This window comes from Anastrepha ludens, chromosome X (assembly GCF_028408465.1).
Source record: "Anastrepha ludens isolate Willacy chromosome X, idAnaLude1.1, whole genome shotgun sequence".
Lineage (NCBI taxonomy): Eukaryota > Metazoa > Arthropoda > Insecta > Diptera > Tephritidae > Anastrepha > Anastrepha ludens.
Window position 1 is genome coordinate 95,937,237 of NC_071503.1, and position 72,089 is coordinate 96,009,325.

A 72,089-nucleotide genomic window follows, 5' to 3' on the forward strand; every position below is an offset into this window, starting at 1 on the left:
TGTTGAAAAGTCTGGAACGAGTGGTGGAGAAACATATTCGAGTGGGGGTATTGCCGAGAAGTCCACTTAGTAGAAATCAACACGCTTACCAGAGTGGAAAATCATGTGAATCAGCCTTACACGATCTTGTTAGCAAGATTGAAGCTGGGCTGGAAGCTGACGAATACACAATGGGCGTGTTCGTGGACATTGAGGGGGCTTTTGATAATGCCACTTTCGGCTCGATATGTTCTTCTGCCGAACGACACGGAGTTAATCAAGCCATTATAAAATGGATATACTCCATGCTCTCTGAGAGGCTGTTAACCGCTGGTGGGAGCGACGACGAGCAAATCACAGTCAGGGCCAAGCAAGGATGTCCCCAAGGGGGTGTTCTTTCTCCGCTGCTGTGGTGCTTCGTCGTAGACTCCCTATTAGCGGAGATGCAGGAACTCGGCTTTCACGTCCAAGCATATGCGGACGACGTCTGTGCGCTAACATCGGATAAATCCTTAAGGAGGCTTTGCACGAAAGTGCAGAGTATCCTTGACAAAATCGATGATTGGTGCATGAGACAAGGTCTTTCCGTTAATCCGAACAAAACAACCATAGTCTTGTTTACGAGAAAACGGAAATTGGATGGACTCAGTCTTCCAACACTGAAAGGTGTGACACTTGGTCTTTCCAACGAAGTTAAATATCTAGGAGTAATCTTGGATAAGAAGCTGACCTGGGAGACACACGTTTCACTGAAGGTGAATCGTGCATTGAAGATTTTTCAGCAATGCCGTAGAGCCTTTGGCAAAACTTGGGGTCTGAAACCTGCTGTGGTCCTATGGATATACACGGCACTTATCAGACCAATCATCACTTACGCTTCTGTGGTCTGGTGGCGACGGAGCATGGTTAAGTCCACAATCCGGGAACTATACAGGCTGCAAAGAAGTGTATGTTTATGCATCACGGGTGCCATGAGTACAACCTCTGGTGATGCCCTAAATGCTATGCTTAATTTGCTCCCCCTGGATCTTAAGATACAACAGGAAGCAATAAAAGCAATGTGTAGACTCCATAAATATGGTTTCTGGCACGAAGATGGAACTTCGGGACACAGAGAAATCTTTAAGTTGCTGTCGGAGCAGTATCCTCTGTTTTTGGCACCTAAAGATGACCTGATACCCACAGTTTCGTTCGGAAGGAAATTTGATGTCAGATTTCCATTGCGTGAGCAATGGAGCAATCCAGAATGCATGCAGGGAGGTTTGACGGATATTTTCTTTACCGATGGGTCCAAGACTGAAATAGGGTCTGGAGCCGGATGGTACTTAAACGATAGTAATAAGTATCACTATGCTATGGGGGGAATGGCAACTGTTTTTCAAACAGAAGTTTTTGCCATCCTAAAAGTAGCCGAATGGATAATCGAGAGGAGATGGAGCGGGAAACAGATTGGAGTCTTCAGTGACAGTCAGGCTGCATTGAAGGCCCTGGAGAACGCGAAGCAAACCTCGAAGATTGTTCAAGAATGTAAGAAGAAGCTTAATTCTGTCGCAAGACAAAACAGGCTTGTACTTATATGGGTTCCGGGACACTCCGGTGTTCAAGGAAACGAAATTGCCGACGAATTGGCCAACCGTGGATCAGCGGTGCCCCCACAGGGGCCAGAGCCAATAATCGGAATCAGTCCCGCAGGAATCAAGAATTGGATCAACGATTATGTAGGCAATCTACATAAAGAGCGATGGTCCGGTCTAGAACGCTGCAGAACTGCAAAGTGTTTTGTGACAAGTCCGAACAGAAAACTGTCAAACTTTCTACTAAAACTTAGAAGGAAAGACATTCGGTTGATGGTCGGCATCATTACAGGACACAACCCATGGGGTCAGCATATGACCACCATTGGAATCATCGAGGACCCGGTATGCCTGTCCTGCTTGGAGGAGGCGGATAGCACTGAGCACTTTCTCTGTGAGTGTCCTGCCTTTGCTAGAGCGCGACTACGGGTATTGGGTTCCGATGTCATGGGAATGAGTAATATTCGTTCTCTAAAACTGGAGGATATTTACAGATTCGCCAAAGAATCTGGAAAATTCTCACAGGACTAACTATCTCTATCTCTGTCTCTATTCTTTCCTATCTCTTTCTCTGATACTTTTCTCCCTCCCTCCTTAACTATCTACCCCCTTTCCAGAGCTTTAAATACAATGGGCTTTTTAGCCTGAGTGTTTTAGGAGCCACCAAATCTCATGGTGCTCCTTGGCTCGACCTCTTCAAATTCAAATTCAGGTGCCAGGTAGTTCAACGCCCCAATGACAATAGTGTTCTCATCGCCACCAAGCCGTCGCTATACCTGTTTTGCTCAGCCCATTGGCGTGGAGTTGATGCTCACGATCAATAGGCCGAGATCTGGACTTTTTATTAAAATGTTATTAAGACTTAAATACATTTCATTATATTACACCTGGTTTCTAGCCTGGTTTCAAGTATCAAGTAATGTATCAATTAATATTTTTTTATTGAACGCGACAGTATTTAAATGGAATACATATATAACTGGAATACAGTTGACAGAAATTTACATCTGTTTGCCAGCTGTTAGAACTTCTGGAACAAGATCAATTGGTTTTTTTTTCATTCAAGTCTCCGGCATTGCTCATCTGGCAAGTGGCCGAGCCTGCGCGTTAGTATGTTTTTTGAGCCTTTCAGAGTGAGCCTGAGGTCACGATGTAAATCAGAGTTCCTCACTTACCATGGTGCGCTTTTATGATCCTGTTTTGAAATCGTTGAATTTTCTCAAGATGGGAAAAATTTCTCATAAGTCCACACAGGTTTAAATACTTGGTTATAAGTTAGGAGTTTGTTTTGCATGAAAAGAGGTGAACTTCTTCCAGTAATACAGTTTAATTTTTGAATTTTGTGGTTCAATTCCGCATGTTTTGTTTTAACGTGCTGTTTCCAACAGAGTTTTATGTCCAGCGTCATTCCTAAGTACCTCGCAGTATTGGAGTATGGAATTTGAGTGCCTGATATGAATATAGGATGATATTGAATTTTTATGTTCGTAAAATCTAAGTGAAGCGATTTTGCTTCCGCAAGTTTAAACGCCTTTTTGTAGTCCATTCAGTAATTTGCTCCGATTGCTAAAGTGCATATGTCGTCAGCAAAGGTAGCTGTAGTGCTAGTCTTAGAAACTGATATACATAAAGTATAAGGCCAAGAATACTGCCTTGTGGAACCCCGGCTTTAATTGGCCTTAGGCTTGAATGAAATCTATCGTTGATCCTGAAATATCTGTTATTTAGATACGAAGTAAATATGTCCGAAAACTCCGTTGGAAGCAAGATTTTAAACTTTTGGAGTAGTCCATCATGCCATACTTTGTCGAAGGCCTGAGCAGCATCGAGAAATATGGAAGAGCACACTTTCTTCTCTTCGATTGCTTCTCCTATCACGTTTGTGATCCTATGCACTTGTTCAATTGTTGAGTGCTTTGCTCGAAATCCGAACTGGTGAGTAGAAATAAGCCGACAAATCTAACACTTTATTAGGCTCTCATCATGTCCGTCCTAATATATTGCGCAGAAGCTTGGACCATGACTACATCCGATGAGTTGTCCCTTAGAGTGTTTGAGAGAAAGATTCTGTGAAAGATTTTTGGACCTTTGCACGTTGGTGACGGCGAGTATCGCAGGCATGCAGGGAGAAAAAGTTCAGGTGAGAAAGGTGTTTCTGAATGGCGCCAGGTAGCACGCGAAAGACACTACTGACGCGCTTTGTTAAACTCGGCCAAAATCGCATAAGTGGTTATCGCGCCAATCAAGAACAAGCCTCTTGGGCACAAGTGCGCGGGTATATAAAGCCTCAACCATAAACAGGTAGTAAGTGAAGTCTAAATCTGTAAGTCAAAAGGAAAATAAAAGGTTATTTATTATTTTCATTCCTACGAGATCAGCTGCCAGTTGGCACTTATCACCTTTCTGGAATATCAGAATGAAATACAGAAATAAAGTAGGACCAAGTACGCTGCCGTGATGAACAGTGCACATAGTTATAAACTCCATAGCAATAATTCAATGTGTATTGCCTCTCAGAAAGGTGCCTTGATAATGCCACGAAAACTTTTTATAGAATGTTTGGGCCACATCGAAAAAACTTGGAGAGGAATATTCTCTATGTTCGAACGATTTTCATTGGAAATGCGGATTGCATGTCCATAACTAATACCATAATTATCGCGAAAATTCGCTTCATATGTTATTCATTCTTAATTTAAATGTTTATACATGAATACTTAAAATTTTTCAACCGATTTACGCGGTGTGCTAAAAAAATAAGGCGAATTTTAAAATTTCGTGGAGTACGTACATTCGACTTTCGATTATTATTTTTTTCTATGTTGATACACTCGTCTCGAAGACATGTTCACGGTTTTAGCAATATATCATGTTTAGTTTGTTTGTGAGAGACATAAATAAGACAAGTGTTTTTCGTGTTCGGCAATTTTCAGCTATCGATTCTTGGCTCTCCTGAACTCTTCCATTGGAACGACGGGGCTTTGGGTTCGATGTCTTACCCAATACCCATGATTTGTCACCAGTTATTACCATTTTAAGCAAATCTGGATCATAGTTGACGTCATTCAACAATCCCTGCCGATGCTCACGCGACGTTGTTTTTGGTAAAAAATCAGCAATTTCGGAACGAACTTCGCTGCCACACTCTTCATGCCTAAAATTTCCGAAAAGCTTGCATGGCATGAGCCAACCGATAGGCCGACATCCTCAGCAACTTCTCTAATTCTGAATCGACGATTCTCCATAACAATTTCTTCACTTTCTTAACATTTTGATCGGTTGTTGAGTGTGAGCATCGTCATTCACATCTTCTCGACCTTCTGTGAGAAGCTTGTACCACTTGTAAACATTTTTTTGACTCAGAGTACTCACACCGTATGCCATTGTCAATATTTCAAGTGTTTTTGAATACTTAATTTCATTTTTTAGACAAATTTTGATGCAACTTCTTTGATCCATTTTTGTCGATAGCAGAAAATCGCCGAACATGCCTAACATTTGTCTCATTTATGCCTCTCACAAGCAAACATGTTACATTGCTAAAACCGTGAACATATCTTCGAGACGAGTGTAGGTAGGTAGGTAGGTAGGTTAGATGGCAAGAGTACCACGGGTACACTACAAGTAGCACTTACGTGCCGTTTTGGTACCATAATGTGGACCACTACCTGCGAAAAAATTTAGGGAAGAGAAAACCGTCTACAGCCATCCAGTGCTGTTGATGTAGTGGACGAGAGAAAAGAGATCTAGGCTGGAGAACTTCTTTAAGCCACCCCCAAAGGGCACGCTAAGGAATCTCAAGCGCCTAGCCGGTAGAGCCGGACATTTGCAGAGAAAGAGCTCAACAGTCTCTTTCTCTGTATGATCGCCACAGCTTCTGCAATAGGGGTTGAACGGAATTCCAAGTTTCTCCGCATGAGTCCCGATCACCCAGTGACCAGTGAACACCGCAATGAGTTTGGAAATTGAATGACGGGGGACTCCCAACACCTTAAGCGTTCTGTTTCTATCGTATTGAGGCCAAAGTGTTCTCGAAATAGTACACGATGAGACAGACCTCCATCTGTCTTGCACTTTTTTAGGAGAGCAATTGTGTAGTTTCCCTTTAAGAACGGTCTAGGGGACACCAATGTCTGAGAAGGGGACAACTGAAACCGGTTCTTTTGACCCCTTCCTGGCAGGCTCATCGGCAATTTCATTTCCCTCTATATTCCTGTGTTCAGGAACCCAGGTAATGGAAATGTTTTCTGCACGTTCGAGATGTTTGAGTTCCTCCGGAGCTTACGAGAAGAAAGCTGCAATACGGCGACGACAGAGCCTTGATCGCAGCTTGTCTAACGGAAAAAATTGTTATGTCTCCCTACAATCGCGAATACCTCTGCTTGAAAAACGCTGCTCGTTTCCGGCAGTTTAAAGGATACCGAAATATTGGCTGATTTAGAGAAAACCCCCGCTCCCACTCCAGATTCCCTCTTGGATCCGTGCCGACTCTCCTCTCTTTCCAATCTCTCTCAAAACCCAGTTTGCAGATGGAGAGATCAGTGCGAAGTACAGAGAAGGAAGGGCGATCTGCTTCAAGATGCTACTATGCCCTACAGGAAGTTGGCTCCAGAGGCCAATCTCTTTCAACTTAACAGCGCTCTGAGGAGCAATGGACTTAACTTGCAGATCCACGGGAAGTAAGTGCAGAATGACGTTAAGGGCAGCAATGGGACATATTCTACAAGCACCAGTGATGCCCACACATGCTACCCACCAAACTAGGGAACCATATGTCAAAATTGGCAGAACCACTAAGTTGACATTCAAGGTCGAAGCCATTTTCAGCCCAACATAGATTTACAGGCGTAGAAGGCTACACTGGTATTCTTAACTCGATTTTCTATGCGCAGCTTCCAGTGGAGCTTGGGGTCAAGTATTACACCAAGATACTTGACTTGAGGGTGGGATCCGCAGATTCTCTCCGATTTTTGGGAAATGCAAAACAACGAACGTTTTGTTCACTCTTACACTCCCGAACACGACATATTGAAGCTTTAGGCACTTTTTTGTTTTATTAATTATTAATTAGTAATTAATAATTTCAAAATATTTACTCTACCGCGCACGTGCACTCACAATTGCCTTTCTTTTCGAATCAAAATTCAAACCAAAGTTCAATTGGTTACATGCAATCATAAGAGCTTTTCAATATTTGGCGCAATGTAAACTATATTTTTTCACACTTGCGTATCACTCTCTCCCTCTCATTTCTCTCCGGCAGTCATATTAATTAATTTCCTACTGTTAACTTGTGGTGAAGGAATTTCTGAGTTGAATTTCCTACCCGTGTTTTGTTAGAGCCCAAAATGAGGAACGAGCCGGGACTGCGCATTCTCTATGAATTTACGTTCTCTGCTTTTACAAGTGTGATATTAAAATTTCAAATGACAATTGTGTTGAAGCTAGAGTAAGTTTTAGAGGAAATATGTCGCAAATAATTATTTTGCTTGATTTGGAGCAAAAATTCCGTAGTGAGGAAAGGTTAGATAACGATTTTTAGTAAATTTAATCCTATTTTGAAAATAATTTAATATTTAAAGGAATTTGTTGATAGGGCTGAGGCGCTCACTTCCTTATGGACAAAATCCACCAACGATGAGGTTTATTGAGGGTTGTTCATAAGCTACATTTGTTTAAAATTATTGTTTAAAGGTAATTCAATTGTACCATAACATTTAAGCTTGAATTAAAAATACTTCAAATAAGTATTTTCTTTGCTAAGAAGTATTAATTATACTCGTACATAGATGCATACAGTGTCTTCCAGACAAAGTGGGCCAGTGCTCTCTTTTACAATATCTACTAAATTTCCTTGCAAAATTATTTTTTTATTAATTATTTTTATTAACTACTTTTAATAATTATTGTTTAAGTCAATATGTATATTAAGTTACCAAAACATGCACACACACCCACTAACAACATTCCTCACGTTAAAGCAGCAACACAACCCGAGAAACTGTTCGGAAAAAAGTAGGCTTGATAGTGATTTTGAACCTATAAAAACCTGAAAAGTTGTTTTTGAAAATATCATAAAAGCTATGACAGTTTTTCAAACAAATACAGAAAAATAGTTTTAATTCAAGTTACGTAATAAACAAAAAGCTAGAACAAAATGTGGATTAAAAGAGGCAGTTTAACTTAACAGCGTAAAAATCAAGTCAATCAAGTTAAATACAAAGAGATCAAGGATTCGACTTGATATTGACCTGATCTTGAATTTTATAAAAGTAGAGTTCATTCTGCAACAATAACCATATAAATCCTAGTTTAAAACTGTGTGCAAGTAAAAAACATCTCAAACTTTCATAAAATTCTTAAATTTTTTAAACAAAATTCTGACAAACTTTTCGGGTACATAGAGTTTTGTAACCACGCAACTATACTCGCACTTGCACGCTTGCCACGAGAACCTTCTCCATTTTTTCACATACAAATTGTCAGTGAAAAGAAAATTTTCATATGAAATTATGAATGAATCTTTTAGTCGCGCCGGTGCGGAACAGTTTCAAATATTGCACAACAACAAAACAAACACAAATTCATTCATAAGTTCCAGCTCATATTTCTAGAAGAAGTCCATGCAATTGGGAAAGTCACTGATTCCCATTCACTTGGGAGTGGCCAGGGCGACTCTTTTACATATGGTGTAAGCAGCTAACAACTCCCGGGCTTAGCCCAAGTATCCTCTGGGTGAAGAAGGCGAAACATCCCAGGATAGCTGGTTGTGCGCTGGGTTTGGGACCCGCCAAGTATAACTCCTTTCCAAACCAAAAACTACAACAAAGTCTCGGATGCCTGTACTGATGACGACCCCTGCAAATGATCTAAGGACTTTGATTTGACGGAATGCAATTGGAATGTCCGGTCTCTTAATGCCTTAAGTTGGCTCTGCCCGGCTGATTAATGTCCTCGTGAGAGCAAATGCTGACATCACTGTCATTAAAGAGATGCGATGGACGGGGCAAGGCAAAACCATAAGACCTTGCGACGACTACTTCAGCTGCCATATAAAGGAGCACGTATTCGGTGTTGGATTTTTTTATAAATGAAACACGTGGATCGATTTCCAACGAATAACTGAAAAATTTTATTTCCAGATTTGACAAGTACATCAATGGTTGTAAGATTTGATAAATACATTTGAACAAGTACATTCTAGAATTTACATTTAGATATACATTTTCAACAAATTTGTTGTGGGAGAGAAACTTCACAGCGAGATTTTTCAACCTCTCGCTCATTTGCGTCCATGCCCCGACGGAACAACAGGACGATGCGACCCGAGTTTCCTTCTACAAGCGCCTGGAACGTTCCTAGGAGCGCTACCCCCGCTACGAAATAAATATCGTGCTTGGCGACTTCAATGTCAAGGTGGGCAAGGATGATCGGTGGATCGACTTCGCCGGGGCTCGAAACGTGGTAGCCTACAGCCCTAGATTCCTGCATAAAAATATATACCAAGTTATGTGGCTGTCTTCTGATCGAAAAACGTGGAACCAGATCGATCATGTTGTGGTAGAAGGAAGACACATCTCTAGTGTTTTTAATGTACGTACGATCCGGGGATCCAACATCGACTGGGATAATTACCTTGTTGCAGCCAAATTACACACACGCAACAGAAGGTTTGCCACTCGACTCCTGCACTCACAGAGTACTGCCCAACAATCCGGCATGCACGAGCAATGGAGTAACATTTATCGTTCTTTACGTACCGCTGCCAAAGGAGAAATCGGATTTCGGCGATGCCGAAAAAACAGTTGGCACGACGAGGAGTATCATGCTTCTGCAGAAAGAAAGGCAGCGTCCTCCCCTATAGAGCCACGCTGCGATCAGGCGCAATGCGAGCCATGGGGATCGCTAACGGGAGATTAGAAAGTAAGCGGGACGTATTATCAGAAAAAAAAGAAACTAGAAGCTAACATATGTGAGTGCGAGGAGCTTGAGATGCTGGCCAATAAAGCAGGTTTCAAGACCGGGCATTTTCCTGTAAGAACAAAGACGGCGATCTGGTGACTGACATCCTGAGCGTACTTAAATTATGGAGGGAACACTTCTTGAACTTGGGCATGTCACAGAGAATGTGAAGATCCCGATACCCCAATCGTTGACGGAGGGACTGACGTTCCGCTAATCAACCATGACGAGTTGAGAAAAGCGGCTAAAGAAGAACAAAGCCGCGGCAGCCGACGGAATTCCGGTTAAGCTATTCAGACATGTCGGCGAGGAGGTAAAAATGTGTATCCATCAGCCACAATTTTTAAAAAACCGCGCTGTTAATTCTGTCCTTCTCCAAACTGTATAAAGAGACAAAGCGAATGGTTTTGGTGGCGCACGTCACTGTTCACAGTTATAATTTCGAGGTTGTAAGATACTTTGTTTATTTAAGAACCAGGATGAACACCGATAACAATGTAAACTTTGAAATCCAGCACACAATCTCTCTTGTCAACAAGTGCTTCTTTCGACTAAGTAGGCAAATGGGTAGTAAAGTCCTCTCTCGACGAACAAAACTAACACTCTACAAGACTCTCATCATGCCTGTCCTAACGTATGGCGCAGAAGCTTGGACGATGACAACATCCGATGAAGCGATGCTTGGAGTGTTTGAGAGAAAGATACGGCGAATATCGTAGGCGATGGAACGACGAGCTGTATGAGCTTTACGACGACAAAGACAAAGCGCAGCGAATAAAGGTCCAGCGGCTACGTTGGCTGGGTCATGTCGTCCAAATGGATACAAACGCTTTGACCCTGAAAGTATATGATGAGGTACCAACTGGTGTTAGCAGAGGAAGAGAAAGGCCTTTTCTGCGTTTCAAAGATCAGGTGGAAAAAGAGTTGGTTTTACTTGATGTGCCCAACCGGCGCCGGTTACCATAAGAAAGAAATGACTGGAGCGCTTTGTTAAACTCGACCGAAATCGCATAAGCGGCTATCGCGCCAATTAAGAAGAGAAAAAGTAGATTGAAGAAATCGCAGACGACCATTCGAAAAAAGTCAATATGGAGAGATTTCTTATAGAAATATTTGCCAATATTTGGTGTTTTTGTTTGTCGAATGGCCGTGGCTCCGTATTTATGTTTGCACCCATGTTTGTATGTAAATACGTCTTCTAAATGCTCGACAATTGCAATTGCTGTTCGTCAAGTGCACGCAGGAGCGTATAGTAAAATGCAGAAAACAGCAGCAAGAAGCTTATAAAAAAGTTCGGTCCAGGACATTTCGATACTAGCGAACATTTCGAAGGCATTGTTTCTCTGATAATAGGTAAATATTAAATTAATATATTCATTTACGTATGTATTCTCCAATTGATGAAAATTGCACAAAAGCATGTGTACCTATATAAACTAATATATATATATAAGCTACTTATTTTTGTTTTTTTGTTTTTGGTGGGTGAGGTAGGATTAAAAATGCCTTCGCACTTACAGCGACCGTCGTCTACTGCGTCGTGTGGTGTGACCACTAAAACGATCCCTCCTCTCCTTCTGGGGAGACACCCTTCCCGGAACTGATTTCTATATTACTTCGGGAGGGCCCAGAACGGCATCCATAAAGGATCAATTCTATTCACCCACGTCTGGGTCCACCATATTTGTACCTAGCTTTCATGCTATAGGCTCGTCTTCTTGTGTCTCTATCTGTGCGGAGTTGTTTTGTGGCACTGTTTTTTTTTTTTTTTTGTTACGAGGAGAAAGCATCAAAAGCCTAACCCCGTCAGTGTGGGACTTTAACCCGAACTAAACCTCCTACCGTCAAAGTACCGATCCCCCCGGTACAACCGTTAAGTATTCGTCGGGAGGCGGTTTGAGCACTAAGCTCAATGTCCGTTATTGTCCTGATGCAATACGTCGAAAGTAGCATCTGTTTGTTACCACCCACTGTTTAGGTCATCTGATGAGAGAGCCACCCCTGTCATAACAGTACTCCCCCACCCACCACGTCTCTGTCCATACCACATAAACGTAAGTTTCTATGTCTGGTATCGTCAGTTTACCTGGATCCAAATAAATTTATCTAGCAAGTGGTCCTACAGCACAACCATAAGTTACTAAATCTACTACTACAGGAAAAGTTACTACAACTTCTACTACAGCGTTCTGTTTCTATCGTATTGAGGCCAAAGTGTTCTCGAAATAGTACACGATGAGACAGACCTCCATCTGTCTTGCACTTTTTTAGGAGAGCAATTGTGTAGTTTCCCTTTAAGAACGGTCTAGGGGACACCAATGTCTGAGAAGGGGACAACTGAAACCGGTTCTTTTGACCCCTTCCTGGCAAGCTCATCGGCAATTTCATTTCCCTCTATATTCCTGTGTTCAGGAACCCAGGTAATGGAAATGTTTTCTGCACGTTCGAGATGTTTGAGTTCCTCCGGAGCTTACGAGAAGAAAGCTGCAATACGGCGACGACAGAGCCTTGATCGCAGCTTGTCTAACGGAAAAAATTGTTATGTCTCCCTACAATCGCGAATACCTCTGCTTGAAAAACGCTGCTCGTTTCCGGCAGTTTAAAGGATACCGAAATATTGGCTGATTTAGAGAAAACCCCCGCTCCCACTCCAGATTCCCTCTTGGATCCGTGCCGACTCTCCTCTCTTTCCAATCTCTCTCAAAACCCAGTTTGCAGATGGAGAGATCAGTGCGAAGTACAGAGAAGGAAGGGCGATCTGCTTCAAGATGCTACTATGCCCTACAGGAAGTTGGCTCCAGAGGCCAATCTCTTTCAACTTAACAGCGCTCTGAGGAGCAATGGACTTAACTTGCAGATCCACGGGAAGTAAGTGCAGAATGACGTTAAGGGCAGCAATGGGACATATTCTACAAGCACCAGTGATGCCCACACATGCTACCCACCAAACTAGGGAACCATATGTCAAAATTGGCAGAACCACTAAGTTGACATTCAAGGTCGAAGCCATTTTCAGCCCAACATAGATTTACAGGCGTAGAAGGCTACACTGGTATTCTTAACTCGATTTTCTATGCGCAGCTTCCAGTGGAGCTTGGGGTCAAGTATTACACCAAGATACTTGACTTGAGGGTGGGATCCGCAGATTCTCTCCGATTTTTGGGAAATGCAAAACAACGAACGTTTTGTTCACTCTTACACTCCCGAACACGACATATTGAAGCTTTAGGCACTTTTTTGTTTTATTAATTATTAATTAGTAATTAATAATTTCAAAATATTTACTCTACCGCGCACGTGCACTCACAATTGCCTTTCTTTTCGAATCAAAATTCAAACCAAAGTTCAATTGGTTACATGCAATCATAAGAGCTTTTCAATATTTGGCGCAATGTAAACTATATTTTTTCACACTTGCGTATCACTCTCTCCCTCTCATTTCTCTCCGGCAGTCATATTAATTAATTTCCTACTGTTAACTTGTGGTGAAGGAATTTCTGAGTTGAATTTCCTACCCGTGTTTTGTTAGAGCCCAAAATGAGGAACGAGCCGGGACTGCGCATTCTCTATGAATTTACGTTCTCTGCTTTTACAAGTGTGATATTAAAATTTCAAATGACAATTGTGTTGAAGCTAGAGTAAGTTTTAGAGGAAATATGTCGCAAATAATTATTTTGCTTGATTTGGAGCAAAAATTCCGTAGTGAGGAAAGGTTAGATAACGATTTTTAGTAAATTTAATCCTATTTTGAAAATAATTTAATATTTAAAGGAATTTGTTGATAGGGCTGAGGCGCTCACTTCCTTATGGACAAAATCCACCAACGATGAGGTTTATTGAGGGCTGTTCATAAGCTACATTTGTTTAAAATTATTGTTTAATGGTAATTCAATTGTACCATAACATTTAAGCTTGAATTAAAAATACTTCAAATAAGTATTTTCTTTGCTAAGAAGTATTAATTATACTCGTACATAGATGCATACAGTGTCTTCCAGACAAAGTGGGCCAGTGCTCTCTTTTACAATATCTACTAAATTTCCTTGCAAAATTATTTTTTTATTAATTATTTTTATTAACTACTTTTAATAACTATTGTTTAAGTCAATATGTATATTAAGTTACCAAAACATGCACACACACCCACTAACAACATTCCTCACGTTAAAGCAGCAACACAACCCGAGAAACTGTTCGGAAAAAAGTAGGCTTGATAGTGATTTTGAACCTATAAAAACCTGAAAAGTTGTTTTTGAAAATATCATAAAAGCTATGACAGTTTTTCAAACAAATACAGAAAAATAGTTTTAATTCAAGTTACGTAATAAACAAAAAGCTAGAACAAAATGTGGATTAAAAGAGGCAGTTTAACTTAACAGCGTAAAAATCAAGTCAATCAAGTTAAATACAAAGAGATCAAGGATTCGACTTGATATTGACCTGATCTTGAATTTTATAAAAGTAGAGTTCATTCTGCAACAATAACCATATAAATCCTAGTTTAAAACTGTGTGCAAGTAAAAAACATCTCAAACTTTCATAAAATTCTTAAATTTTTTAAACAAAATTCTGACAAACTTTTCGGGTACATAGAGTTTTGTAACCACGCAACTATACTCGCACTTGCACGCTTGCCACGAGAACCTTCTCCATTTTTTCACATACAAATTGTCAGTGAAAAGAAAATTTTCATATGAAATTATGAATGAATCTTTTAGTCGCGCCGGTGCGGAACAGTTTCAAATATTGCACAACAACAAAACAAACACAAATTCATTCATAAGTTCCAGCTCATATTTCTAGAAGAAGTCCATGCAATTGGGAAAGTCACTGATTCCCATTCACTTGGGAGTGGCCAGGGCGACTCTTTTACATATGGTGTAAGCAGCTAACAACTCCCGGGCTTAGCCCAAGTATCCTCTGGGTGAAGAAGGCGAAACATCCCAGGATAGCTGGTTGTGCGCTGGGTTTGGGACCCGCCAAGTATAACTCCTTTCCAAACCAAAAACTACAACAAAGTCTCGGATGCCTGTACTGATGACGACCCCTGCAAATGAACTAAGGACTTTGATTTGACAGAATGCAATTGGAATGTCCGGTCTCTTAATGCCTTAAGTTGGCTCTGCCCGGCTGATTAATGTCCTCGTGAGAGCAAATGCTGACATCACTGTCATTAAAGAGATGCGATGGACGGGGCAAGGCAAAACCATAAGACCTTGCGACGACTACTTCAGCTGCCATATAAAGGAGCACGTATTCGGTGTTGGATTTTTTTATAAATGAAACACGTGGATCGATTTCCAACGAATAACTGAAAAATTTTATTTCCAGATTTGACAAGTACATCAATGGTTGTAAGATTTGATAAATACATTTGAACAAGTACATTCTAGAATTTACATTTAGATATACATTTTCAACAAATTTGTTGTGGGAGAGAAACTTCACAGCGAGATTTTTCAACCTCTCGCTCATTTGCGTCCATGCCCCGACGGAACAACAGGACGATGCGACCCGAGTTTCCTTCTACAAGCGCCTGGAACGTTCCTAGGAGCGCTACCCCCGCTACGAAATAAATATCGTGCTTGGCGACTTCAATGTCAAGGTGGGCAAGGATGATCGGTGGATCGACTTCGCCGGGGCTCGAAACGTGGTAGCCTACAGCCCTAGACTCCTGCATAAAAATATATACCAAGTTATGTGGCTGTCTTCTGATCGAAAAACGTGGAACCAGATCGATCATGTTGTGGTAGAAGGAAGACACATCTCTAGTGTTTTTAATGTACGTACGATCCGGGGATCCAACATCGACTGGGATAATTACCTTGTTGCAGCCAAATTACACACACGCAACAGAAGGTTTGCCACTCGACTCCTGCACTCACAGAGTACTGCCCAACAATCCGGCATGCACGAGCAATGGAGTAACATTTATCGTTCTTTACGTACCGCTGCCAAAGGAGAAATCGGATTTCGGCGATGCCGAAAAAACAGTTGGCACGACGAGGAGTATCATGCTTCTGCAGAAAGAAAGGCAGCGTCCTCCCCTATAGAGCCACGCTGCGATCAGGCGCAATGCGAGCCATGGGGATCGCTAACGGGAGATTAGAAAGTAAGCGGGACGTATTATCAGAAAAAAAAGAAACTAGAAGCTAACATATGTGAGTGCGAGGAGCTTGAGATGCTGGCCAATAAAGCAGGTTTCAAGACCGGGCATTTTCCTGTAAGAACAAAGACGGCGATCTGGTGACTGACATCCTGAGCGTACTTAAATTATGGAGGGAACACTTCTCGAACTTGGGCATGTCACAGAGAATGTGAAGATCCCGATACCCCAATCGTTGACGGAGGGACTGACGTTCCGCTAATCAACCATGACGAGTTGAGAAAAGCGGCTAAAGAAGAACAAAGCCGCGGCAGCCGACGGAATTCCGGTTAAGCTATTCAGACATGTCGGCGAGGAGGTAAAAATGTGTATCCATCAGCCACAATTTTTAAAAAACCGCGCTGTTAATTCTGTCCTTCTCCAAACTGTATAAAGAGACAAAGCGAATGGTTTTGGTGGCGCACGTCACTGTTCACAGTTATAATTTCGAGGTTGTAAGATACTTTGTTTATTTAAGAACCAGGATGAACACCGATAACAATGTAAACTTTGAAATCCAGCACACAATCTCTCTTGTCAACAAGTGCTTCTTTCGACTAAGTAGGCAAATGGGTAGTAAAGTCCTCTCTCGACGAACAAAACTAATACTCTACAAGACTCTCATCATGCCCGTCCTAACGTATGGCGCAGAAGCTTGGACGATGACAACATCCGATGAAGCGATGCTTGGAGTGTTTGAGAGAAAGATACGGCGAATATCGTAGGCGATGGAACGACGAGCTGTATGAGCTTTACGACGACAAAGACAAAGCGCAGCGAATAAAGGTCCAGCGGCTACGTTGGCTGGGTCATGTCGTCCAAATGGATACAAACGCTTTGACCCTGAAAGTATATGATGAGGTACCAACTGGTGTTAGCAGAGGAAGAGAAAGGCCTTTTCTGCGTTTCAAAGATCAGGTGGAAAAAGAGTTGGTTTTACTTGATGTGCCCAACCGGCGCCGGTTACCATAAGAAAGAAATGACTGGAGCGCTTTGTTAAACTCGACCGAAATCGCATAAGCGGCTATCACTCCAATTAAGAAAAGAAAAAGTAGATTGAAGAAATCGCAGACGACCATTCGAAAAAAGTCAATATGGAGAGATTTCTTATAGAAATATTTGCCAATATTTGGTGTTTTTGTTTGTCGAATGGCCGTGGCTCCGTATTTATGTTTGCACCCATGTTTGTATGTAAATACGTCTTCTAAATGCTCGACAATTGCAATTGCTGTTCGTCAAGTGCACGCAGGAGCGTAAAGTAAAATGCAGAAAACAGCAGCAAGAAGCTTATAAAAAAGTTCGGTCCAGGACATTTCGATACTAGCGAACATTTCGAAGGCATTGTTTCTCTGATAATAGGTAAATATTAAATTAATATATTCATTTACGTATGTATTCTCCAATTGATGAAAATTGCACAAAAGCATGTGTACCTATATAAACTAATATATATATATAAGCTACTTATTTTTGTTTTTTTGTTTTTGGTGGGTGAGGTAGGATTAAAAATGCCTTCGCACTTACAGCGACCGTCGTCTACTGCGTCGTGTGGTGTGACCACTAAAACGATCCCTCCTCTCCTTCTGGGGAGACACCCTTCCCGGAACTGATTTCTATATTACTTCGGGAGGGCCCAGAACGGCATCCATAAAGGATCAATTCTATTCACCCACGTCTGGGTCCACCATATTTGTACCTAGCTTTCATGCTATAGGCTCGTCTTCTTGTGTCTCTATCTGTGCGGAGTTGTTTTGTGGCACTGTTTTTTTTTTTTTTTTGTTACGAGGAGAAAGCATCAAAAGCCTAACCCCGTCAGTGTGGGACTTTAACCCGAACTAAACCTCCTACCGTCAAAGTACCGATCCCCCCGGTACAACCGTTAAGTATTCGTCGGGAGGCGGTTTGAGCACTAAGCTCAATGTCCGTTATTGTCCTGATGCAATACGTCGAAAGTAGCATCTGTTTGTTACCACCCACTGTTTAGGTCATCTGATGAGAGAGCCACCCCTGTCATAACAGTACTCCCCCACCCACCACGTCTCTGTCCATACCACATAAACGTAAGTTTCTATGTCTGGTATCGTCAGTTTACCTGGATCCAAATAAATTTATCTAGCAAGTGGTCCTACAGCACAACCATAAGTTACTAAATCTACTACTACAGGAAAAGTTACTACAACTTCTACTACAGCGTTCTGTTTCTATCGTATTGAGGCCAAAGTGTTCTCGAAATAGTACACGATGAGACAGACCTCCATCTGTCTTGCACTTTTTTAGGAGAGCAATTGTGTAGTTTCCCTTTGAGAACGGTCTAGGGGACACCAATGTCTGAGAAGGGGACAACTGAAACCGGTTCTTTTGACCCCTTCCTGACAAGCTCATCGGCAATTTCATTTCCCTCTATATTCCTGTGTTCAGGAACCCAGGTAATGGAAATGTTTTCTGCACGTTCGAGATGTTTGAGTTCCTCCGGAGCTTACGAGAAGAAAGCTGCAATACGGCGACGACAGAGCCTTGATCGCAGCTTGTCTAACGGAAAAAATTTTTATGTCTCCCTACAATCGCGAATACCTCTGCTTGAAAAACGCTGCTCGTTTCCGGCAGTTTAAAGGATACCGAAATATTGGCTGATTTAGAGAAAACCCCCGCTCCCACTCCAGATTCCCTCTTGGATCCGTGCCGACTCTCCTCTCTTTCCAATCTCTCTCAAAACCCAGTTTGCAGATGGAGAGATCAGTGCGAAGTACAGAGAAGGAAGGGCGATCTGCTTCAAGATGCTACTATGCCCTACAGGAAGTTGGCTCCAGAGGCCAATCTCTTTCAACTTAACAGCGCTCTGAGGAGCAATGGACTTAACTTGCAGATCCACGGGAAGTAAGTGCAGAATGACGTTAAGGGCAGCAATGGGACATATTCTACAAGCACCAGTGATGCCCACACATGCTATCCACCAAACTAGGGAACCATATGTCAAAATTGGCAGAACCACTAAGTTGACATTCAAGGTCTTCTTAACTCGATTTTCTATGCGCAGCTTCCAGTGGAGCTTGGGGTCAAGTATTACACCAAGATACTTAACTTGAGGGTGGGATCCGCAGATTCTCTCCGATTTTTGGGAAATGCAAAACAACGAACGTTTTGTTCACTCTTACACTCCCGAACACGACATATTGAAGCTTTAGGCACTTTTTTGTTTTATTAATTAGTAATTAAACTAGTAATTAATTATTAATTAGTAATTAATAATTTCAAAATATTTACTCTACCGCGCACGTGCACTCACAATTGCCTTTCTTTTCGAATCAGAATTCAAACCAAAGTTCAATTGGTTACATGCAATCATAAGAGCTTTTCAATATTTGGCGCAATGTAAACTATATTTTTTCACACTTGCGTATCACTCTCTCCCTCTCATTTCTCTCCGGCAGTCATATTAATTAATTTCCTACTGTTAACTTGTGGTGAAGGAATTTCTGAGTTGAATTTCCTACCCGTGTTTTGTTAGAGCCCAAAATGAGGAACGAGCTGGGACTGCGCATTCTCTATGAATTTACGTTCTCTGCTTTTACAAGTGTGATATTAAAATTTCAAATGACAATTGTGTTGAAGCTAGAGTAAGTTTTAGAGAAAATATGTCGCAAATAATTATTTTGCTTGATTTGGAGCAAAAATTCCGTAGTGAGGAAAGGTTAGATAACGATTTTTAGTAAATTTAATCCTATTTTGAAAATAATTTAATATTTAAAGGAATTTGTTGATAGGGCTGAGGCGCTCACTTCCTTATGGACAAAATCCACCAACGATGAGGTTTATTGAGGGTTGTTCATAAGCTACATTTGTTTAAAATTATTGTTTAATGGTAATTCAATTGTACTATAACATTTAAGCTTGAATTAAAAATACTTCAAATAAGTATTTTCTTTGCTAAGAAGTATTAATTATACTCGTACATAGATGCATACAGTGTCTTCCAGACAAAGTGGGCCAGTGCTCTCTTTTACAATATCTACTAAATTTCCTTGCAAAATAATTTTTTTATTAATTATTTTTATTAACTACTTTTAATAATTATTGTTTAAGTCAATATGTATATTAAGTTACCAAAACATGCACACACACCCACTAACAACATTCCTCACGTTAAAGCAGCAACACAACCCGAGAAACTGTTCGGAAAAAAGTAGGCTTGATAGTGATTTTGAACCTATAAAAACCTGAAAAGTTGTTTTTGAAAATATCATAAAAGCTATGACAGTTTTTCAAACAAATACAGAAAAATAATTTTAATTCAAGTTACGTAATAAACAAAAAGCTAGAACAAAATGTGGATTAAAAGAGGCAGTTTAACTTAACAGCTTAAAAATCAAGTCAATCAAGTTAAATACAAAGAGATCAAGGATTCGACTTGATATTGACCTGATCTTGAATTTTATAAAAGTAGAGTTCATTCTGCGACAATAACCGTATAAATCCTAGTTTAAAACTGTGTGCAAGTTAAAAAACATCTCAAACTTTCATAAAATTCTTAAATTTTTTAAACAAAATTCTGACAAACTTTTCGGGTACATAGAGTTTTGTAACCACGCAACTATACTCGCACTTGCACGCTTGCCACGAGAACCTTCTCCATTTTTTCACATACAAATTGTCAGTGAAAAGAAAATTTTCATATGAAATTAGAGTTGCCATCTGTCCAATAGAACTTATTAAAATAAAAATTTGTAAACTTTACAATTCAAAAAAAAAAAAAAAAAAAAAAAAAAAAAAATTATAAACATTAAAAATGACCCAAACACCACCTCCAGGAGGTGGAAGGGCCGCGGAACCATCTATAAGTCGGAGTGTTAGAGGTAATACTAACTCAGAGATCGACGATTTAAAAAAGAAATTGAAAGAACTAGAAAAGCTTTGCCTCCAATTAAAAGTTGAAAACCAAAAACTCAAAGAGGAAAGTAATATTTTAAACTCATCCAATACAAAACAAACTTCAAACATAAATCCGGAACAGTATGAGACTGATGAAGAAGAACTTGCACGGGAAACCGACTGGATCCTTAAAAAAAGCAAGAGACAAAGCAAAAAACGAAAGGCTGAAGAATCTCCTGAAATGGAACATATAAATAGTTTTCCACTGAGAATTCAAAATGCCACTGTCATAAATCAAAGTAAAAAGCGTGACCTTCGGCCCCCACCAATTATGGTTTCAAACGTCGAAAATTATCAGGACCTTAGAAATCTTGTTCAAAAAGCAGCCAAAAGTCACTTTGCTATAAAGCTTTTAAATAATGAAACATACAAAATTAATGCATCTTCAAGTGATGATTACAGATCCATTACAAAAATGCTCACCATTTCAAATTCATCTTGGTACTCCTACGAAGATAAACAAACACGTCCAATAAAAGTGATGATCAAAAACTTACATCATTCATGTACCCCAATTTCGATAGTGGCTGACATTAAAGAACAAGGCTTTAACATAACGAATGTCGTAAACAAGTTAAAATGGAAAACCCGCGAACCACTAAACATGTTTCTTGCCACATTCGACTCCACCGAAGACATCAAGAAAATTTATGAAATTAAATACATTCTGCATTCTGTCGTTATAATCGAACCAGTTAAAAACTCCAAAGCTATTCCACAATGCAAAAATTGCCAAGCTTTTGGCCACACAAGAAACTTCTGCGGCAAATCACCCAGATGTGTCAAATGCAGCGGAAAACATAAAACTATCGAGTGTACTAAAGAAATGGATGAAAAGCCCAAATGCTGTAACTGTGGTGAAGACCACCCGGCCAATTACCGTGGATGCGTAATTGCGAAAGAGCTTCAAAAAATGCGAAATAAAACTGGTCAGAAACAAAATACGGCTACTGATAATCAGCCTAATAATATACGTCCTGTTAATATGACAAAACATAATAATAGCCAAGCAATTTTACATAGTAATCGGAATAAACCAACCCTTTCCGATGTAGTAAAAGGTAAAGGTAGTGAAAAACTGGTTATAACCAAAACCCAAACAAAAAGTGAAGATATTCTCGCTCAAATCCTTAATAAATTAAATAAGCAAGAAGTTTTTAATACAGACCTCCAAAAGAGACTAAATAATCTCGAACAAAAGTTAAAAACATTGTTATGATTGATAACCTTCGAATTGTAGCGTGGAACTCGAATGGATTATTAAAAAACCAAAAGGAACTCGAAGTACTTTTAAATATAGAAAAAATAGATATTTGCCTAATATCCGAAACACACTTTACTACACAAAACCACATTTCCTTCAAAAATTATAATGTCTATCACACAATACATCCAAACAATTGCGCAAGAGGAGGTACTGCAGTAATTATTAAAAACAGTCTAGAACACTACGAAGAAAATAAAACTAGCTCTGACATTCTCCAAACAACAACTGTTTCAGTAAGGTTAAAACACCAATATATGTCAATCACAGCTATTTACTGTCCACCGAGGTACACGATATCATCTGACGACTTCAAAACTCTTATTAATATGCACAAACGCAAATTTATTATTGGTGGGGATTTTAACGCGAAAAATACTTATTGGGGATCGCGCCTTACTACAACCAAAGGTCGGGAGCTACTTAAAGCGGCCCAAGAAACCGGATGTGATTTCATTTCTACTGGAAAACCAACGTACTGGCCAACAGATGTAAACAAAAAACCAGATTTAATTGATTTTTTCATGGTCCGAAAAGTATCCCAAAACTTCATCAAAATAGAAGAGGGATTAAGTCTGAATTCTGACCATTCCCCTATATACTTGACCATAAGTGAATCAGTTGTTGAAAAAGAACCAAATCTGACTCTGTACAACAGATACACTGACTGGGCTTCGTTTAAATCAACACTTAGCACCGCAATGCATTTTTCTGCACCAATATTGACAGCTGAAAGTTTGGAGGTTGAGATCGATTCTTTTACGAAGAAAATTCAGAAAGCTGCTTGGGAAAACACGCCGGAATTGAGGCGGAAAACGATAGGCACCAACTACCCTAAAGAAATAAAACTTCTTCTTGCAAAAAAGAGAAAACTTCGCCGGAAGTGGCAGCAAACTCGTTCACCTGCAGATAAAACGAAACTCAACAATGCAGCAACTGCATTAAAAAAAGAAATAGCAGTTATTGAAAATGAGTCAATGCAACGTTACCTATCAGAGCTTTCAGCTGATAAAAAAGATGACTATTCTCTCTGGAAAAGTACAAAGTATTTAAAACGACCAATATGCCATGTTCCACCTATTAGAAATGAAAATAGTACTTGGGCTAGAAGCGATGCAGAAAAAGCCACTGCTTTTGCGAAGTATTTGAAAAAAACTTTCACACCTAATAAGAGTAACTACGACTTAAACTCCTGTGGTACATATGAAAACCGTTCTGAAATTCCACAAATTACATTAAATGAGCTCAGAAAGGAAATCAAGCAACTTAAAGATAAAAAAGCTCCAGGCTTCGACCTTATAACTGCAGAAGTTTTAAAACAATTGCCAAATAAAGCCCTAAAACGATTGGCTTATCTTTTCAATACAGCTATTAAACTAAAATATTTTCCTGGACTGTGGAAAGTTGCGGAAGTTATAATGATTCCAAAACCAGGAAAAGATCCTCACGACGTGTCTTCATACCGTCCGATTTCTCTGTTATCACAAATATCCAAGTTGTTTGAAAAACTAATATTCCTCAGGTTGAAACCCATTATTGAATTAAAAGATCTAATACCTTCTCACCAATTTGGTTTCCGAAGTAAACACTCCACGTTGGAACAAGTCCATAGAATAATATCAGAAATCGAAAAAGCATTAGAGGAAAAGAAGGTATGTTCAGCAGTTTTCCTCGACGTCGCACAGGCGTTCGATAAAGTATGGCATGAAGGCTTGATTTACAAATTAAAGACTTGCCTCCCATACCAATATTGTAGTCTGCTGGAGTCATATATTACTTCAAGATATTTAAGAATTAAACAGGGAAAGGAATATTCTGAACTGGTTGAAATAAAAGCCGGCGTACCACAAGGTAGCATCCTGGGTCCAATCCTGTATATTCTTTATACCCGAGATTTACCACTAATGGCAAATTGTTTAACTGCCACCTTCGCTGACGACACTGCAATTTTATGTGTTGAAAAGACAGAAGAAAAAGCTGCAAGGAACCTTCAAACTGCAATCGACTCTATGGTATCATGGACGAGAAAATGGGGAATCAAACTTAATAACAGTAAATCCATTCACGTGAATTTTACAAATAAAATTACAAAATACCAACCAATAATGATTTCTAATGAAAAAGTCCCATTCGCTAATACTGCAAAATACCTAGGTATTACCCTAGATGCGAAGTTGCGATGGAAAGAGCATATAAAAATAAAACGAAATGAGCTTAACATCAGGCTAAACAAAATGAACTGGCTAATTGGATGGAAATCGCATTTATCCATATATAACAAATTATTGCTCTATAAACAAACATTAAAACCATTATGGGCCTATGGTGCACAGCTTTGGGGTTGCGCCAGTGAAGAAAATATCAATGTAATACAACGCTTTCAAAACAAAGTGCTGAGAATCATCGTTAAAGCACCCTGGTACGTCAGAAATGCTGATATTCATCGGGACCTTAAAGTTAACACTGTAACTGAAGAAATTAAGAAAATAGCAGAAGCGCACCAAATTCGACTTCAAGGGCATGTAAACGAAGAAGCTAGGAGCATCCTTAGTAACCCGTGCCCAGTTCGAAGATTAAAGAGGAAAAAACCACATGAACTTGCTGGCTATTAACAGAAAATAAGAAATATTATTCGTAATTTCTTTTTATCAATTGTAATTTATTTTCGAATCAAACTGCTCGTTAGTTTCTGAACTAGTTGTAGTGTAATTAAACATTGTAATTTACTTATTATGTTTGAAATAAAAAAAAAAAAAAAAAAAAAAAAAAAAAAAAATATGAAATTATGAATGAATCTTTTAGTCGCGCCGGTGCGGAACAGTTTCAAATATTGCACAACATAAAACAAACACAAATTCATTCATAAGTTCCAGCTCATATTTCTAGAAGAAGTCCATGCAATTGGGAAAGTCACTGATTCCCATTCACTTGGGAGTGGCCAGGGCGACTCTTTTACATATGGTGTAAGCAGCTAACAACTCCCGGGCTTAGCCCAAGTATCCTCTGGGTGAAGAAGGCGAAACATCCCAGGATAGCTGGTTGTGCGCTGGGTTTGGCACCCGCCAAGTATAACTCCTTTCCAAACCAAAAACTACAACAAAGTCTCGGATGCCTGTACTGATGACGACCCCTGCAAATGAACTAAGGACTTTGATTTGACGGAATGCAATTGGAATGTCCGGTCTCTTAATGCCTTAAGTTGGCTCTGCCCGGCTGATTAATGTCCTCGTGAGAGCAAATGCTGACATCACTGTCATTAAAGAGATGCGATGGACGGGGCAAGGCAAAACCATAAGACCTTGCGACGACTACTTCAGCTGCCATATAAAGGAGCACGTATTCGGTGTTGGATTTTTTTATAAATGAAACACGTGGATCGATTTCCAACGAATAACTGAAAAATTTTATTTCCAGATTTGACAAGTACATCAATGGTTGTAAGATTTGATAAATACATTTGAACAAGCACATTCTAGAATTTACATTTAGATATACATTTTCAACAAATTTGTTGTGGGAGAGAAACTTCACAGCGAGATTTTTCAACCTCTCGCTCATTTGCGTCCATGCCCCGACGGAACAACAGGACGATGCAACCCGAGTTTCCTTCTACAAGCGCCTGGAACGTTCCTATGAGCGCTACCCCCGCTACGAAATAAATATCGTGCTTGGCGACTTCAATGTCAAGGTGGGCAAGGATGATCGGTGGATCGACTTCGCCGGGGCTCGAAACGTGGTAGCCTACAGCCCTAGATTCCTGCATAAAAATATATACCAAGTTATGTGGCTGTCTTCTGATCGAAAAACGTGGAACCAGATCGATCATGTTGTGGTAGAAGGAAGACACATCTCTAGTGTTTTTAATGTACGTACGATCCGGGGATCCAACATCGACTGGGATAATTACCTTGTTGCAGCCAAATTACACACATGCAACAGAAGGTTTGCCACTCGACTCCTGCACTCACAGAGTACTGCCCAACAATCCGGCATGCACGAGCAATGGAGTAACATTTATCGTTCTTTACGTACCGCTGCCAAAGGAGAAATCGGATTTCGGCGATGCCGAAAAAACAGTTGGCACGACGAGGAGTATCATGCTTCTGCAGAAAGAAAGGCAGCGTCCTCCCCTATAGAGCCACGCTGCGATCAGGCGCAATGCGAGCCATGGGGATCGCTAACGGGAGATTAGAAAGTAAGCGGGACGTATTATCAGAAAAAAAAGAAACTAGAAGCTAACATATGTGAGTGCGAGGAGCTTGAGATGCTGGCCAATAAAGCAGGTTTCAAGACCGGGCATTTTCCTGTAAGAACAAAGACGGCGATCTGGTGACTGACATCCTGAGCGTACTTAAATTATGGAGGGAACACTTCTCGAACTTGGGCATGTCACAGAGAATGTGAAGATCCCGATACCCCAATCGTTGACGGAGGGACTGACGTTCCGCTAATCAACCATGACGAGTTGAGAAAAGCGGCTAAAGAAGAACAAAGCCGCGGCAGCCGACGGAATTCCGGTTAAGCTATTCAGACATGTCGGCGAGGAGGTAAAAATGTGTATCCATCAGCCACAATTTTTAAAAAACCGCGCTGTTAATTCTGTCCTTCTCCAAACTGTATAAAGAGACAAAGCGAATGGTTTTGGTGGCGCACGTCACTGTTCACAGTTATAATTTCGAGGTTGTAAGATACTTTGTTTATTTAAGAACCAGGATGAACACCGATAACAATGTAAACTTTGAAATCCAGCACACAATCTCTCTTGTCAACAAGTGCTTCTTTCGACTAAGTAGGCAAATGGGTAGTAAAGTCCTCTCTCGACGAACAAAACTAATACTCTACAAGACTCTCATCATGCCCGTCCTAACGTATGGCGCAGAAGCTTGGACGATGACAACATCCGATGAAGCGATGCTTGGAGTGTTTGAGAGAAAGATACGGCGAATATCGTAGGCGATGGAACGACGAGCTGTATGAGCTTTACGACGACAAAGACAAAGCGCAGCGAATAAAGGTCCAGCGGCTACGTTGGCTGGGTCATGTCGTCCAAATGGATACAAACGCTTTGACCCTGAAAGTATATGATGAGGTACCAACTGGTGTTAGCAGAGGAAGAGAAAGGCCTTTTCTGCGTTTCAAAGATCAGGTGGAAAAAGAGTTGGTTTTACTTGATGTGCCCAACCGGCGCCGGTTACCATAAGAAAGAAATGACTGGAGCGCTTTGTTAAACTCGACCGAAATCGCATAAGCGGCTATCACTCCAATTAAGAAAAGAAAAAGTAGATTGAAGAAATCGCAGACGACCATTCGAAAAAAGTCAATATGGAGAGATTTCTTATAGAAATATTTGCCAATATTTGGTGTTTTTGTTTGTCGAATGGCCGTGGCTCCGTATTTATGTTTGCACCCATGTTTGTATGTAAATACGTCTTCTAAATGCTCGACAATTGCAATTGCTGTTCGTCAAGTGCACGCAGGAGCGTAAAGTAAAATGCAGAAAACAGCAGCAAGAAGCTTATAAAAAAGTTCGGTCCAGGACATTTCGATACTAGCGAACATTTCGAAGGCATTGTTTCTCTGATAATAGGTAAATATTAAATTAATATATTCATTTACGTATGTATTCTCCAATTGATGAAAATTGCACAAAAGCATGTGTACCTATATAAACTAATATATATATATAAGCTACTTATTTTTGTTTTTTTGTTTTTGGTGGGTGAGGTAGGATTAAAAATGCCTTCGCACTTACAGCGACCGTCGTCTACTGCGTCGTGTGGTGTGACCACTAAAACGATCCCTCCTCTCCTTCTGGGGAGACACCCTTCCCGGAACTGATTTCTATATTACTTCGGGAGGGCCCAGAACGGCATCCATAAAGGATCAATTCTATTCACCCACGTCTGGGTCCACCATATTTGTACCTAGCTTTCATGCTATAGGCTCGTCTTCTTGTGTCTCTATCTGTGCGGAGTTGTTTTGTGGCACTGTTTTTTTTTTTTTGTTACGAGAAGAAAGCATCAAAAGCCTAACCCCGTCAGTGTGGGACTTTAACCCGAACTAAACCTCCTACCGTCAAAGTACCGATCCCCCCGGTACAACCGTTAAGTATTCGTCGGGAGGCGGTTTGAGCACTAAGCTCAATGTCCGTTATTGTCCTGATGCAATACGTCGAAAGTAGCATCTGTTTGTTACCACCCACTGTTTAGGTCATCTGATGAGAGAGCCACCCCTGTCATAACAGTACTCCCCCACCCATAACGTCTCTGTCCATACCACATAAACGTAAGTTTCTATGTCTGGTATCGTCAGTTTACCTGGATCCAAATAAATTTATCTAGCAAGTGGTCCTACAGCACAACCATAAGTTACTAAATCTACTACTACAGGAAAAGTTACTACAACTTCTACTACAGGAAAAGGTACTTTATCTACTACTATGGAATTTCAGCTATTGTTATGCTTTCGCTTTTTCGCCTTCTCTCCATTTGTCTCAAATCATTGAGTACGAACGCTGGCACATTTTTGATACCATCCCATACTTCTTTAGATTGTAGCATATGTGGAACAACATTGTCCGGTGTTATTCTTTCTGCTACTTGGTTCTTCAACAACTCTCGTTCTTTACTATATCTTTGGCAGTGAAAGAAAATATGCTCCGCATTTTCATTAGCCTTGGCACAAAAATGAGCATATAACTCCATCATCATGGCCATATTTATGGAGGTACTCTCTAAATCAACCATGTCCTGTCAGAAATTGCGTCATATAAAAGTCGACATTACCGTGTTTTCTATCAACCCATGCCTGCACATCACTAATGAGTCGGTGTGTCCATCTCCCTTTGGTTGTTATATCCCAGCGTCTTTGCCATTTAGATAGACTCTCGTATCTGATTTCTTTGCTATTAACGACCTGCTAAGGCTTCGGCTTTTGTCATATATTCTCTTACTTTCCAGAGCCATTATATCTGGGGGCATTATGCCAGAGGTTACCCCAATAGCTTCATGGGATACAGTGCGAAAAGCGCTTGCGACTATAATAGCGCTCAGTCGAAACAGAGATTTTGTACTCTTGCCGTATGTTTCGTATTTTAGCGCTTGTCCCCATACCGGTGCAGCATACATTACAATGGATTGGGTAACTTTTGCCAGTAGTAAACTAAACTAAAACTTGCATAATGTGGGACCAGCATGCAGAGTTAAATGCATTTTTTACGTCCAACGTTATGCACTGTTGCACTGTGTCGGGGTTAATCTGTTTTTTTCGTAGTACGTTTTGGATGTATTTCTTTACCGCATTCCAGCTGTTGTTACGTTAGAACATTTTGTTGATTATTTTGCTCGATGCGATGTCGCCAATCTGCTCCCTCAGAGCATTTCTTTCCGCGAGCCATCTGTTAAAACTAAAAAACGTGTGTTCAGCGTCATCGCTCAGCGCTTCGCAGTATATCCACTTGGAATCGGTTACCTTGCCCATGTGGTATAGGCTCGAGAGGAACTGAGTTAAGAAGTAGTACACTTCCCCGAAGTGCCTTGGGTCCATTTGTCAATTGATGGAATAAGTTTCGCTGTGGATCTGCCATTCGGTTCAGTGCCCCATTGGCTTTGCCACCGCAGCATGGTTTGGCATCTCCGTTCTGAGAAGCTAGTGATAGCGTGTTTCTTCTTGGAGTCCCACACATCCACATGTTCCCGGACCATGAGGTCGATGGGTATCTGCCCGCAGATCACGAAAATTGCTGTGCCTGAGACAGTGCGGAAGGCTGAGGCAACTCTGAGTGCCGCTGTTCGTTGCACAGCATCCAGTGCTTTGCGTTTGGCTTTGCAGTTCAGCACGATTCCCCATGCTTCGCTGCCGTACAGGGGAATTGAGCTTGTGGCCGCCATAATAAGCATTATTTTGCTCTGTGTTGGGCCACAGATGTAAGCCATATTTGCGTCCTAATGATGACTTGTTTCAGCTTCCTTCTAGCATCCTCAGGGTCCCGAGCTGGTATGACCGCCACTATATCGTCCGCGTATCGCACTTGATATGTATCTTCTGGCATTTCTATGCTCAATATCTCATCGTAGCTCAGATTCCAGGGATCGGGCCGCGAATAGATTCCTGAGCTGCGCCAGGCGTTATCGCTTTTGTTTTCTGACCATCTGGTGTATCGTACAGCAGTTCAAGCTCACTTCGGTAGCTCTGGAGAATCCTTAGCAGGTATGCAGGTATTCGAAACCTTAAGCTATAAGCTACTAATAGCCGCTGCTGAATTTAGAATACTTGTTTTTTAATTATTTTGTTGCGTAGGTAGGAGTTTCGCGAACTGACGGCAAGAATAGCGAAAGAGATGCCGTGAAAAATGATGGCGATAGCAAATAGGGAGACAGAGCATTCTTTCTGGGAGATTAAGTAATTACGATAGTTATTTAGCAGATGTATATAAGTAGATGTGCATGCGTATAGGGTATTCAGTAGTAAGTTGAACTGGTGCGGAGATGTTAGGCAGGTGTTGAGGAACAATCTTTATAATCCAATTATTCGGGAAATAAAAGTTTCGTAATTATTTGCCTTCAAAGTGCCCTCGGGAACTTCACTGAAGTTTAGCACATAACACTATATATTTTTTACACTTCATTAAAATTCACTAAATATACACGCACCTTTTTACTTATTTTTATACTTCTATTCGAATTATTTGCCCATATAATCACTTTCCAATTTTAAACGGGAATAAGAAGAATATTGGAATGGCAACAGTATAGTGTTGCCGGATGCCTGCAAATGAAAACAAAAATATGAACAAAAATGAAAAAGCTCTACGCAAAAATACTGTGGATTGCGTAGCCGGAGTTGGACTGATGAGGGTTATTTTTTTGAAAGGAAACGAGATAAAGACAACTACACGATAAAGACAGGCGTGATAATCGAATTGTGGAGACAATCTGTTTATAAAAAGCAGCAGGACTCGTTTGTAAAACTGATCGAAGCAATACAATATATCACACTTATAAATCGTAATTTTTGGGTTTTAATTACTTTATTATATTATATCGCTACAGAGAGCTAAAAAAGGAAGAGATACGTATTATCCGAAAGAAGAATCGAAAGGCCGAAATACGTGAGTGCGTAGAGCTTGAGATGCTGGCCAACAGGAACAACGCTCGAAAATTCTACCAGAAAGTTCAGAAGGTTTTAAGACCGGGGCGTTTTCCTGTAAGAACAAAGACGGCGAACTGGTGACTGACGTCCAAAGCAATTTTAAATTATGGAGCGAACCTCGAACCTGTTAAACAGTGATAGCTGCGCATGTCCATGACGAGGTGAGAATAGCGATAACGCAGCTAAAGAGCAATAAAGCGGTGGGCGCCGACGGACTGCCGGCTGAGCTTTTCAAACATGGCGGCGAGGAGCTGGTAAGGTGCATGCATCAGCTTCTATGTAAAATATGGTCGGATGAAAGCATGCCTGCCGATTGGAATTTAAGTTTGCTCTGCCCAATCCATAAGAAGAGCCATCCTGCAATCTGGGACAATTACCGCGGGATTAGTCTTCTAAATATCGCCTATAAGGTTCTAGCGAGCGTATTGTGTGAAAGGCTGAAGCCCACCGTCAACCAACTGATTGGACCTTATCAGTGTGGCTTTAGACCTGGAAAGTCTACCATCGACCAAATATTTACAATACGCCAAATCTTGTGAAAGACCCATGAAAGGAGAATCGACACACACCATCTTTCGTCGATTTCAAAGCTGCATTCGACAGTACGGAAAGGAGTTACTTGTATGCCGCGATGTCCGAATTTGGTATCCCCACAAAACTAATACGACAAAGCAAGATGACGTTGCTCAACACCAGCAGCGCCGTCAGAATTGGGAAGAACCCCTCCGCGCCGTTTGATACCAAACGAGGTTCCAGACAAGGTGACTCGCTGTCGTGTGACTTCTTTAACCTGATGTTGGAGAGCATCGTACGAGCCGCAGAACTTAAGGGGGGATTCTACTGTAAAAATCAAATTTTCATGGATTTTGTTTTCATACTTGTATTAATTTAATTAGTAAAAAAAAGTTTAGGGTTACATAAACACAGGTCTTGAGTGTACAAAAAAATTTTTTTAATTTATTTTCATTTCAAAATGGCAGCTGTACAGCCGCTCCCCCGAAACGCCTTTTGAAATCTGCCCACACTGTCGCGCATTTAAAAAAAATCTGAAATGAAAAAAACCAATTTTTTTTTATTATATATCATTATTTTTAGTTGTTAAGCCTATTACTTGCAAAAAAAAAATTTTTTTGTAAAATTTTTGAAGTTTTTTAAAAAATCGACATTTTTTTGTTGTCATTTTGTTATTAAAAAAGGGGTTATAAATAATAAATTTTTTCCCACCATAGCTTTAAAAACTAGTAAATATTGTTAAAAATATACTATCAAAGTTTGAGCTTGATATGTTAATTTTTCACGGAGCTGTGATGTGGGCAATTTTGAAAACGTGGTTTCGAGAAAAACACGCTTAAACAAGCGCATTATCAAGCGCATATGACCGTAAACCGCTCGAGCGCTCAGTTTATACCTGCTTTGCTAAAACTTTTATAACTTGAAAACTATTCAAGATTTCTTTTTAAGATTTTCATGGAACATTCTGGAGTTGTTTCTGAGTATGTTTCAACAAAAAGTAAAAAATCGATTTTTTTTAAGTTTTACAGTAGGGCCCCCCTTAATCGCTCAGGCATCGATATCATCGGCCTTAACAACCGCGCTGTTAGGTCAGCCTCCTCCAAACTGGATAAAGATGCATAGCGAATGGGTCTGGCGGTGAACGAGGACAAAACGATGTACCTCCTGTATTCAGTCAAACAGTCGGCGCACTCGCGTATCGGCACCCACGTCACTATTGACAGTTATAATTTCGAGGTCGTAAAAGACTTCGTTTATTTATGAAGCAGCATTAACACCGATAACAATGTCCGCCTTGAAGTCCAACGTAGAATCTCTCTTGCCAACAAGCGCTTCCTTGGACTAAGTAGGCAAATGGGTAGTAAAGTCCTCTCTCGACGAACAAAACTAACACTCTACAAGACTCTCATCATGCCCGTCCTAACGTATGGCGCAGAAGCTTGGACGATGACAACATCCGATGAAGCGACGCTTGGTGTGTTTGAGAGAAAGATACGGCGAATTTCGTAGGCGATGGAACGATGAGCTGTATGAGCTTTACGACGACAAAGACAAAGCGCAGCGAATAAAGATCCAGCGGCTACGTTGGCTGGGTCATGTCGTCCGAATGGATACAAATGCTCCGGCTTTGAAAGTATTCGATGCGGTACCAGCTGTTGGAAGCAGAGAAAGAGGAAGGCCTCCTCTGCGTTAGAAAGATCAGGTGGAGAAGGACTTGGCTTCACTTGGTGTGTCCAATTGGCGTCGGTTAGCACGAGAAAGAAACGACTGGCGCGCTTTGTTAAACTCGGCCAAAATCGCGTAAGCGGTTATCGTGCCAAGTAATAAGAGAAGAAGAAAATTCGTAACAAGATTTTTATATTATCAAAAGTAACGAAATGTGAAATAATTAAAAAAGAAGGATTTGGAAAAGATATGAAAAGTAAGCACAAAAATTAAAAAAAACATATTACATCCTAATGTAAAAAACCGTCACACCAAAACCCAAAACTTTGCAACTACGGTGAAAATCATCAGTGATAAAAATAGAAATAAACAACAAATGCAAAACCGTACTAATAAAGTTATTGATACTCCAAATAAAGTTACTCAAGCCAATGCTGTGAAAGCAAAAAAGCATATTTTGTGCCACCGAACTTCTTAAATTGAATAATCAAGAAGATTTCAATAAAAACCTCCAAAAATGGTTAAATGGTCCTGAAAAACAAATACCAATTACAATAATTGATACGCTGAGAATTATGGCATAGAATGACTTAAGAAATTAGAGAAATTAGCTACAAATTTTATTAGAATTGGATGATATTGACGTCTATTTTATTTCTGAAACGCACTTTACCAAACAGTCACGCGTTGAATTCAATCACTATAATATTTTTATTAATAGGAGGTTAAATCAAAATGTCAGAAATATCATCAAAGGTGCCGGGCACATTTATCCACCCAGGAGGGCTTGAAGTGTTAGGCTCTCCTCTCTGAAGCGATCGCAGTAGAAGAATACGTGTTCCGTGTTTCTATCGCGTTGTTGCGGTTTGAGCAGAACGAGGTATCCTTAATATTAAAGCGATGGGGATACTCCAAAAAACAACCGTGGCTACTCAGTATATGAGTGAGTTGGCTACAATTTGAGATAAGCCCACGAGTTCAGCGTCCGTTAGTAGACGAATCCCATCTGCTTTGCCATTCTTCTATCGAATGCAATCTCTCTTCAGCTTTTTCTTCTAATGACGGTTTAGCTCGTCGCTTGCCATAGAGGCGGCTCAATTCCTTTGTCTGAATGTCAACTGGTAATTTGCTCGCGGTAACGCCTATTGCGTCTCTTGAGACTGTTCTGTATCTACAAACCACCCTTATTGCCCTTTGGCGAAGTACCTGTGCAGCGTATTTTATGCTGGACATTTAGCTTCGGCCCATATCGGGGCAGCGTAAAAGACTATGGAGTCTACAACCGTTGATAAGAGACGCTTTCTGCTGCCTTGCCACTAATAGGCAGCATTTGTGTTAGCGCTTCGTTGATGGCATCAGATCTTACGTTTACCGCAGATAAGTGCGTCTTGTAGCTAAGTCGCCTGTCTATTATGACGCCAAGATACTTAAACGACTCCTTATAGAGTATTGCCGATACGTAGATACGCACAGATAAGTACCGCCTCGGTTTTTGGGCAGTCAATTCCAATCGGGCCTTTGCCAACCATACCCTTACCCTTGATTGCAGCTGGTCTATGTATCTATCCCTAGGTTAGGTTAGGTTTGGCAGCCGCATCGCACATAGAGACAACGATGCCACTTAGACCACGAGATGGGTCCGTTGTGAACCGCGCGGGCTGAGCTACATTTCCCTCTCCATATTAAACCATCCTGAGCTTTTGACAAAGCGTAAAAGGTTGTTGATACCTAAAATGTATAGATTATCTATATTCGTTAAGAAGTAGGATTTTAAAAATCGGTTCCTGCTTCTGGCTAGAGCTGGGCATGTGCAAAAAAGGTGTTAAATTGTTTCCAGCCCCTCCTCATTTCTGCAGTTACGACAGAAAACATGCGTGCAGTCGCCTAATCTCTTTGCATGATTTCCTATGAGACAATGTCCTGTGAGGGCCCCTACTAAGGTCCTGATTTGAAGTCTATTCAGTTTTATAATACTCTTGGGCAGACGTAAATTTAGCCTTGCCCATGTTTGCCTAGCAATTTCACAGGTATTAACGCTAATCCATCTTTTATTTGCAGACCTGATTAATGCGTCCTTAATGAGAAGCTTACAAGTTGCGAGGGGTATCTCCATGCAATTACTTCTGTCTGGCATACAGGTACCTTCTCTTGCAAGTTGGTCTGCCCTACAGTTCCCTGGTATATCTCTGTGGCCTGGAACCCAGCATAGGATTATACGATATTGTTTGGCCATCTCTTTAGAGATTAGCGACAACGTTAGACACTCCTTGATGTTGTTTATAATGCATCCAGGGCTCGTAGGGCAGCTTGGCTGTCTGATAGAATGCAAATAGCCGTTGATGATATTCTGTTTCGCAAAAAGGTATAGTTTCATCTGTTCAGTTGTCTTAAAGGCAGAATTAGGTATTCAATCTGGTCTGGGGCGGATCAGTATACCTAGCACTTCAACTGTTCAACAGCTGCAAATCGTATGTGTCTACTGAGTTATTAATGTCTTCCTGAGGCGGAAAGAGCATGACAGCCACTATTGTAATAGCAGTGGGCACGTTGGTTGAGATGAGTACGGTCTCTTTCCTTTCCGCATAACAGCTGTACCTATATGCTAGATCCCATAGATTTATATTTGCCCCGTTTACCATTTCTCTAAAGCTTCTAATTTTGCTTTGCTGAATAGCTAACTTCACTGGTGAACGAGGACAAAACAAAGTACCTCCTGTCATCAAACAAACAGTCGTTTTTTTTGTTTTTGTATTAAAATGTAATTTTTTTTTTTTTTTTTGGGAGGGGAGGATAAAAATGTTAGAAACATTCAATTGATGCTGTCGCGCCAATGATATGTGGGGCACGCTCCCACTAAAACAGACCTCGCCTCTTCGACTGACTTCCACCCCGGGACCGCATTTGCATTACATCGAGAGTGGAGCCGTGATTGTGGATAACAACCACAAAAGAAACCTGCGTCCAGGCTCTCTAACTATGACGTATGGAGTATGCGTATTGTATGGTCGTGAGTCATTAACTCAAGCGTCCGTAATTGTATGTATGAGTTGACCTCCTCTTGTTCAATGTTTTATGTTAGTTTTGGCACTTGTCGGGAAGTTTGGTGTGATCAGACGCGGCAGAGGGCGTTAATATTATTTTGCTCTAGCTGCCCGTACTGAAGCACCTCTATTGTTCGCCTTTCTTCGTCCTGCTTGTGTAGCGTACGCAATACTTGCCTGGAAAATTTGCATGCAGCATCCCAGCAATGTTTTGAAATGCACATACTGCCAGTTAAATTACTCTCTCACTGGGCTGTCTTGCAAGGATAGTGGCTAACTCCTCACGTTCTCCTTCGAATCTTGGACAGTAGAAGAGTACGTTTCGTGCGTCTTCAACATTCTCTGGGCAGGCAGGGCAGAGCGGTGAAGCGGAGAGACCAAACCTATGCAGAAAATATTGGAAGCACCCATGCCCGCTCAGTATCTGGGAGAGGAAGTAATCCACTTATCCGTGTCTTCGCCGTAACCACGTGTTAGGGTTAGGGATAAATTCGTGCCTCCAGCGGCCTTTAGGAGAATGATCCCATCTTCGCTGCCATTCGTCAAGTGACGTCATTCGCTGTGCCAACTTTTGGTCCCTTGTAGGTTTTGCACCTAGCCTTGGATAGAGACGTTTTAGTTCACGTGCCTGGATATCCAGTGGAATTTTTCCCGCAATCACGCAAATTTCAACATCAGATACTATTCGGTATGCATCGGGCTTGGGACCAAATGGGAGCGGCATATAACAGGATGGAGTCTGTCACAGTAGATCGAAGTCTTCTTCTTGCACATTGGGCTCCCCCAATGTTCGGCAGCAACCGTGTTAGATAATTTGCAACTACGGCGCCTTTCGTACTGACTTTCACCGCGTGCTCACTGAAGGTCATGCGTGAGTCAATCTTAGCCCCTAAGTACTGTATAGCCGGCTTGGACTGGATGTTGAGACCTCCAACATTCACCGTCAAACTCTCCCTCTTCTTCTTTTTGCTCAACAAGACTGCTTCAGTTTTTTGCGCTGCTAGCTGGAGTTTGGCATTGTATAACCAGCGCTCAATCCTCGCTATCGCATCGTTGCAAGTGAGTTCCCCATCAATGACTTGTTTCCCCGTTACAACCAGCGCAATATGGTCTGCGTATTCTACTAGTGTCGCATTCATGGGCAGCTCTATTTTGAGGATCCCATCGTACATTGCGTTCCACAAAGTAGGGCCGAGAACCAAGCCTTGCGGTACTCCGCCTGTCACTGTGTATTTCTGAGGTCCGTCGTCTGTGTCATATTCAAGAATCCTGCCATCGAAATAGCTTCGGAATCGGAATTCGAATCCTAATCAGGTACGAAGGCACTCCAATAGCACTCAGTGCTGAAAGAATTAGCGTCCAATTTGCTGAGTTGAAAGCGTTCTTTACGTCCAACGTTATGACAGTGCAATATTTCATAGAGCCTGTCCTGTTAATAGCCTCGCTCGCTATTTCGACCACCAGTTGAATGGCAGTGCATCTTACTTGCCTGAAGCCAAATTGTCGCTCCGCAAGTCCTGTTGTCCCTTCTAGGTATTTATGCAACCGCCCACAGATGATTCTTTCTAGTACCTTCCCCAATGTATCTAACAGACATAAGGATGGATCATTTGGCCATTTGCCCGGTTTTAGCAGTAGCACGCTGTCGCTTCCATCTCCTGGGAAATGTACCAGACTTAATACACTCAGTGTAAAACTCAGCAAAAATTTCTGGGCTCTCTTGGACCGCTGCTTTGAAAGGAATATTGGGGACACCATCTGGACCCGGAGCTTTTGCGTCGCAAATTTTCGTAAGAGCGGCCAGTACCTCTTCTTTTGAGACCGTATACTCTTCTGACTGCGGGGGGGAGGGATGTAAATCCGTTACCTTTACAGGGCTCTTAGGTGGAAATAGGTAAGAGACCACCTTTCCCAGCAAGACAGGGCATATGGGTTGGGAGATTTTTGGTTCTATCACTTTCTTCATAACTGTCCTCTATGCTCTACCCCATGGGTTAGTATTTGCGGAGTTTCTTAATTCAAAAAAGCAACGGAATATGCTTTGCTGTATTGCCTATTACAATGCGTGTCGGGCTTCTTTATGAAGGGCCTGCTGAGCAGGATAAGATGGCCGGCGACGGGCTCTTTGAGCTCTTCTGCGAGTTTTGTTGCATCGTTTTCAAAGTTTCGCAATTTCGTCTGTCCACCAATATACAGGCTCTCGGTTAGTAGTTCCTCTGCGTCTTGGCATCGCTGCATCGCAGGCTTCTTCCAATCGCTTTGCTACTTGGTTTGCTCGCTGTTCTGCAAATTCAGTAGCCAAGTGCGCCCTGCTCCAGATCGCTAGGAAAGATTCTGCGTCAAAAGTATTCCTTTTCCAGGACACTCTTTGCACTTTTCTTGTCGGCTTGGGCGTGCGAGTTGTGTACAGGTCCATTATGATTGCATGGTGATCACTGTGGGTGTACATGCTTGAAATATGCCACTGCATGCGAGTTTCCGTGGATCTATAGGCGAACGCAAGGTCTAAGACTGATTACGACTGATCGTCTAGTACCTGTATCGAACGTGTGGCATCCTGGCGTGTTTAAAAGCGTCAAATCCAAACGTTTCTTCCAGTATTCTTCCTCTGAGGTTGGTCCGAAGGCTTCACCAAGTGGTCGACCACACGTTAAAGTCACCTGCAATGATCAAAGGTCTCCTGTGTCGGAAATCTGTATGACTGATCGTCTAGTACCTGTATCGAACGTGTGGCATCCTGGCGTGTTTAAAAGCGTCAAATCCAAACGTTTCTTCCAGTATTCTTCCTCTGAGGTTGGTCCGTAGGCTTCACCACGTGGTCGACCACACCTGTGTCGGAAATCTTTTGCTATCTGTGTCAACATATCCGCGAATTCTCCTAAGGTCATTCTCGGTGGTGCATAGCAGCTTACAATGAAAAGGCCGTCTATTTGCGCCCATGTATATCCCTTCTGTGGACTATCTGGCTTGCATGACAGCGCTTTATTTCCCGGTATCCCGATCGCAGCCCCGTATATTGCATCAGCTAACCAGTTATAGGTGTCAATATCAGAACCCGCATATTCCTCGACAATATATCTTTAGCAGTTCTGCAATAGTTGAGGTTAATTTGTACTATCCTTATGCGCGCTTTTTATTGACTGCCTCCTGGAAACTAGAGAATTTTGTGTTCCCTTCGTTATGTGCCCCACAGCAAAGTGCACATCTTTCTAGGTTCTTGCATGTAGCACCTCTGAGGCCAACCTCCCCGGATCTTCTGCAAATATTTGATCTATCAATTCCTTTACATTAGCTGCCTGTCCATACTCCCAAATTTGTAGCATTTAATCGGGGATGTTGCTTCCGATAGCGAGCACCAGCCCATCCTACCCAGAGATGTTTCAGGTCTAGAACCATCTTGGCGTCTTTTGGAGGGAGCGATATGTATGCTGTCTACGTACCTCCGTACTCCATTTTTGCCAACCTTACTGCAGGGTCTTCTGGCCTCCTGACTTTAGCTTGTGCCTCTAGGGCGTCCAACAGCTCTTTCCTTGCTGCTAATATCCGTTACCAGGCCTTTACAGAGAATAGTCAGCATGTGGGTCTTCACCTGAACCGATGCGTCCTCCTTAAGTACGCCCTGTATTGATGCTTGTAGTATACGGATACTAGTGTTTTTTGTTCTGCTGAGCTCAAGCAAAAGCTCTCCTTTTTGGGTACGCCTCAATGTATGGACCTTTTCAATCAGCGACTTTGTGGCACCATTCGCTTTGACCGCCCGTAGGATATCAGCATATGATATCTTTTCTGATTTAGTCGCAATGAGGATTGTATCAGTTTTCGTCCGAACTATTTTCTTCCAGGGTTTCTGTTTGGGCCTTTTTTGAACCTTGATCCACTACTCCTTCTCGTCTCTTATCCTTGGGGTTATCTCCGTCCCCGCGCGAAGAGACTTTTGCTTTTTAGCGTTTCGTGCGTCTTCAACATTCTCTGGGCAGGCAGGGCAGAGCGGTGAAGCGGAGAGACCAAACCTATGCAGAAAATATTGGAAGCACCCATGCCCGCTCAGCATCTGGGAGAGGAAGTAATCCACTTATCCGTGTCTTCGCCGTAACCACGTGTTAGGGTTAGGGATAAATTCGTGCCTCCAGCGGCCTTTAGGAGAATGATCCCATCTTCGCTGCCATTCGTCAAGTGACGTCATTCGCTGTGCCAACTTTTGGTCCCTTGTAGGTTTTGAACCTAGCCTTGGATAGAGACGTTTTAGTTCACGTGCCTGGATATCCAGTGGAATTTTTCCCGCAATCACGCAAATTTCAACATCAGATACTATTCGGTATGCATCGGGCTTGGGACCAAATGGGAGCGGCATATAACAGGATGGAGTCTGTCACAGTAGATCGAAGTCTTCTTCTTGCACATTGGGCTCCCCCAATGTTCGGCAGCAACCGTGTTAGAGCATTTGCAACTACGGCGCCTTTCGTACTGACTTTCACCGCGTGCTCACTGAAGGTCATGCGTGAGTCAATCTTAGCCCCTAAGTACTGTATAGCCGGCTTGGACTGGATGTTGAGACCTCCAACATTCACCGTCAAACTCTCCCTCTTCTTCTTTTTGCTCAACAAGATTGCTTCAGTTTTTTGCGCTGCTAGCTGGAGTTTGGCATTGTATAACCAGCGCTCAATCCTCGCTATCGCATCGTTGCAAGTGAGTTCCCCATCAATGACCTGTTTCCCCGTTACAACCAGCGCAATATGGTCTGCGTATCCTACTAGTGTCGCATTCATGGGCAGCTCTATTTTGAGGATCCCATCGTACATTGCGTTCCACAAAGTAGGGCCGAGAACCAAGCCTTGCGGTACTCCGCCTGTCACTGTGTATTTCTGAGGTCCGTCGTCTGTGTCATATTCAAGAATCCTGCCATCGAAATAGCTTCGGAATCGGAATTCGAATCCTAATCAGGTACGAAGGCACTCCAATAGCACTCAGTGCTGAAAGAATTAGCGTCCAATTTGCTGAGTTGATTTACGTCCAACGTTATGACAGTACAATATTTCATAGAGCCTGTCCTGTTAATAGCCTCGCTCGCTATTTCGACCACCAGTTGAATGGCAGTGCATCTTACTTGCCTGAAGCCAAATTGTCGCTCCGCAAGTCCTGTTGTCCCTTCTAGGTATTTATGCAACCGCCCACAGATGATTCTTTCTAGTACCTTCCCCAATGTATCTAACAGACATAAGGATGGATCATTTGGCCATTTGCCCGGTTTTAGCAGTAGCACGCTGTCGCTTCCATCTCCTGGGAAATGTACCAGACTTAATACACTCAGTGTAAAACTCAGCAAAAATTTCTGGGCTCTCTTGGACCGCTGCTTTGAAAGGAATATTGGGGACACCATCTGGACCCGGAGCTTTTGCGTCGCAAATTTTCGTAAGAGCGGCCAGTACCTCTTCTTTTGAGACCGTATACTCTTCTGACTGCGGGGGGGAGGGATGTAAATCCGTTACCTTTACAGGGCTCTTAGGTGGAAATAGGTAAGAGACCACCTTTCCCAGCAAGACAGGGCATATGGGTTGGGAGATTTTTGGTTCTATCACTTTCTTCATAACTGTCCTCTATGCTCTACCCCATGGGTTAGTATTTGCGGAGTTTCTTAATTCAAAAAAGCAACGGAATATGCTTTGCTGTATTGCCTATTACAATGCGTGTCGGGCTTCTTTATGAAGGGCCTGCTGAGCAGGATAAGATGGCCGGCGACGGGCTCTTTGAGCTCTTCTGCGAGTTTTGTTGCATCGTTTTCAAAGTTTCGCAATTTCGTCTGTCCACCAATATACAGGCTCTCGGTTAGTAGTTCCTCTGCGTCTTGGCATCGCTGCATCGCAGGCTTCTTCCAATCGCTTTGCTACTTGGTTTGCTCGCTGTTCTGCAAATTCAGTAGCCAAGTGCGCCCTGCTCCAGATCGCTAGGAAAGATTCTGCGTCAAAAGTATTCCTTTTCCAGGACACTCTTTGCACTTTTCTTGTCGGCTTGGGCGTGCGAGTTGTGTACAGGTCCATTATGATTGCATGGTGATCACTGTGGGTGTACATGCTTGAAATATGCCACTGCATGCGAGTTTCCGTGGATCTATAGGCGAACGCAAGGTCTAAGACTGATTACGACTGATCGTCTAGTACCTGTATCGAACGTGTGGCATCCTGGCGTGTTTAAAAGCGTCAAATCCAAACGTTTCTTCCAGTATTCTTCCTCTGAGGTTGGTCCGAAGGCTTCACCAAGTGGTCGACCACACGTTAAAGTCACCTGCAATGATCAAAGGTCTCCTGTGTCGGAAATCTGTATGACTGATCGTCTAGTACCTGTATCGAACGTGTGGCATCCTGGCGTGTTTAAAAGCGTCAAATCCAAACGTTTCTTCCAGTATTCTTCCTCTGAGGTTGGTCCGTAGGCTTCACCACGTGGTCGACCACACCTGTGTCGGAAATCTTTTGCTATCCGTGTCAACATATCCGCGAATTCTCCTAAGGTCATTCTCGGTGGTGCATAGCAGCTTACAATGAAAAGGCCGTCTATTTGCGCCCATGTATATCCCTTCTGTGGACTATCTGGCTTGCATGACAGCGCTTTATTTCCCGGTATCCCGATCGCAGCCCCGTATATTGCATCAGCTAACCAGTTATAGGTGTCAATATCAGAACCCACATATTCCTCGACAATATATCTTTAGCAGTTCTGCAATGGTTGAGGTTAATTTGTACTATCCTTATGCGCGCTTTTTATTGACTGCCTCCTGGAAACTAGAGAATTTTGTGTTCCCTTCGTTATGTGCCCCACAGTAAAGTACACATCTTTCTAGGTTCTTGCATGTAGCACCTCTGAGGCCAACCTCCCCGGATCTTCTGCAAATATTTGATCTATCAATTCCTTTACATTAGCTGCCTGTCCATACTCCCAAATTTGTAGCATTTAATCGGGGATGTTGCTTCCGATAGCGAGCACCAGCCCATCCTACCCAGAGATGTTTCAGGTCTAGAACCATCTTGGCGTCTTTTGGAGGGAGCGATATGTATGCTGTCTACGTACCTCCGTACTCCATTTTTGCCAACCTTACTGCAGGGTCTTCTGGCCTCCTGACTTTAGCTTGTGCCTCTAGGGCGTCCAACAGCTCTTTCCTTGCTGCTAATATCCGTTACCAGGCCTTTACAGAGAATAGTCAGCATGTGGGTCTTCACCTGAACCGATGCGTCCTCCTTAAGTACGCCCTGTATTGATGCTTGTAGTATACGGATACTAGTGTTTTTTGTTCTGCTGAGCTCAAGCAAAAGCTCTCCTTTTTGGGTACGCCTCAATGTATGGACCTTTTCAATCAGCGACTTTGTGGCATCATTCGCTTTGACCGCCCGTAGGATATCAGCATATGATATCTTTTCTGATTTAGTCGCAATGAGGATTGTATCAGTTTTCGTCCGAACTATTTTCTTCCAGGGTTTCTGTTTGGGCCTTTTTTGAACCTTGATCCACTACTCCTTCTCGTCTCTTATCCTTGGGGTTATCTCCGTCCCCGCGCGAAGAGACTTTTGCTTTTTAGCAGCTGGGGATTTAGTTTTTCCTGCTTCCTTAGGGCTAGATTTTGTCCTGACTCTCTTAGCGGATTGGCTGATCTCCACTAGTCCTTCTGCAAGGGTAGCCTTCATATCTTGGGTGGGGGTATTCTTTTCATCCAACCCCTCCGCCTTTCCTTTTTGTCCATCTCCAGCATGACTTCAGTATTAAGTCGTTTGATGATGCTACACCGCCTGATTACATCTTTATGCATTGTTCTCTGCGATGTGCAGAACTTCTGCAACTCAATAACTTCTCTTCCAGAGACATTTAGCGTGCTTTCATCAATTGGGGCTGCTGGGTCACCGTCTGCGGTTGGATAGCTGCACCTCCTACTGGTTGTGCCGTGGTTGTGGATGCACCACGTTCCATATCTTTTGTGTGCCCAATTCAGCTCTGTGGTCCATAGCCGACACAGTCCCAAAACATCTGTCAAAGGGAGTACTCCTTGGTGTTGTGTAGCGTTCTCTAGTGGAGGCAGAAATCGTCTTCGGTGTCTCCAAGATGATAACCTCTGGATTAATTTCGGAACACGTACTGGAGATCTCGCTGTTTTTGTGCCTTTTTGAAATGGTGACGGTATCTTGATGTCTTAAGTTAGGTGCTCCGTTGTTTGCTTCATAGGACTACTCCAGTTTGGTTGTCTTAAATTATTCATAGTTGTTGGGTTCCCCCTTGAAGCCGCTATCCCAGTTCGTTCGTACAGTCACTTTTATAATACTATAAGTGCTACATAAGTGCTTACACTTTGCATTTTCTTGGTTGAAACACACCTCCAAGCAGGTGCCAGGTAGTTCAACGCCCCAATGACAATAGTGTTCTCATCGCCACCAAGCCGTTGCTATACCTGTTTTGCTCAGCCCATTGGCGTGGAGTTGATGCTCACGATCAATAGGCCGAGATCTGGACTTTTTATTAAAATGTTATTAAGACTTAAATACATTTCATTATATTACACCTGGTTTCTAGCCTGGTTTCAAGTATCAAGTAATGTATCAATTAATATTTTTTTATTGAACGCGACAGTATTTAAATGGAATACATATATAACTGGAATACAGTTGACAGAAATTTACATCTGTTTGCCAGCTGTTAGAACTTCTGGAACAAGATCAATTGGTTTTTTTTTCATTCAAGTCTCCGGCATTGCTCATCTGGCAAGTGGCCGAGCCTGCGCGTTAGTATGTTTTTTGAGCCTTTCAGAGTGAGCCTGAGGTCACGATGTAAATCAGAGTTCCTCACTTACAATGGTGCGCTTTTATGATCCTGTTTTGAAATCGTTGAATTTTCTCAAGATGGGAAAAATTTCTCATAAGTCCACACAGGTTTAAATACTTGGTTATAAGTTAGGAGTTTGTTTTGCATGAAAAGAGGTGAACTTCTTCCAGTAATACAGTTTAATTTTTGAATTTTGTGGTTCAATTCCGCATGTTTTGTTTTAACGTGCTGTTTCCAACAGAGTTTTATGTCCAGCGTCATTCCTAAGTACCTCGCAGTATTGGAGTATGGAATTTGAGTGCCTGATATGAATATAGGATGATATTGAATTTTTATGTTCGTAAAATCTAAGTGAAGCGATTTTGCTTCCGCAAGTTTAAACGCCTTTTTGTAGTCCATTCAGTAATTTGCTCCGATTGCTAAAGTGCATATGTCGTCAGCAAAGGTAGCTGTAGTGCTAGTCTTAGAAACTGATATACATAAAGTATAAGGCCAAGAATACTGCCTTGTGGAACCCCGGCTTTAATTGGCCTTAGGCTTGAATGAAATCTATCGTTGATCCTGAAATATCTGTTATTTAGATACGAAGTAAATATGTCCGAAAACTCCGTTGGAAGCAAGATTTTAAACTTTTGGAGTAGTCCATCATGCCATACTTTGTCGAAGGCCTGAGCAGCATCGAGAAATATGGAAGAGCACACTTTCTTCTCTTCGATTGCTTCTCCTATCACGTTTGTGATCCTATGCACTTGTTCAATTGTTGAGTGCTTTGCTCGAAATCCGAACTGGTGAGTAGAAATAAGCCGACAAATCTAACACTTTATTAGGCTCTCATCATGTCCGTCCTAATATATTGCGCAGAAGCTTGGACCATGACTACATCCGATGAGTTGTCCCTTAGAGTGTTTGAGAGAAAGATTCTGTGAAAGATTTTTGGACCTTTGCACGTTGGTGACGGCGAGTATCGCAGGCATGCAGGGAGAAAAAGTTCAGGTGAGAAAGGTGTTTCTGAATGGCGCCAGGTAGCACGCGAAAGACACTACTGACGCGCTTTGTTAAACTCGGCCAAAATCGCATAAGTGGTTATCGCGCCAATCAAGAACAAGCCTCTTGGGCACAAGTGCGCGGGTATATAAAGCCTCAACCATAAACAGGTAGTAAGTGAAGTCTAAATCTGTAAGTCAAAAGGAAAATAAAAGGTTATTTATTATTTTCATTCCTACGAGATCAGCTGCCAGTTGGCACTTATCACCTTTCTGGAATATCAGAATGAAATACAGAAATAAAGTAGGACCAAGTACGCTGCCGTGATGAACAGTGCCCATAGTTATAAACTCCATAGCATAAACTTCTTTCTGGAATATCAGAATGAAATACAGAAATAAAGTAGGACCAAGTACGCTGCCGTGATGAACAGTGCCCATAGTTATAAACTCCATAGCAATAATTCAATGTGTATTGCCTCTCAGAAAGGTGCCTTGATAATGCCACGAAAACTTTTTATAGAATGTTTGGGCCACATCGAAAAAACTTGGAGAGGAGTATTCTCTATGTTCGAACGATTTTCATTGGAAATGCGGATTGCATGACCATAACTAATACCATAATTATCGCGAAAATTCGCTTCATATGTTATTCATTCTTAATTTAAATGTTTATACATGAATACTTAAAATTTTTCAACCGATTTACGCGGTGTGCTAAAAAAATAAGGCGAATTTTAAAATTTCGTGGAGTACGTACATTCGACTTTCGATTATTATTTTTTTCTATGTTGGTACACTCGTCTCGAAGACATGTTCACGGTTTTAGCAATATATCATGTTTAGTTTGTTTGTGAGAGACATAAATAAGACAAGTGTTTTTCGTGTTCGGCAATTTTCAGCTATCGATTCTTGGCTCTCCTGAACTCTTCCATTGGAACGACGGGGCTTTGGGTTCGATGTCTTACCCAATACCCATGATTTGTCACCAGTTATTACCATTTTAAGCAAATCTGGATCATAGTTGACGTCATTCAACAATCCCTGCCGATGCTCACGCGACGTTGTTTTTGGTAAAAAATCAGCAATTTCGGAACGAACTTCGCTGCCACACTCTTCATGCCTAAAATTTCCGAAAAGCTTGCATGGCATGAGCCAACCGATAGGCCGACATCCTCAGCAACTTCTCTAATTCTGAATCGACGATTCTCCATAACAATTTCTTCACTTTCTCAACATTTTGATCGGTTGTTGAGTGTGAGCATCGTCATTCACATCTTCTCGACCTTCTGTGAGAAGCTTGTACCACTTGTAAACATTTTTTTGACTCAGAGTACTCACACCGTATGCCATTGTCAATATTTCAAGTGTTTTTGAATACTTAATTTCATTTTTTAGACAAATTTTGATGCAACTTCTTTGATCCATTTTTGTCGATAGCAGAAAATCGCCGAACATGCCTAACATTTGTCTCATTTATGCCTCTCACAAGCAAACATGTTACATTGCTAAAACCGTGAACATATCTTCGAGACGAGTGTAGGTAGGTAGGTAGGTAGGTTAGATGGCAAGAGTACCACGGGTACACTACAAGTAGCACTTACGTGCCGTTTTGGTACCATAATGTGGACCACTACCTGCGAAAAAATTTAGGGAAGAGAAAACCGTCTACAGCCATCCAGTGCTGTTGATGTAGTGGACGAGAGAAAAGAGATCTAGGCTGGAGAACTTCTTTAAGCCACCCCTAAAGGGCACGCTAAGGAATCTCAAGCGCCTAGCCGGTAGAGCCGGACATTTGCAGAGAAAGAGCTCAACAGTATCTTTCTCTGTATGATCGCCACAGCTTCTGCAATAGGGGTTGAACGGAATTCCAAGTTTCTCCGCATGAGTCCCGATCACCCAGTGACCAGTGAACACCGCAATGAGTTTGGAAATTGAATGACGGGGGACTCCCAACACCTTAAGCGTTCTGTTTCTATCGTATTGAGGTCAAAGTGTTCTCGAAATAGTACACGATGAGACAGACCTCCATCTGTCTTGCACTTTTTTAGGAGAGCAATTGTGTAGTTTCCCTTTAAGAACGGTCTAGGGGACACCAATGTCTGAGAAGGGGACAACGGAAACCGGTTCTTTTGACCGCTTCCTGGCAAGCTCATCGGCAATTTCATTTCCCTCTATATTCCTGTGTTCAGGAACCCAGGTAATGGAAATGTTTTCTGCACGTTCGAGATGTTTGAGTTCCTCCGGAGCTTACGAGAAGAAAGCTGCAATACGGCGACGACAGAGCCTTGATCGCAGCTTGTCTAACGGAAAAAATTTTTATGTCTCCCTACAATCGCGAATACCTCTGCTTGAAAAACGCTGCTCGTTTCCGGCAGTTTAAAGGATACCGAAATATTGGCTGATTTAGAGAAAACCCCCGCTCCCACTCCAGATTCCGTCTTGGATCCGTGCCGACTCTCCTCTCTTTCCAATCTCTCTCAAAACCCAGTTTGCAGATGGAGAGATCAGTGCGAAGTACAGAGAAGGAAGGAGCGATCTGCTTCAAGATGCTACTATGCCCTACAGGAAGTTGGCTCCAGAGGCCAATCTCTTTCAACTTAACAGCGCTCTGAGGAGCAATGGACTTAACTTGCAGATCCACGGGAAGTAAGTGCAGAATGACGTTAAGGGCAGCAGTGGGACATATTCTACAAGCACCAGTGATGCCCACACATGCTACCCACTAAACTAGGGACTATGTCAAAATTGGCAGAACCACTAAGTTGACATTCAAGGTCGAAGCCATTTTCAGCCCAACATAGATTTACAGGCGTAGAAGGCTACACTGGTCTTCTTAACTCGATTTTCTATGCGCAGCTTCCAGTGGAGCTTGGGGTCAAGTATTACACCAAGATACTTGACTTGAGGGTGGGATCCGCAGATTCTCTCCGATTTTTGGGAAATGCAAAACAACGAACGTTTTGTTCACTCTTACACTCCCGAACACGACATATTGAAGCTTTAGGCACTTTTTTGTTTTATTAATTATTAATTAGTAATTAATTATTAATTAGTAATTAATAATTTCAAAATATTTACTCTACCGCGCACGTGCACTCACAATTGCCTTTCTTTTCGAATCAGAATTCAAACCAAAGTTCAATTGGTTACATGCAATCATAAGAGCTTTTCAATATTTGGCGCAATGTAAACTATATTTTTTCACACTTGCGTATCACTCTCTCCCTCTCATTTCTCTCCGGCAGTCATATTAATTAATTTCCTACTGTTAACTTGTGGTGAAGGAATTTCTGAGTTGAATTTCCTACCCGTGTTTTGTTAGAGCCCAAAATGAGGAACGAGCCGGGACTGCGCATTCTCTATGAATTTACGTTCTCTGCTTTTACAAGTGTGATATTAAAATTTCAAATGACAATTGTGTTGAAGCTAGAGTAAGTTTTAGAGAAAATATGTCGCAAATAATTATTTTGCTTGATTTGGAGCAAAAATTCCGTAGTGAGGAAAGGTTAGATAACGATTTTTAGTAAATTTAATCCTATTTTGAAAATAATTTAATATTTAAAGGAATTTGTTGATAGGGCTGAGGCGCTCACTTCCTTATGGACAAAATCCACCAACGATGAGGTTTATTGAGGGTTGTTCATAAGCTACATTTGTTTAAAATTATTGTCTAAAGGTAATTCAATTGTACCATAACATTTAAGCTTGAATTAAAAATACTTCAAATAAGTATTTTCCTTGCTAAGAAGTATTAATTATACTCGTACATAGATGCATACAGAGTCTTCCAGACAAAGTGGGCCAGTGCTCTCTTTTACAATATCTACTAAATTTCCTTGTAAAATTATTTTTTTATTAATTATTTTTATTAACTACTTTTAATAATTATTGTTTAAGTCAATATGTATATTAAGTTACCAAAACATGCACACACACACACTAACAACATTCCTCACGTTAAAGCAACAACACAACCCGAGAAACTGTTCGGAAAAAAGTAGGCTTGATAGTGATTTTGAACCTATAAAAACCTGAAAAGTTGTTTTTGAAAATATCATAAAAGCTATGACAGTTTTTCAAACAAATACAGAAAAATAATTTTAATTCAAGTTACGTAATAAACAAAAAGCTAGAACAAAATGTGGATTAAAAGAGGCAGTTTAACTTAACAGCGTAAAAATCAAGTCAATCAAGTTAAATACAAAGAGATCAAGGATTCGACTTGATATTGACCTGATCTTGAATTTTATAAAAGTAGAGTTCATTCTGCAACAATAACCATATAAATCCTAGTTTAAAACTGTGTGCAAGTTAAAAAACATCTCAAACTTTCATAAAATTCTTAAATTTTTTAAACAAAATTCTGACAAACTTTTCGGGTACATAGAGTTTTGTAACCACGCAACTATACTCGCACTTGCACGCTTGCCACGACGACCTTCTCCATTTTTTCACATACAAATTGTCAGTGAAAAGAAAATTTTCATATGAAATTATGAATGAATCTTTTAGTCGCGCCGGTGCGGAACAGTTTCAAATATTGCTCAACATAAAACAAACACAAATTCATTCATAAGTTCCAGCTCATATTTCTAGAAGAAGTCCATGCAATTGGGAAAGTCACTGATTCCCATTCACTTGGGAGTGGCCAGGGCGACTCTTTTACATATGGTGTAAGCAGCTAACAACTCCCGGGCTTAGCCCAAGTATCCTCTGGGTGAAGAAGGCGAAACATCCCAGGATAGCTGGTTGTGCGCTGGGTTTGGCACCCGCCAAGTATAACTCCTTTCCAAACCAAAAACTACAACAAAGTCTCGGATGCCTGTACTGATGACGACCCCTGCAAATGAACTAAGGACTTTGATTTGAAGGAATGCAATTGGAATGTCCGGTCTCTTAATGCCTTAAGTTGGCTCTGCCCGGCTGATTAATGTCCTCGTGAGAGCAAATGCTGACATCACTGTCATTAAAGAGATGCGATGGACGGGGCAAGGCAAAACCATAAGACCTTGCGACGACTACTTCAGCTGCCATATAAAGGAGCACGTATTCGGTGTTGGATTTTTTTATAAATGAAACACGTGGATCGATTTCCAACGAATAACTGAAAAATTTTATTTCCAGATTTGACAAGTACATCAATGGTTGTAAGATTTGATAAATACATTTGAACAAGCACATTCTAGAATTTACATTTAGATATACATTTTCAACAAATTTGTTGTGGGAGAGAAACTTCACAGCGAGATTTTTCAACCTCTCGCTCATTTGCGTCCATGCCCCGACGGAACAACAGGACGATGCAACCCGAGTTTCCTTCTACAAGCGCCTGGAACGTTCCTATGAGCGCTACCCCCGCTACGAAATAAATATCGTGCTTGGCGACTTCAATGTCAAGGTGGGCAAGGATGATCGGTGGATCGACTTCGCCGGGGCTCGAAACGTGGTAGCCTACAGCCCTAGATTCCTGCATAAAAATATATACCAAGTTATGTGGCTGTCTTCTGATCGAAAAACGTGGAACCAGATCGATCATGTTGTGGTAGAAGGAAGACACATCTCTAGTGTTTTTAATGTACGTACGATCCGGGGATCCAACATCGACTGGGATAATTACCTTGTTGCAGCCAAATTACACACATGCAACAGAAGGTTTGCCACTCGACTCCTGCACTCACAGAGTACTGCCCAACAATCCGGCATGCACGAGCAATGGAGTAACATTTATCGTTCTTTACGTACCGCTGCCAAAGGAGAAATCGGATTTCGGCGATGCCGAAAAAACAGTTGGCACGACGAGGAGTATCATGCTTCTGCAGAAAGAAAGGCAGCGTCCTCCCCTATAGAGCCACGCTGCGATCAGGCGCAATGCGAGCCATGGGGATCGCTAACGGGAGATTAGAAAGTAAGCGGGACGTATTATCAGAAAAAAAAGAAACTAGAAGCTAACATATGTGAGTGCGAGGAGCTTGAGATGCTGGCCAATAAAGCAGGTTTCAAGACCGGGCATTTTCCTGTAAGAACAAAGACGGCGATCTGGTGACTGACATCCTGAGCGTACTTAAATTATGGAGGGAACACTTCTCGAACTTGGGCATGTCACAGAGAATGTGAAGATCCCGATACCCCAATCGTTGACGGAGGGACTGACGTTCCGCTAATCAACCATGACGAGTTGAGAAAAGCGGCTAAAGAAGAACAAAGCCGCGGCAGCCGACGGAATTCCGGTTAAGCTATTCAGACATGTCGGCGAGGAGGTAAAAATGTGTATCCATCAGCCACAATTTTTAAAAAACCGCGCTGTTAATTCTGTCCTTCTCCAAACTGTATAAAGAGACAAAGCGAATGGTTTTGGTGGCGCACGTCACTGTTCACAGTTATAATTTCGAGGTTGTAAGATACTTTGTTTATTTAAGAACCAGGATGAACACCGATAACAATGTAAACTTTGAAATCCAGCACACAATCTCTCTTGTCAACAAGTGCTTCTTTCGACTAAGTAGGCAAATGGGTAGTAAAGTCCTCTCTCGACGAACAAAACTAACACTCTACAAGACTCTCATCATGCCCGTCCTAACGTATGGCGCAGAAGCTTGGACGATGACAACATCCGATGAAGCGATGCTTGGAGTGTTTGAGAGAAAGATACGGCGAATATCGTAGGCGATGGAACGACGAGCTGTATGAGCTTTACGACGACAAAGACAAAGCGCAGCGAATAAAGGTCCAGCGGCTACGTTGGCTGGGTCATGTCGTCCAAATGGATACAAACGCTTTGACCCTGAAAGTATATGATGAGGTACCAACTGGTGTTAGCAGAGGAAGAGAAAGGCCTTTTCTGCGTTTCAAAGATCAGGTGGAAAAAGAGTTGGTTTTACTTGATGTGCCCAACCGGCGCCGGTTACCATAAGAAAGAAATGACTGGAGCGCTTTGTTAAACTCGACCGAAATCGCATAAGCGGCTATCACTCCAATTAAGAAGAGAAAAAGTAGATTGAAGAAATCGCAGACGACCATTCGAAAAAAGTCAATATGGAGAGATTTCTTATAGAAATATTTGCCAATATTTGGTGTTTTTGTTTGTCGAATGGCCGTGGCTCCGTATTTATGTTTGCACCCATGTTTGTATGTAAATACGTCTTCTAAATGCTCGACAATTGCAATTGCTGTTCGTCAAGTGCACGCAGGAGCGTAAAGTAAAATGCAGAAAACAGCAGCAAGAAGCTTATAAAAAAGTTCGGTCCAGGACATTTCGATACTAGCGAACATTTCGAAGGCATTGTTTCTCTGATAATAGGTAAATATTAAATTAATATATTCATTTACGTATGTATTCTCCAATTGATGAAAATTGCACAAAAGCATGTGTACCTATATAAACTAATATATATATATAAGCTACTTATTTTTGTTTTTTTGTTTTTGGTGGGTGAGGTAGGATTAAAAATGCCTTCGCACTTACAGCGACCGTCGTCTACTGCGTCGTGTGGTGTGACCACTAAAACGATCCCTCGTCTCCTTCTGGGGAGACACCCTTCCCGGAACTGATTTCTATATTACTTCGGGAGGGCCCAGAACGGCATCCATAAAGGATCAATTCTATTCACCCACGTCTGGGTCCACCATATTTGCACCTAGCTTTCATGCTATAGGCTCGTCTTCTTGTGTCTCTATCTGTGCGGAGTTGTTTTGTGGCACTGTTTTTTTTTTTTTTTGTTACGAGAAGAAAGCATCAAAAGCCTAACCCCGTCAGTGTGGGACTTTAACCCGAACTAAACCTCCTACCGTCAAAGTACCGATCCCCCCGGTACAACCGTTAAGTATTCGTCGGGAGGCGGTTTGAGCACTAAGCTCAATGTCCGTTATTGTCCTGATGCAATACGTCGAAAGTAGCATCTGTTTGTTACCATCCACTGTTTAGGTCATCTGATGAGAGAGCCACCCCTGTCATAACAGTACTCCCCCACCCATAACGTCTCTGTCCATACCACATAAACGTAAGTTTCTATGTCTGGTATCGTCAGTTTACCTGGATCCAAATAAATTTATCTAGCAAGTGGTCCTACAGCACAACCATAAGTTACTAAATCTACTACTACAGGAAAAGTTACTACAACTTCTACTACAGGAAAAGGTACTTTATCTACTACTGTGGAATTTCAGCTATTGTTATGCTTTCGCTTTTTCGCCTTCTCTCCATTTGTCTCAAATCATTGAGTACGAACGCTGACACATTTTTGATACCATCCCATACTTCTTTAGATTGTAGCATATGTGGAACAACATTGTCCGGTGTTATTCTTTCTGCTACTTGGTTCTTCAACAACTCTCGTTCTTTACTATATCTGTGGCAGTGAAAGAAAATATGCTCCGCATTTTCATTAGCCTTGGCACAAAATGAGCATATAACTCCATCATCATGGCCATATTTATGGAGGTACTCTCTAAATCAACCATGTCCTGTCAGAAATTGCGTCATATAATATAAAAGTCGACATTACCGTGTTTTCTATCAACCCATGCCTGCACATCACTAATGAGTCGGTGTGTCCATCTCCCTTTGGTTGTTATATCCCAGCGTCTTTGCCATTTAGATAGACTCTCGTATCTGATTTCTTTGCTATTAACGACCTGCTAAGGCTTCGGCTTTTGTCATATATTCTCTTACTTTCCAGAGCCATTATATCTGGGGGCATTATGCCAGAGGTTACCCCAATAGCTTCATGGGATACAGAGCGAAAAGCGCTTGCGACTATAATAGCGCTCTGTCGAAACAGAGATTTTGTACTCTTGCCGTATGTTTCGTATTTTAGCGCTTGTCCCCATACCGGTGCAGCATACATTACAATGGATTGGGTAACTTTTGCCAGTAGTAAACTAAACTAAAACTTGCATAATGTGGGACCAGCATGCAGAGTTAAATGCATTTTTTACGTCCAACGTTATGCACTGTTGCACTGTGTCGGGGTTAATCTGTTTTTTTCGTAGTACGTTCTGGATGTATTTCTTTACCGCATTCCAGCTGTTGTTACGTTAGAACATTTTGTTGATTATTTTGCTCGATGCGATGTCGCCAATCTGCTCCCTCAGAGCATTTCTTTCCGCGAGCCATCTGTTAAAACTAAAAAACGTGTGTTCAGCGTCATCGCTCAGCGCTTCGCAGTATATCCACTTGGAATCGGTTACCTTGCCCATGTGGTATAGGCTCGAGAGGAACTGAGTTAAGAAGTAGTACACTTCCCCGAAGTGCCTTGGGTCCATTTGTCAATTGATGGAATAAGTTTCGCCGTGGATCTGCCATTCGGTTCAGTGCCCCATTGGCTTTGCCACCGCAGCATGGTTTGGCATCTCCGTTCTGAGAAGCTAGTGATAGCGTGTTTCTTCTTGGAGTCCCACACATCCACATGTTCCCGGACCATGAGGTCGATGGGTATCTGCCCGCAGATCACGAAAATTGCTGTGCCTGAGACAGTGCGGAAGGCTGAGGCAACTCTGAGTGCCGCTGTTCGTTGCACAGCATCCAGTGTTTTGCGTTTGGCTTTGCAGTTCAGCACGATTCCCCATGCTTCGCTGCCGTACAGGGGAATTGAGCTTGTGGCCGCCATAATAAGCATTATTTTGCTCTGTGTTGGGCCACAGATGTAAGCCATATTTGCGTCCTAATGATGACTTGTTTCAGCTTCCTTCTAGCATCCTCAGGGTCCCGAGCTGGTATGACCGCCACTATATCGTCCGCGTATCGCACTTGATATGTATCTTTTGGCATTTCTATGCTCAATATCTCATCGTAGCTCAGATTCCAGGGATCGGGCCGCGAATAGATCCCTGAGCTGCGCCAGACGTTATCGCTTTTGTTTTCTGACCATCTGGTGTATCGTACAGCAGTTCAAGCTCACTTAGGTAGCTCTGGAGAATCCTTAGCAGGTATGCAGGTATTCGAAACCTTAAGCTATAAGCTACTAATAGCCGCTGCTGAATTTAGAATACTTGTTTTTTAATTATATTGTTGGCTAGGTAGGAGTTTCGCGAACTGACGGCAAGAATAGCGAAAGAGATGCCGTGAAAAATGATGTAATACGTCGAAAGTAGCATCTGTTTGTTACCACCCACTGTTTAGGTCATCTGATGAGAGAGCCACCCCTGTCATAACAGTACTCCCCCACCCATAACGTCTCTGTCCATACCACATAAACGTAAGTTTCTATGTCTGGTATCGTCAGTTTACCTGGATCCAAATAAATTTATCTAGCAAGTGGTCCTACAGCACAACCATAAGTTACTAAATCTACTACTACAGGAAAAGTTACTACAACTTCTACTACAGGAAAAGGTACTTTATCTACTACTGTGGAATTTCAGCTATTGTTATGCTTTCGCTTTTTCGCCTTCTCTCCATTTGTCTCAAATCATTGAGTACGAACGCTGACACATTTTTGATACCATCCCATACTTCTTTAGATTGTAGCATATGTGGAACAACATTGTCCGGTGTTATTCTTTCTGCTACTTGGTTCTTCAACAACTCTCGTTCTTTACTATATCTGTGGCAGTGAAAGAAAATATGCTCCGCATTTTCATTAGCCTTGGCACAAAATGAGCATATAACTCCATCATCATGGCCATATTTATGGAGGTACTCTCTAAATCAACCATGTCCTGTCAGAAATTGCGTCATATAATATAAAAGTCGACATTACCGTGTTTTCTATCAACCCATGCCTGCACATCACTAATGAGTCGGTGTGTCCATCTCCCTTTGGTTGTTATATCCCAGCGTCTTTGCCATTTAGATAGACTCTCGTATCTGATTTCTTTGCTATTAACGACCTGCTAAGGCTTCGGCTTTTGTCATATATTCTCTTACTTTCCAGAGCCATTATATCTGGGGGCATTATGCCAGAGGTTACCCCAATAGCTTCATGGGATACAGAGCGAAAAGCGCTTGCGACTATAATAGCGCTCTGTCGAAACAGAGATTTTGTACTCTTGCCGTATGTTTCGTATTTTAGCGCTTGTCCCCATACCGGTGCAGCATACATTACAATGGATTGGGTAACTTTTGCCAGTAGTAAACTAAACTAAAACTTGCATAATGTGGGACCAGCATGCAGAGTTAAATGCATTTTTTACGTCCAACGTTATGCACTGTTGCACTGTGTCGGGGTTAATCTGTTTTTTTCGTAGTACGTTCTGGATGTATTTCTTTACCGCATTCCAGCTGTTGTTACGTTAGAACATTTTGTTGATTATTTTGCTCGATGCGATGTCGCCAATCTGCTCCCTCAGAGCATTTCTTTCCGCGAGCCATCTGTTAAAACTAAAAAACGTGTGTTCAGCGTCATCGCTCAGCGCTTCGCAGTATATCCACTTGGAATCGGTTACCTTGCCCATGTGGTATAGGCTCGAGAGGAACTGAGTTAAGAAGTAGTACACTTCCCCGAAGTGCCTTGGGTCCATTTGTCAATTGATGGAATAAGTTTCGCCGTGGATCTGCCATTCGGTTCAGTGCCCCATTGGCTTTGCCACCGCAGCATGGTTTGGCATCTCCGTTCTGAGAAGCTAGTGATAGCGTGTTTCTTCTTGGAGTCCCACACATCCACATGTTCCCGGACCATGAGGTCGATGGGTATCTGCCCGCAGATCACGAAAATTGCTGTGCCTGAGACAGTGCGGAAGGCTGAGGCAACTCTGAGTGCCGCTGTTCGTTGCACAGCATCCAGTGCTTTGCGTTTGGCTTTGCAGTTCAGCACGATTCCCCATGCTTCGCTGCCGTACAGGGGAATTGAGCTTGTGGCCGCCATAATAAGCATTATTTTGCTCTGTGTTGGGCCACAGATGTAAGCCATATTTGCGTCCTAATGATGACTTGTTTCAGCTTCCTTCTAGCATCCTCAGGGTCCCGAGCTGGTATGACCGCCACTATATCGTCCGCGTATCGCACTTGATATGTATCTTCTGGCATTTCTATGCTCAATATCTCATCGTAGCTCAGATTCCAGGGATCGGGCCGCGAATAGATTCCTGAGCTGCGCCAGGCGTTATCGCTTTTGTTTTCTGACCATCTGGTGTATCGTACAGCAGTTCAAGCTCACTTCGGTAGCTCTGGAGAATCCTTAGCAGGTATGCAGGTATTCGAAACCTTAAGCTATAAGCTACTAATAGCCGCTGCTGAATTTAGAATACTTGTTTTTTAATTATATTGTTGCGTAGGTAGGAGTTTCGCGAACTGACGGCAAGAATAGCGAAAGAGATGCCGTGAAAAATGATGTAATACGTCGAAAGTAGCATCTGTTTGTTACCACCCACTGTTTAGGTCATCTGATGAGAGAGCCACCCCTGTCATAACAGTACTCCCCCACCCATAACGTCTCTGTCCATACCACATAAACGTAAGTTTCTATGTCTGGTATCGTCAGTTTACCTGGATCCAAATAAATTTATCTAGCAAGTGGTCCTACAGCACAACCATAAGTTACTAAATCTACTACTACAGGAAAAGTTACTACAACTTCTACTACAGGAAAAGGTACTTTATCTACTACTGTGGAATTTCAGCTATTGTTATGCTTTCGCTTTTTCGCCTTCTCTCCATTTGTCTCAAATCATTGAGTACGAACGCTGACACATTTTTGATACCATCCCATACTTCTTTAGATTGTAGCATATGTGGAACAACATTGTCCGGTGTTATTCTTTCTGCTACTTGGTTCTTCAACAACTCTCGTTCTTTACTATATCTGTGGCAGTGAAAGAAAATATGCTCCGCATTTTCATTAGCCTTGGCACAAAATGAGCATATAACTCCATCATCATGGCCATATTTATGGAGGTACTCTCTAAATCAACCATGTCCTGTCAGAAATTGCGTCATATAATATAAAAGTCGACATTACCGTGTTTTCTATCAACCCATGCCTGCACATCACTAATGAGTCGGTGTGTCCATCTCCCTTTGGTTGTTATATCCCAGCGTCTTTGCCATTTAGATAGACTCTCGTATCTGATTTCTTTGCTATTAACGACCTGCTAAGGCTTCGGCTTTTGTCATATATTCTCTTACTTTCCAGAGCCATTATATCTGGGGGCATTATGCCAGAGGTTACCCCAATAGCTTCATGGGATACAGTGCGAAAAGCGCTTGCGACTATAATAGCGCTCAGTCGAAACAGAGATTTTGTACTCTTGCCGTATGTTTCGTATTTTAGCGCTTGTCCCCATACCGGTGCAGCATACATTACAATGGATTGGGTAACTTTTGCCAGTAGTAAACTAAACTAAAACTTGCATAATGTGGGACCAGCATGCAGAGTTAAATGCATTTTTTACGTCCAACGTTATGCACTGTTGCACTGTGTCGGGGTTAATCTGTTTTTTTCGTAGTACGTTCTGGATGTATTTCTTTACCGCATTCCAGCTGTTGTTACGTTAGAACATTTTGTTGATTATTTTGCTCGATGCGATGTCGCCAATCTGCTCCCTCAGAGCATTTCTTTCCGCGAGCCATCTGTTAAAACTAAAAAACGTGTGTTCAGCGTCATCGCTCAGCGCTTCGCAGTATATCCACTTGGAATCGGTTACCTTGCCCATGTGGTATAGGCTCGAGAGGAACTGAGTTAAGAAGTAGTACACTTCCCCGAAGTGCCTTGGGTCCATTTGTCAATTGATGGAATAAGTTTCGCCGTGGATCTGCCATTCGGTTCAGTGCCCCATTGGCTTTGCCACCGCAGCATGGTTTGGCATCTCCGTTCTGAGAAGCTAGTGATAGCGTGTTTCTTCTTGGAGTCCCACACATCCACATGTTCCCGGACCATGAGGTCGATGGGTATCTGCCCGCAGATCACGAAAATTGCTGTGCCTGAGACAGTGCGGAAGGCTGAGGCAACTCTGAGTGCCGCTGTTCGTTGCACAGCATCCAGTGCTTTGCGTTTGGCTTTGCAGTTCAGCACGATTCCCCATGCTTCGCTGCCGTACAGGGGAATTGAGCTTGTGGCCGCCATAATAAGCATTATTTTGCTCTGTGTTGGGCCACAGATGTAAGCCATATTTGCGTCCTAATGATGACTTGTTTCAGCTTCCTTCTAGCATCCTCAGGGTCCCGAGCTGGTATGACCGCCACTATATCGTCCGTGTATCGCACTTGATATGTATCTTCTGGCATTTCTATGCTCAATATCTCATCGTAGCTCAGATTCCAGGGATCGGGCCGCGAATAGATCCCTGAGCTGCGCCAGACGTTATCGCTTTTGTTTTCTGACCATCTGGTGTATCGTACAGCAGTTCAAGCTCACTTAGGTAGCTCTGGAGAATCCTTAGCAGGTATGCAGGTATTCGAAACCTTAAGCTATAAGCTACTAATAGCCGCTGCTGAATTTAATATAGAATACTTGTTTTTTAATTATATTGTTGCGTAGGTAGGAGTTTCGCGAACTGACGGCAAGAATAGCGAAAGAGATGCCGTGAAAAATGATGGCGATAGCAAATAGGGAGACAGAGCATTCTTTCTGGGAGATTAAGTAATTACGATAGTTATTTAGCAGATGTATATAAGTAGATGTGCATGCGTATAGGGTATTCAGTAGTAAGTTGAACTGGCGCGGAGATGTTAGGCAGGTGTTGAGGAACAATCTTTATAATCCAATTATTCGGGAAATAAAAGTTTCGTAATTATTTGCCTTCAAAGTGCCCTCGGGAACTTCACTGAAGTTTAGCAAATAACACTATATATTTTTTACACTTCATTAAAATTCACTAAATATACACGCACCTTTGTACTTATTTTTATACTTCTATTCGAATTATTTGTCCATATAATCACTTTCCAATTTTAAACGGGAATAAGAAGAATATTGGAATGGCAACAGTATAGTGTTGCCGGATGCCTGCAAATGAAAACAAAAATATGAACAAAAATGAAAAAGCTCTACGCAAAAATACTGTGGATTGCGTAGCCGGAGTTGGACTGATGAGGGTTATTTTTTTGAAAGGAAACGAGATAAAGACAACTACACGATAAAGACAGGCGTGATAATCGAATTGTGGAGACAATCTGTTTATAAGAAGCAGCAGGACTCGTTTGTAAAACTGATCGAAGCAATACAATATATCACACTTATAAATCGTAATTTATGGGTTTTAATTACTTTATTATATTATATCGCTACAGAGAGCTAAAAAAGGAAGAGATACGTATTATCCGAAAGAAGAATCGAAAGGCCGAAATACGTGAGTGCGTAGAGCTTGAGATGCTGGCCAACAGGAACAACGCTCGAAAATTCTACCAGAAAGTTCAGAAGGTTTTAAGACCGGGGCGTTTTCCTGTAAGAACAAAGACGGCGAACTGGTGACTGACGTCCAAAGCAATTTTAAATTATGGAGCGAACCTCGAACCTGTTAAACAGTGATAGCTGCGCATGTCCATGACGAGATGAGAATAGCGATAACGCAGCTAAAGAGCAATAAAGCGGTGGGCGCCGACGGACTGCCGGCTGAGCTTTTCAAACATGGCGGCGAGGAGCTGGTAAGGTGCATGCATCAGCTTCTATGTAAAATATGGTCGGATGAAAGCATGCCTGCCGATTGGAATTTAAGTTTGCTCTGCCCAATCCATAAGAAGAGCCATCCTGCAATCTGGGACAATTACCGCGGGATTAGTCTTCTAAATATCGCCTATAAGGTTCTAGCGAGCGTATTGTGTGAAAGGCTGAAGCCCACCGTCAACCAACTGATTGGACCTTATCAGTGTGGCTTTAGACCTGGAAAGTCTACCATCGACCAAATATTTACAATACGCCAAATCTTGTGAAAGACCCATGAAAGGAGAATCGACACACACCATCTTTCGTCGATTTCAAAGCTGCATTCGACAGTACGGAAAGGAGTTACTTGTATGCCGCGATGTCCGAATTTGGTATCCCCACAAAACTAATACGACAAAGCAAGATGACGTTGCTCAACACCAGCAGCGCCGTCAGAATTGGGAAGAACCCCTCCGAGCCGTTTGATACCAAACGAGGTTCCAGACAAGGTGACTCGCTGTCGTGTGACTTCTTTAACCTGATGTTGGAGAGCATCGTACGAGCCGCAGAACTTAAGGGGGGATTCTACTGTAAAAATCAAATTTTCATGGATTTTGTTTTCATACTTGTATTAATTTAATTAGTAAAAAAAAGTTTAGGGTTACATAAACACAGGTCTTGAGTGTACAAAAAAATTTTTTTAATTTATTTTCATTTCAAAATGGCAGCTGTACAGCCGCTCCCCCGAAACGCCTTTTGAAATCTGCCCACACTGTCGCGCATTTAAAAAAAATCTGAAATGAAAAAAACCAATTTTTTTTTATTATATATCATTATTTTTAGTTGTTAAGCCTATTACTTGCAAAAAAAAAATTTTTTTGTAAAATTTTTGAAGTTTTTTAAAAAATCGACATTTTTTTGTTGTCATTTTGTTATTAAAAAAGGGGTTATAAATAATAAATTTTTTCCCACCATAGCTTTAAAAACTAGTAAATATTGTTAAAAATATACTATCAAAGTTTGAGCTTGATATGTTAATTTTTCACGGAGCTGTGATGTGGGCAATTTTGAAAACGTGGTTTCGAGAAAAACACGCTTAAACAAGCGCATTATCAAGCGCATATGACCGTAAACCGCTCGAGCGCTCAGTTTATACCTGCTTTGCTAAAACTTTTATAACTTGAAAACTATTCAAGATTTCTTTTTAAGATTTTCATGGAACATTCTGGAGTTGTTTCTGAGTATGTTTCAACAAAAAGTAAAAAATCGATTTTTTTTAAGTTTTACAGTAGGGCCCCCCTTAATCGCTCAGGCATCGATATCATCGGCCTTAACAACCGCGCTGTTAGGTCAGCCTCCTCCAAACTGGATAAAGATGCATAGCGAATGGGTCTGGCGGTGAACGAGGACAAAACGATGTACCTCCTGTATTCAGTCAAACAGTCGGCGCACTCGCGTATCGGCACCCACGTCACTATTGACAGTTATAATTTCGAGGTCGTAAAAGACTTCGTTTATTTATGAAGCAGCATTAACACCGATAACAATGTCCGCCTTGAAGTCCAACGTAGAATCTCTCTTGCCAACAAGCGCTTCCTTGGACTAAGTAGGCAAATGGGTAGTAAAGTCCTCTCTCGACGAACAAAACTAACACTCTACAAGACTCTCATCATGCCCGTCCTAACGTATGGCGCAGAAGCTTGGACGATGACAACATCCGATGAAGCGACGCTTGGTGTGTTTGAGAGAAAGATACGGCGAATTTCGTAGGCGATGGAACGATGAGCTGTATGAGCTTTACGACGACAAAGACAAAGCGCAGCGAATAAAGATCCAGCGGCTACGTTGGCTGGGTCATGTCGTCCGAATGGATACAAACGCTCCGGCTTTGAAAGTATTCGATGCGGTACCAGCTGTTGGAAGCAGAGAAAGAGGAAGGCCTCCTCTGCGTTAGAAAGATCAGGTGGAGAAGGACTTGGCTTCACTTGGTGTGCCCAATTGGCGTCGGTAAGCACGAGAAAGAAACGACTGGCGCGCTTTGTTAAACTCGGCCAAAATCGTGTAAGCGGTTATCGTGCCAAGTAATAAGAGAAGAAGAAAATTCATAACAAGGTTTTTATATTATCAAAAGTAACGAAATGTGCAATAATTAAAAAAGAAGGATTTGGAAAAGATATGAAAAGTAAGCACAAAAATTAAAAAAAACATATTACATCCTAATGTAAAAAACCGTCACACCAAAACCCAAAACTTTGCAACTACGATGAAAATCATCAGTGATAAAAATAGAAATAAACAACAAATGCAAAATCGTACTAATAAAGTTATTGATACTCCAAATAAAGTTACTCAAGCCAATGCTGGAAAGCAAAAAAGCATATTTTGTGCCACTGAACTTCTTAAATTGAATAATCAAGAAGATTTCAACAAAAACCTCCAAAAATGGTTAAATGGTCCTGAAAAACAAATACCAATTACAATAATTGATACGCTGAGAATTATGGCATAGAATGACTTAAGAAATTAGAGAAATTAGCTACAAATTTTATTAGAATTGGATGATATTGACGTCTATCTTATTTCTGAAACGCACTTTACCAAACAGTCACGCGTTGAATTCAATCACTATAATATTTTTATTAATAGGAGGTTAAATCAAAATGTCAGAAATATCATCAAAGGTGCCGGGCACATTTATCCACCCAGGAGGGCTTCAAGTGTTAGGCGCTCCTCTCTGAAGCGATCGCAGTAGAAGAATACGTGTTCCGCACTTTCTATCGCGTTGTGGCGGTTTGAGCAGAACGAGGTATCCTTAATATTAAAGCGATGGGGATAATCCAAAAAACAACCGTGGCTACTCAGTATATGAGTGAGTTGGCTACAATTTGAGATAAGCCCACGAGTTCAGCGTCCGTTAGTAGACGAATCCCATCTGCTTTGCCATTCTTCTATCGAATGCAATCTCTCTTCAGCTTTTTCTTCTAATGACGGTTTAGCTCGTCGCTTGCCATAGAGGCGGCTCAATTCCTTTGTCTGAATGTCAACTGGTAATTTGCTCGCGGTAACGCCTATTGCGTCTCTTGAGACTGTTCTGTATCTACAAACCACCCTTATTGCCCTTTGGCGAAGTACCTGTGCAGCGTATTTTATGCTGGACATTTAGCTTCGGCCCATATCGGGGCAGCGTAAAAGACTATGGAGTCTTCAACCGTTGATAAGAGACGCTTTCTGCTGCCTTGCCACTAATAGGCAGCATTTGTGTTAGCGCTTCGTTGATGGCATCAGATCTTACGTTTACCGCAGATAAGTGCGTCTTGTAGCTAAGTCGCCTGTCTATTATGACGCCAAGATACTTAAACGACTCCTTATAGAGTATTGCCGATACGTAGATACGCACAGATAAGTACCGCCTCGGTTTTTGGGCAGTCAATTCCAATCGGGCCTTTGCCAACCATACCCTTACCCTTGATTGCAGCTGGTCTATGTATCTATCCCTAGGTTAGGTTAGGTTTGGCAGCCGCATCGCATATAGAGACAACGATGCCACTTAGACCACGAGATGGGTCCCTTGTGAACCGCGCGGGCTGAGCTACATTTCCCTCTCCATATTAAACCATCCTGAGCTTTTGACAAAGCGTAAAAGGTTGTTGATACCTAAAATGTATAGATTATCTATATTCGTTAAGAAGTAGGATTTTAAAAATCGGTTCCTGCTTCTGGCTAGAGCTGGGCATGTGCAAAAAAGGTGTTAAATTGTTTCCAACTCCTCCTCATTTCTGCAGTTACGACAGAAATCATGCGTGCAAACGCCTAATCTCTTTGCATGATTTCCTATGAGACAATGTCCTGTGAGGGCCCCTACTAAGGTCCTGATTTGAAGTCTATTCAGTTTTATAATACTCTTGGGCAGACGTAAATTTAGCCTTGCCCATGTTTGCCTAGCAATTTCACAGGTGTTAACGCTAATCCATCTTTGATTTGCAGACCTGATTAATGCGTCCTTAATGAGAAGCTTACAAGTTGCGAGGGGTATCTCCATACAATTACTTCTGTCTGGCATACAGGTACCTTCTCTTGCAAGTTGGTCTGCCCTACAGTTCCCTGGTATATCTCTGTGGGCTGGAACCCAGCATAGGATTATACGATATTGTTTGGCCATCTCTTTAGAGATTAGCGACAACGTTACACACTCCTTGATGTTGTTTATAATGCATCCAGGGCTCGTAGGGCAGCTTGGCTGTCTGATAGAATGCAAATAGCCGTTGATGATATTCTGTTTCGCAAAAAGGTATAGTTTCGTCTGTTCAGTTGTCTTTAAGGCAGAATTAGGTATTCAATCTGGTCTGGGGCGTATCAGTATACCTAGCACTTCAACTGTTCAACAGCTGCAAATCGTATGTGTCTACTGAGTTATTAATGTCTTCCTGAGGCGCAAAGAGCATGACAGCCACTATTGTAATAGCAGTGGGCACGTTGGTTGAGATGAGTACGGTCTCTTTCCTTTCCGCATAACAGCTGTACCTATATGCTAGATCCCATAGATTTATATTTGCCCCGTTTACCATTTCTCTAAAGCTTCTAATTTTGCTTTGCTGAATAGCTAACTTCACTGGTGAACGAGGACAAAACAAAGTACCTCCTGTCATCAAACAAACAGTCGTTTTTTTTTGTTTTTGTATTAAAATGTAATTTTTTTTTTTGTGGGAGGGGAGGATAAAAATGTTAGAAATATTCAATTGATGCTGTTGCGCCAATGATATGTGGGGCACGCTCCCACTAAAACAGACCTCCCCTCTTCGGCTGACTTCCACCCCGGGACCGCATTTGCATTACATCGAGAGTGGAGCCGTGATTGTGGATAACAACCACAAAAGAAACCTGCGTCCAGGCTCTCTAACTATGACGTATGGAGGTTATACGTCAGTGATAGTCTCCATTACTCCATTAAGAAGTAAATGGAACTTCGAAAGTGTGCGGTAATGTCGTGTACATTACCGTCTTTTCTGCGTATTGTATGGTCGTGAGTCATTAACTCAAGCGTCCGTAATTGTATGTATGAGTTGACCTCCTCTTGTTCAATGTTTTATGTTAGTTTTGGCACTTGTCGGGAAGTTCGGTGTGATCAGACGCGGCAGACGGCGTTAATATTATTTTGCTCTAGCTGCCCGTACTGAAGCACCTCTATTGTTCGCCTTTCTTCGTCCTGCTTGTGTAGCGTACGCAATACTTGCCTGGAAAATTTGCATGCAGCATCCCAGCAATGTTTTGAAATGCACATACTGCCAGTTAAATTACTCTCTCACTGGGCTGTCTTGCAAGGATAGTGGCTAACTCCTCACGTTCTCTTTCGAATCTTGGACAGTAGAAGAGTACGTTTCGTGCGTCTTCAACATTCTCTGGGCAGGCAGGGCAGAGCGGTGAAGCGGAGAGGCCAAACCTATGCAGAAAATATTGGAAGCACCCATGCCCGCTCAGCATCTGGGAGAGGAAGTAATCCACTTATCCGTGTCTTCGCCGTAACCACGTGTTAGGGTTAGGGATAAATTCGTGCCTCCAGCGGCCTTTAGGAGAATGATCCCATCTTCGCTGCCATTCGTCAAGTGACGTCATTCGCTGTGCCAACTTTTGGTCCCTTGTAGGTTTTGCACCTAGCCTTGGATAGAGACGTTTTAGTTCACGTGCCTGGATATCCAGTGGAATTTTTCCCGCAATCACGCAAATTTCAACATCAGGTACTATTCGGTATGCATCGGGCTTGGGACCAAATGGGAGCGGCATATAACAGGATGGAGTCTGTCACAGTAGATCGAAGTCTTCTTCTTGCACATTGGGCTCCCCCAATGTTCGGCAGCAACCGTGTTAGAGCATTTGCAACTACGGCGCCTTTCGTACTGACTTTCACCGCGTGCTCACTGAAGGTCATGCGTGAGTCAATCTTAGCCCCTAAGTACTGTATAGCCGGCTTGGACTGGATGTTGAGACCTCCAACATTCACCGTCAAACTCTCCATCTTCTTCTTTTTGCTCAACAAGACTGCTTCAGTTTTTTGCGCTGCTAGCTGGAGTTTGGCATTGTATAACCAGCGCTCAATCCTCGCTATCGCATCGTTGCAAGTGAGTTCCCCATCAATGACCTGTTTCCCCGTTACAACCAGCGCAATATGGTCTGCGTATCCTACTAGTGTCGCATTCATGGGCAGCTCTATTTTGAGGATCCCATCGTACATTGCGTTCCACAAAGTAGGGCCGAGAACCAAGCCTTGCGGTACTCCGCCTGTCACTGTGTATTTCTGAGGTCCGTCGTCTGTGTCATATTCAAGAATCCTGCCATCGAAATAGCTTCGGAATCGGAATTCGAATCCTAATCAGGTACGAAGGCACTCCAATAGCACTCAGTGCTGAAAGAATTAGCGTCCAATTTGCTGAGTTGATTTACGTCCAACGTTATGACAGTGCAATATTTCATAGAGCCTGTCCTGTTAATAGCCTCGCTCGCTATTTCGACCACCAGTTGAATGGCAGTGCATCTTACTTGCCTGAAGCCAAATTGTCGCTCCGCAAGTCCTGTTGTCCCTTCTAGGTATTTATGCAACCGCCCACAGATGATTCTTTCTAGTACCTTCCCCAATGTATCTAACAGACATAAGGATGGATCATTTGGCCATTTGCCCGGTTTTAGCAGTAGCACGCTGTCGCTTCCATCTCCTGGGAAATGTACCAGACTTAATACACTCAGTGTAAAACTCAGCAAAAATTTCTGGGCTCTCTTGGACCGCTGCTTTGAAAGGAATATTGGGGACACCATCTGGACCCGGAGCTTTTGCGTCGCAAATTTTCGTAAGAGCGGCCAGTACCTCTTCTTTTGAGACCGTATACTCTTCTGACTGCGGGGGGGAGGGATGTAAATCCGTTACCTTTACAGGGCTCTTAGGTGGAAATAGGTAAGAGACCACCTTTCCCAGCAAGACAGGGCATATGGGTTGGGAGATTTTTGGTTCTATCACTTTCTTCATAACTGTCCTCTATGCTCTACCCCATGGGTTAGTATTTGCGGAGTTTCTTAATTCAAAAAAGCAACGGAATATGCTTTGCTGTATTGCCTATTACAATGCGTGTCGGGCTTCTTTATGAAGGGCCTGCTGAGCAGGATAAGATGGCCGGCGACGGGCTCTTTGAGCTCTTCTGCGAGTTTTGTTGCATCGTTTTCAAAGTTTCGCAATTTCGTCTGTCCACCAATATACAGGCTCTCGGTTAGTAGTTCCTCTGCGTCTTGGCATCGCTGCATCGCAGGCTTCTTCCAATCGCTTTGCTACTTGGTTTGCTCGCTGTTCTGCAAATTCAGTAGCCAAGTGCGCCCTGCTCCAGATCGCTAGGAAAGATTCTGCGTCAAAAGTATTCCTTTTCCAGGACACTCTTTGCACTTTTCTTGTCGGCTTGGGCGTGCGAGTTGTGTACAGGTCCATTATGATTGCATGGTGATCACTGTGGGTGTACATGCTTGAAATATGCCACTGCATGCGAGTTTCCGTGGATCTATAGGCGAACGCAAGGTCTAAGACTGATTACGACTGATCGTCTAGTACCTGTATCGAACGTGTGGCATCCTGGCGTGTTTAAAAGCGTCAAATCCAAACGTTTCTTCCAGTATTCTTCCTCTGAGGTTGGTCCGAAGGCTTCACCAAGTGGTCGACCACACGTTAAAGTCACCTGCAATGATCAAAGGTCTCCTGTGTCGGAAATCTGTATGACTGATCGTCTAGTACCTGTATCGAACGTGTGGCATCCTGGCGTGTTTAAAAGCGTCAAATCCAAACGTTTCTTCCAGTATTCTTCCTCTGAGGTTGGTCCGTAGGCTTCACCACGTGGTCGACCACACCTGTGTCGGAAATCTTTTGCTATCTGTGTCAACATATCCGCGAATTCTCCTAAGGTCATTCTCGGTGGTGCATAGCAGCTTACAATGAAAAGGCCGTCTATTTGCGCCCATGTATATCCCTTCTGTGGACTATCTGGCTTGCATGACAGCGCTTTATTTCCCGGTATCCCGATCGCAGCCCCGTATATTGCATCAGCTAACCAGTTATAGGTGTCAATATCAGAACCCGCATATTCCTCGACAATATATCTTTAGCAGTTCTGCAATAGTTGAGGTTAATTTGTACTATCCTTATGCGCGCTTTTTATTGACTGCCTCCTGGAAACTAGAGAATTTTGTGTTCCCTTCGTTATGTGCCCCACAGCAAAGTGCACATCTTTCTAGGTTCTTGCATGTAGCACCTCTGAGGCCAACCTCCCCGGATCTTCTGCAAATATTTGATCTATCAATTCCTTTACATTAGCTGCCTGTCCATACTCCCAAATTTGTAGCATTTAATCGGGGATGTTGCTTCCGATAGCGAGCACCAGCCCATCGTACCCAGAGATGTTTCAGGTCTAGAACCATCTTGGCGTCTTTTGGAGGGAGCGATATGTATGCTGTCTACGTACCTCCGTACTCCATTTTTGCCAACCTTACTGCAGGGTCTTCTGGCCTCCTGACTTTAGCTTGTGCCTCTAGGGCGTCCAACAGCTCTTTCCTTGCTGCTAATATCCGTTACCAGGCCTTTACAGAGAATAGTCAGCATGTGGGTCTTCACCTGAACCGATGCGTCCTCCTTAAGTACGCCCTGTATTGATGCTTGTAGTATACGGATACTAGTGTTTTTTGTTCTGCTGAGCTCAAGCAAAAGCTCTCCTTTTTGGGTACGCCTCAATGTATGGACCTTTTCAATCAGCGACTTTGTGGCACCATTCGCTTTGACCGCCCGTAGGATATCAGCATATGATATCTTTTCTGATTTAGTCGCAATGAGGATTGTATCAGTTTTCGTCCGAACTATTTTCTTCCAGGGTTTCTGTTTGGGCCTTTTTTGAACCTTGATCCACTACTCCTTCTCGTCTCTTATCCTTGGGGTTATCTCCGTCCCCGCGCGAAGAGACTTTTGCTTTTTAGCGTTTCGTGCGTCTTCAACATTCTCTGGGCAGGCAGGGCAGAGCGGTGAAGCGGAGAGACCAAACCTATGCAGAAAATATTGGAAGCACCCATGCCCGCTCAGCATCTGGGAGAGGAAGTAATCCACTTATCCGTGTCTTCGCCGTAACCACGTGTTAGGGTTAGGGATAAATTCGTGCCTCCAGCGGCCTTTAGGAGAATGATCCCATCTTCGCTGCCATTCGTCAAGTGACGTCATTCGCTGTGCCAACTTTTGGTCCCTTGTAGGTTTTGAACCTAGCCTTGGATAGAGACGTTTTAGTTCACGTGCCTGGATATCCAGTGGAATTTTTCCCGCAATCACGCAAATTTCAACATCAGATACTATTCGGTATGCATCGGGCTTGGGACCAAATGGGAGCGGCATATAACAGGATGGAGTCTGTCACAGTAGATCGAAGTCTTCTTCTTGCACATTGGGCTCCCCCAATGTTCGGCAGCAACCGTGTTAGAGCATTTGCAACTACGGCGCCTTTCGTACTGACTTTCACCGCGTGCTCACTGAAGGTCATGCGTGAGTCAATCTTAGCCCCTAAGTACTGTATAGCCGGCTTGGACTGGATGTTGAGACCTCCAACATTCACCGTCAAACTCTCCCTCTTCTTCTTTTTGCTCAACAAGATTGCTTCAGTTTTTTGCGCTGCTAGCTGGAGTTTGGCATTGTATAACCAGCGCTCAATCCTCGCTATCGCATCGTTGCAAGTGAGTTCCCCATCAATGACCTGTTTCCCCGTTACAACCAGCGCAATATGGTCTGCGTATCCTACTAGTGTCGCATTCATGGGCAGCTCTATTTTGAGGATCCCATCGTACATTGCGTTCCACAAAGTAGGGCCGAGAACCAAGCCTTGCGGTACTCCGCCTGTCACTGTGTATTTCTGAGGTCCGTCGTCTGTGTCATATTCAAGAATCCTGCCATCGAAATAGCTTCGGAATCGGAATTCGAATCCTAATCAGGTACGAAGGCACTCCAATAGCACTCAGTGCTGAAAGAATTAGCGTCCAATTTGCTGAGTTGATTTACGTCCAACGTTATGACAGTGCAATATTTCATAGAGCCTGTCCTGTTAATAGCCTCGCTCGCTATTTCGACCACCAGTTGAATGGCAGTGCATCTTACTTGCCTGAAGCCAAATTGTCGCTCCGCAAGTCCTGTTGTCCCTTCTAGGTATTTATGCAACCGCCCACAGATGATTCTTTCTAGTACCTTCCCCAATGTATCTAACAGACATAAGGATGGATCATTTGGCCATTTGCCCGGTTTTAGCAGTAGCACGCTGTCGCTTCCATCTCCTGGGAAATGTACCAGACTTAATACACTCAGTGTAAAACTCAGCAAAAATTTCTGGGCTCTCTTGGACCGCTGCTTTGAAAGGAATATTGGGGACACCATCTGGACCCGGAGCTTTTGCGTCGCAAATTTTCGTAAGAGCGGCCAGTACCTCTTCTTTTGAGACCGTATACTCTTCTGACTGCGGGGGGGAGGGATGTAAATCCGTTACCTTTACAGGGCTCTTAGGTGGAAATAGGTAAGAGACCACCT